At 40.6% G+C, this 72,089-nt stretch overlaps 4 protein-coding genes across 10 annotated transcripts; all 4 read left to right on the top strand.

Moving 5' to 3' along the window:
* The first annotated feature begins 12,341 nt into the window (after positions 1-12,341).
* LOC131233476 (uncharacterized) lies at positions 12,342-22,062 on the top strand. 4 transcript variants are annotated; one of them, XM_058230190.1, is made up of 11 exons: positions 12,342-12,541; positions 12,636-12,804; positions 13,399-13,497; positions 14,306-14,407; positions 14,968-15,050; positions 15,150-15,266; positions 16,436-16,538; positions 17,658-18,273; positions 20,242-20,426; positions 21,405-21,534; positions 21,806-22,062. In XM_058230190.1, the coding sequence occupies exons 1-10, from the start codon at positions 12,408-12,410 to the stop codon at positions 21,519-21,521; spliced, it is 1,725 nt and encodes a 574-aa protein (XP_058086173.1). In that variant the 5' UTR covers positions 12,342-12,407; the 3' UTR covers positions 21,522-21,534; positions 21,806-22,062. The 4 variants fall into 4 exon arrangements, with proteins under 4 accessions (XP_058086173.1, XP_058086171.1, XP_058086172.1 ...); XM_058230188.1 differs by having other exon boundaries at positions 21,402-21,534; XM_058230189.1 differs by lacking the exon at positions 21,806-22,062 and having other exon boundaries at positions 21,405-21,744.
* A 6,998-nt stretch (positions 22,063-29,060) lies between these two features.
* On the top strand, positions 29,061-32,527 carry LOC131232929 (heat shock protein 83-like). The gene is made up of 3 exons (XM_058229458.1): positions 29,061-29,494; positions 30,385-30,665; positions 30,774-32,527. The coding sequence occupies exons 1-3, from the start codon at positions 29,209-29,211 to the stop codon at positions 32,328-32,330; spliced, it is 2,124 nt and encodes a 707-aa protein (XP_058085441.1). The 5' UTR covers positions 29,061-29,208; the 3' UTR covers positions 32,331-32,527.
* An 11,316-nt stretch (positions 32,528-43,843) lies between these two features.
* Positions 43,844-52,263, top strand: LOC131232724 (uncharacterized). 4 transcript variants are annotated; one of them, XR_009164921.1, is made up of 5 exons: positions 43,844-43,981; positions 47,299-48,697; positions 51,266-51,342; positions 51,451-51,568; positions 52,128-52,263. XR_009164921.1 is itself a non-coding variant. In XM_058229168.1 (3 exons), exon 2 carries the CDS (start codon positions 47,375-47,377, stop codon positions 48,686-48,688), a length of 1,314 nt encoding a protein of 437 aa, XP_058085151.1. In that variant the 5' UTR covers positions 43,844-43,981; positions 47,299-47,374; the 3' UTR covers positions 48,689-48,697; positions 51,382-52,112. The 4 variants fall into 4 exon arrangements, 2 of the variants coding, with proteins under 2 accessions (XP_058085151.1, XP_058085150.1); XR_009164920.1 differs by lacking the exon at positions 52,128-52,263 and having other exon boundaries at positions 51,285-51,342; positions 51,451-52,112; XM_058229168.1 differs by lacking the exons at positions 51,266-51,342; positions 52,128-52,263 and having other exon boundaries at positions 51,382-52,112.
* A 9,252-nt stretch (positions 52,264-61,515) lies between these two features.
* On the top strand, positions 61,516-62,620 carry LOC131233597 (uncharacterized). The gene is made up of 2 exons (XM_058230375.1): positions 61,516-61,888; positions 61,964-62,620. Exons 1-2 carry the CDS (start codon positions 61,878-61,880, stop codon positions 62,499-62,501), a joined length of 549 nt encoding a protein of 182 aa, XP_058086358.1. The 5' UTR covers positions 61,516-61,877; the 3' UTR covers positions 62,502-62,620.
* Positions 62,621-72,089: the final 9,469 nt, after the last annotated feature.

The following is a 72,089-nucleotide window of genomic DNA, read 5'->3' as shown; positions in this document are numbered from 1 at the left end:
ACTCATATAAGGTGGGACAGAATCGACCAAATTTCAGCGATAACAATTTGGCGCCTTCCATGAGAATAATCATAAAGCCATTGAGAAGTTCCCTCTACATCAACTAGTTTATTCATCTTTCTAGTTCTCCCATTGATGGCTAAAGAAAAGAGAATGGCTTTGGCCGCTATCGCCTAACCAACACCAGAACAACAGTTTGAAAATCCTTAAGCTCTATAGTTAGCTCCTCAGCCCGACCCCCCTTCCCTAATGATTACACAAAGGTCTCATAACAAGGGAAGTCGGCTCATCTCCCTAGAGAACCAAGTCAAGGCTCTGACCGATAACTTTAATTGCATTATGCAAATATTAGAAAGGCAACATCCCCTCTTCGCCATCCAAAGGGCGAAATTGGGGGTGGCAACCAAGCAATCCCGACCTTCGTTGGCACCTCACGACTCATGTGTAGCAAAAGATCGGCTAGCGCGAAGCGGGTGTATTCTCATGCAAACATTGAGAACAATCAAGCTTGTCGAGTCCAATCTACGACAAACTTTGGAAAAGAAGAGGAGAGGTAAAGCTCCGGAGGTCACAGCAAAAAGCGAAGTCTCATGGGAAGTAAAGTTAAAGGAAATCTGATATTAGTTCGGGGACATCCAGCAGGTGTATGGGGCAAAGGCCCTTACCTCCGTCAACATGCTGCTTGAAGAAGCTGAGCCTTCATTCATGGACAACATCATGAAAAAGCCTCAAAACAGAGACACCCATAGAGCCCTCAAAAGACATTGCAACAAAGGGAAAATGGAAACAGGAAGAGGAGAAGGAAGTTTAGAGAAGAACGTGTACCTAAAAAAATCTAAGTGATCGGATAATTCGCATAGTAGATAGAGAAGAACTTAAGGAAAGAAAGGGAAAAGCATATTGGCACAGCTCAAACCTCATAAAACCAATGAGCGACATAATGGGGGAAAACCCCTATTTATAGAATCTCGAAGGCAGATCATTTAATGATGTCACTACACGCAAGGGCATGATAGGATGCCTCGATGCACGATCTCCTCCATGCAGTGTTATGGGGTTCGCTCAGGGCCCCACATTAATGAAGCAATGACATGTGTCCGCTTGTGAGTCACCTGAAAGACGAAATGACACTCGTCGCTCTGTGCACAACGCCTCGTACAAAACCACTATCACAATATCCTCATCGATCACTACAACATGCATCGTCTCTATCCAACTCCTGTCTTAATCACCAGGCGACAAAATCAAGGAATACGGATTGAACGAGCCGACCTCCCATGGTTAGAAGTTCAGAGTTTCCCGCTCACATATCAGTTCAACTTTGCCTACTTCCCAAGCTCATGAACATAAAACTTGAAAGTACGAGCAACTATTATGGGAAAAATCGAGACAACTTGATGTATGAGACACGTGGTAGAGGACTAGCAGCACAGACCCTCTGAGCTACCAAAGGACTAGAGAGATGAGCTGAGTAAAGAAGCTCAGTGGCCAAGCTAAAACAGTCAATCCAGCTTGGAGATAAGACTCATCAATAGATGCTGACCTCGACCACGGGTGTTGGCCTCAACCACCACAAGCGCGGATGTCGACCTCGAGCTTGTAATAAAAACATCCAGAGAAGATCTTGCGCTGAATATGAGGACTTCCCAACGAAATTCTAGCAAAAAATCACGCCAATCGAGGCATACTCGGAGAAATATTCAAAAAAAGATTCCAACTCCAACATAGGCCCCTCCTTCTTATCCTATAGATCTACTCAAATACGTAAAGTCGCCTAACAATACCTATAAATATATGACCTCTCTCAAAAGGGAAGGTACACGCAACTATTCTGATTTTAACCACACCTAGGCATTGGAGGGTCCCCATCACAACTGGCGCCCCCAGTGTCCTCTCGTTCTCCATTGAAGTACAGGTACCCCAATTGCTCATATAGGTGGGACATGACCGATAAGATTTCAGCGGTAACAGTAATGTTTTTACCATCCCCTTGATTAGGTTTACATAAACCTTGATGAAGTGAAAACACAAATCTCAGCTTGATCTAAAACTTTGTTTCTTTATAGGTACATACCAACACCTCCACACATACCCACTCACTCACACCATAGTGAGATTTCACCTACTCAACCATTGACCTTAGTTAAAACTCTCCAGAGTCCACCACTGAGGCATGATCCCAAACTTTTATAGCCTCGTGAAGTCTGTAACGGTGGGCGTTCAATCCCCATGGTTCTTGTGGTGTGGTCCGGCTAATATCTGGATGTGTCTAGCAAAATGAATAGATATCATGGATAAAACACATACAACACCGACTACCAAGGTCCATACTTGATGGATCACCACCGAATCCATGTCCTAATGGTGCAGCCTTGGAGATTTTTTTTGAAATTGTCCATTCAAGATGGAGTCATCTGATCAGTGATCCAGACCATCGAACCGTTCCACCAAATGCACAAACTTAAAAATAAAAGATCTAGTATGCCTCATATACTTTCCCTCTAAGAACTAGGGAGAGACTCTTGAGCTGTGTGGAGACCACCCGCAACGTGTATGTGGAATCCAATCAGCGAATCTTGTGCTCCACTTCATGTTCACATTACTGACCAAGAATCTTATTAACCTAGGACTCCGGTGGGATGCAGGTTGTACGACCATGCCATGTGGCCAACCTAAGTCTCGGAGTAGTTTGAGTTTCGGTTTACACCTTCACCCTGATGTGGTCCACCGGATGAAGGATCAGATGGCATGTAGAAAACATGGTGGAATCTACATTCCAATTAAGTCTTTATATGGTTGGCATACCCCTCATGCTCCCATTGTTTTCTTTGATATGGCCCACCCAAGCCATGGATCAGGATGAATTTTTATCTATGCCTAGGTAAAATAATAATAACAATAAACCCAAGCCATGGACGGTTTGGAGATACACCATGGGCTACATGATGTGAGCAGCATTTTGGATATTTTTGCTCATAGGCCTAATTTCAATGGGCATAAAACATTTTAATGTCTAGATTATGAGTGTAATAGTACAAAGAGATTGTGTTGATGTAGATTTCTGCCTAGCCTTTCCTGGACCTTCGTATGCCTACACAAGGGACGGACAAAGGAGACCCTGACTAATGCAGGGGACCCTTCGATGCCTAAGTAAAGTAAAGAATCTGGGTCTGGTCAAGTAAGGGATTTTGGGCTAGAGATTTTGTGTGTACCTTTCACTATTAGATATGCTCCTATTTATAGTTGGGGAGAGGCGGTGACATAGAGGAGATCTCCTTATTTAGTAGGAATGTACTGTAGAGGGATTCGAATTCCGAGTATGTCGTAGATATTCTTCGAGATATTCGGCCGAGATCTTAGAAAGATTCGTGTTACGGTGGTCTCCTGAGATCTTTAGTCGGGATCTTAGGTAAGGTCGGTTGGAGTAACATTAGAACCTTTAAGAACGATATTGTGCTAACATGAGGTTTCCCCGACTTGACAGCTTTTCGAAGGGCAGGCGAAGTGTTGAGACTCAAATATTACATATTCAGCCCCATTTATATATTGGTTTTATGAACATGATAATGCTTAATGGTATATTTTATACATGTTTGTGTTACAAGGTGAGTTTAAAAGCTTAGATTGAAAAGAATGTTAAAAGCATGGATTTGATGCTCAAAGATCACCAATGCAAAAAATGGATCTTTGAAGACCAAGATTGAAGATTTCAAGACACCAAGATTCAAGAAAATCAAGTGAAAAAGGAAGGAAGTATAAAAATTCGCAGGATCTGAGCTTAGATGACATCAAAGCCAGTCTTCGATGATATCGAACACTATTGGATGACATCGAAGAATTACAGGAAAATCAAGTTCGATTGCTAGACAAATTGGATGCAGTTTTCGATGACATCGAAAGCAGTTCGATGACAACGAAGAGTTGCGCAGAATTTACACGGAGTGCATAAATTTGAAATGATTTTGCGATTTTACGGAAACTAGCCTATAAATATAAGTTTCCTAAGACTTTTGGGGATATCTATGGTTTTTAGAGAGCATATCTAGGATTTTTTTAGAGAGCTCTCAAGTTTCATAGTTTTAAAAATTATTTTTCTTTATAAGTTTTTAGATCTTTATTATTTTTTTCTTGCTTTTTTGTTGTTTTTTATTTGCCATTTACTTATGTTTTTCTAGTTCCTTGTAGCCCAAGCTAGAAGGAAAGCACTTGGGTTTAATGATTCTTTAAGTTATGATGATTGAATTTTAGGATGAGATGAATGGTGTATGCATGTTATTAATTATTTAGGTTTAGGTTTTTGATCCATCGTGTGAGATTCATACGGTGGATGCTTAGGCTTAACCTGGATCAATTAGATTTCTTATATGTGAGATATTCTCAACCTGTTACATTATTTGATTCATTATCTCATGGATATTGAATGCTTAAAATCATTGGCGCTTGAGAATATATGTTAATGGTGCTAATCCATTATTATCTAATTTCTTATATCATTTACTAAAAATATTTGAACTGTTTTATTTTCTGATTAGGCCGACCATAGTTTTCAGATCCTAATTGTGTTATCAAAGTCATCATGATTTATAGATTATTAACTTATGTGTGGAACTTTGAACCTGGGTGTTGTTTTTAATTTAATTGAATTCCATTTAAAAGTCATACCTTCAAAACTTTTAAAATCATTATATCCGTTTAGTTTCCATTACTTAATTAGTTTTGCATTTGATTTTTTATTTTTTTTTTCATTCTCCTAAACTATCTCTTTGTGGGATAGACCCTATATTCACAAGATACTACTTATGAACCTCTGCACTTGGAGGCAAACAAACGCGAAGCTTAGTCGACCTTAGGCTTCCGACCTATCCTCGATGGTGGTTGTGGAGCCGAGTTCGAGCTAGTTCCTTAGTCGGAAGTGATCTTAAGCCGAATCGGCTGTTTGATCGGACTTGTTTAGGCCCTTCGGCCTGACCTTTTATTGGCTGACCCATTTTTCCCATAAAAGATTATAACAAACGACTTACAGGGTTTATTATAATAAATATATAAAACTATATTATACATTTGTTGTATTAGTTTATGTTAGGCTGTCAACCTTTGTTAAAAAGGCATATGTCCTACCGTAATGTCCGTGTGACATCGGCAATATCATGTTAAGACATAAGACCGAAAAAAAGGCAAATCCAAAACTCAAATACACAACGCCATGGGAACAGTGAAAATGGAAACTCCCAATGCTAAAATCTCTTTGGGGGCCATCATGATATTTATATGCCATATCCATCCATGCGGTGATTCCCATTGGTATGAAGGGAAACACAAATATCAGCCTAGCACACACCCTTTGTGGGGCTTAAGAAGGTTTTAATGGTAGGACAGTCCCCACCGCTTCTTGTAGTGTGGCCCACTTGAGGTTTAGATCATTAATGCATGGATGGAGTAGATGTGACACAGATATTGTGCTAAGTCTAGAGGAGCCTTTTGTTACGCAAGCTCCCAACAAAAGGTGTTGTTGGAAATTTGCATCTTGAGCAAGAGGGGAGCAGTCGTGCTTGATTTGTGCAGAATTTCGGAGGAGGATAAATCTTTCACCTTGGATTTGGGAGGATTTCAAATCCCTTTACATGTTTGGTACCATAAAATAACAGAGGTTTTTAATTTAGGGGATTTCAAATCCCCTTTAGTTTGAAATCCAAGGTGAAAGCTTGGATTACATTTAAAATCATTTTAAGAGTTGCATGTGTAACATGTGTGTCACAAAGCTACTAATCTATCACGCATGTGGCCCACTGATGATATCTCAAAATAATCAAATTATCAACTGCATCACTATAATTACTTTATTAAGATAATTTGTGCCATCCAAACATTGTCCGTGTAAATTAATGGTTAAAAATCGTTAGTTAGTCATTCGGATGTGATCTCATGCTCGTGGCCCATCCGAGACTTGGAATTTCATTATTTTTAGGCAAAATATATATTTCAACAGGCTTATTACAACCATTATGTCAAACATTACACAAATGTACTAACTAGATACATTAAAATTGATTTTGTAATTAAATTAAAACTTAGAGCTGTACATGAACCGAGTTAGCTAGGTTAACTCGCTCAACTGAGTTCGAAATTGAGTTCTAGTTGAGTCGATCTAATTTCTAGAGCTTGAAAAAATTTCGAGCTAAGTTCGAGCTTGTCTAACCTTGAATCGGATCGAACCTCAACTCGTATCGAATCAGTTTGGTGACTTGGTTATTCTGATATTAACGATGTTCAACAAGTCTTAGATGAAATGACTCAATGAAATGTTGTTTCGAGTGCATACATTCTCCACAGGATCAGTTGGTTATGAGGAAGGTATGGATATAAAACAAATCACTACAAAAATGAATTAAAAAAAAACTTTACATGATAAAACTATCCCCATATCTTGATTTTGATGCTGCCTGCTGAGTGTTTGATAAAATACATGTAAATTGTTGCTGCTGTTTTGCATACTATAACAAAATGAAGGTGCACTCTATGTGTTTGAAAAAATGCCGCACATGCTCAAACTTAGCTCCAACTGGCCTAAGCTACTGACCGAATCGAGTCGAGCTGGCCATTCATGCTCGAGGATCGAGCTGAGCTGAGTTTGAGCTAGGGTTAGCTGCTGGTCGAGCTAAGTCGAGCTTACCAAGCTCAACTCGATTCGACTCGTGTACGCCTCTATTCAAACTACTATGAATATAATATGCATATATACTTTTGGATTACAGGGATTTTGAATCCAAGGTACCAAACACGATGGGAGGATTCCAAATCCACGCTCCCAAACATGCCCTAAATTTTGAGTTAAGTGTGGCAATCTAGAAGAGGTGGGCCATAGCATTTCTCACTCGTGGATTTTAAGGGTGGCTAGTAGTCAATGGTATGCAGTCACATTAAGTTGTTGAGGTTCGGGTTCCATCACTGCTTATCTAAGAAAAAAAAGGTCGAGACATTAATTTGATTGGGTGATCTCAAAGATTTATAAATGATGAAGGAAATGGATGGTATACATTAATTACTGTTGTTAACAGATGTCTTAAATTTGAGAAAATTTGAGTAGCTCGAGAAAGTTCGGGTGAAAGTCCAGTAACGATTTATTTTGGAACTTATGAGAAATTCGACTAGTTGAAGGACAAGTTCGACTAGTCGAACTGTCCTTCGACTAGCCCAAGCTCTAGTTCTACTAGCTGGAGGTTACGTAGATTGTGTGCGGACTGCCTTGAGGCGATTTTCGGATTATTCCAAGTCGGTGTGAAAGTTGGAGTTCCCAGACTATAAATAGGAGTTCTTAAGGTGCTCCTAGAGTCATTCTAAGATGTTCTAAGATTTCCTAAACTATTCTAGAGGGTTTCTAAATAGTTGTAGGGTTTCAAAGGATGTAGCAAAAGGTAAGATTCGAGGTTGTTCGAATCGGGTAAGTCCTTTCTCTTTGTAATTTATGTTTTCACAGTGGATTTCTATCGCTTTGTGCCATGATTTTTTTCGAAAGGGTTTTACACGTTAAATCTTTGTGTTTCCTTGTGTTTGTTTAATACTCTTGGATTGCTATCCTACATTCATCTTTGTGTGATTTTGCAGCTCAACCCCTAACAAGTACATTTTAAAAGTCAATTGTGTGGGACTCACCTCTAGTCGCCCATCACTTTAGAAAGTTAGTATGAAACGATGATCTTGAATTGTACATCATATCCCTTTTAGAAAACTAGAAATGATCTAGTGGGCTAAGTGGATGGAAACCTTTCCATACACCTAGTTGCATTTGGATTCTTTGGAGCCCACATGACTGCCCATTGAGTCAATTCCATGCTTTATATCTCATCTCTTTAAATAAAAAATAATAAAAAAATACTAATTTGATGGTCCTAATCCTAAAGCCAGTAGCATATAAAATGAATGTATAAGATGAGCTAAACACCTTACCATCTTAGGTGCCGAAATAGCCCTATTAAAATTAGATTTGTAAAAATTGACTTGACTATTGTGCCACCAATTAACAAGAAAATCAGGTGATTTATGAAGAAGATGGTTAGTCATTTGAATGGATTTTTTTTTATATTTTTTATCTTGCCTTATAAGGTAAGAACTTTTTTTTACCACAACCAAGGTTTGTACATAAAAATAATGTAAGAAAGTAAAATGCATATATATATATATATATAAAGGTACCATTTGATAAATTGAAAATAAGATCTAAAGATTAATTTAAGTATTGAAAACTTAACAGTGCTGAATTTTAACACTCATAAGTATTTAAAAATTTGTTTGATAATTTTTCTAAAAATAGTCATAATATCTAAAAACAAATACTTTTCATAAAAACTTGTTTGTAAAGACAAATTATAAGTGTATGAAAATTGATAATTTGTCATATTTGCCATATTATCTAAAATTTCATCTTTTATATGAAACCTGTTATTATACAACCTTCAAATTTAAGACACCCAAGTCAAATCCAATAAAAAATTAATACTTTCCCTGCTAAATAAAGTCAAATAGATGAATAATCTAGATCTTTTATATTTACTCCGCCGTGAAGCGAAATGAATTGATTGTACAATGAGGCAAGTAGGTGATAATACAAGTTTAACCCTTATATATGTGATCAAAGTGCATTGGAGAGATGGGCCACACCATATACCATGCACTATATATTCTTCCTTATATAATAATCATAACCTTTTGATTAGTGCCATTAGGAGGCAAGCACACCAAGTGAGTGACGAGAAGCATTGGTCAGTTCTTTTGGAGCCTCATTATATTGAGTTTTATCCAACTTGTCTATCCATTTGCTAAATTATTTTCCGTGCATAATCTCATAAATCCAAAACTCACACACCAAGCCATAGCTAAAGTGGTAGATTGTATGAAGATAACCTTGTTTCAACACTGAGATCTTTTTATTTAACAAGATCACATAGACCCAGGTGAAGGGTTGGGGGTGGGGACCCTCTTACCATAGTTTTTTTTCCAAAATCATTTTAGCGTATGGTCCCAAAAATGAAGTAGTTTCTCTCATCAGGTGGACCATACCATTGGAAACTATGGTGATTGACCATTAATGGACCACAAAAGTTTTGAAAAAACTTGATATTTGTTTTTTCCTTTTATCCAGGCTTATGTGATCTCATCAACTGATTGGATGGCTAATAAACACGATGGAAACATTTAGGTGTGTCCTAAGAAAATTTTAATGGTAGGACGTTCAATTAGAGGTGTACACGAACCAAGCTAGCTCAGTTAGCTCGCTCGACTGGACTCAAAAAAGCTCGATTCGACTCGGTTCGAAGCTGAGTTCGAGTTGAGTCGGGCTGATTTTTTTAGCTCGAAAATGAGTTCAAGCCGAGTTCGAGTTGGCCCCAACTCAATTTGACTCGGACCGAACCCAGCTCGAATTGAACCAGTTTGGTAACTCGGTTACTTTGATATTGATGTTGCTCACCAAGTGTTTGATGAAATGACTCAACAAAGTGTGGTTGATGGCAATGAAGGTATATATATGAAACAAATACCATTTTTTTCTTAATTTTTATGTTGCTTAGAAGGTGTTTGATAAAATACCTATAAAACCATTGCTGCTGTTTTACATATAGTGAGATTTTGAAGGTGTTTGTGAAAATGTTGCACAGGCGAACTCGGTTCAATCTTGGCTGGAACTTGGGTCGATCTTGTCTCAAATTGGCCCAAGCTGTTGACCGAATCGAGCCGAGCTGGCTAGTCAGGCTCGAGGACCGAGTCGAGGCGAGTTCGAGCTGAGGCCAGCTGAACTCGGTCTGACTCGATGTACACCCCTACGTTTAATCATCACTGTTGGATAGAAGCGGAAATTAAATTAAACAAAGCTAATGGATCTATATACCTATTGCAGCATGGTGCTAAGACAAAAGATAAATAACATTGAGCTGAAGAGAGTTATTTAATTTAGATTGACGAGGCTTTGGAGCTCTTTTATGTTAATCATTTAGCAAGTTAGTGGCCTTTGCTCAATACATTTCTTTTCATGAGACGTGTCAGCTACTATATATAGGTGCATCTCTGATTTCATATAATTTTCTTCACTTAATATTCCTCTCCATGATATTTGGGTGTGTATGATCAATCATATTTGAGCATGTGTTATTGGATGTCACCCTGGTGTTAAATACATCTGTGTACTCTTCTCTTGCGCTAGCTTGGCCCTTGTAGCTGATAGAATAGCCACCTCTAAGTTTTCAGTCATGCAAAGGCTGCCTTAACATATAAGTTTTTCCTAGCATGACAAGTATTTTTAGAGGAGTTTGGACTCCTCACGATCTCTTTTTCATGGTTTGTAAGTACTGTCCAATGTCTCATATGGTTTGTAAGTACTCATCAATTTTGACCGCAACAGATTGGGTGTATGGTCCACCTTTAATTTGATTATCTATTGCTCTCCAATTACTTTGATGGGAATGGTCATAATCATCTGATCAACGGACTAGAAGGATGGACATTTTGTGGCGGCTGTGGATTTTGATATTCTGGCAGTGTGATGAACAAATCATGCACTCCGAAATTGCACACGGGGCGTGAGTAAAAATTCAAATTAAACCATTCAGGCAACAAGATCCATTTTAGACTGTTTATGAAAAAACTCACAATAAAGTGAAAACATTTACTGGTAGATTAGCTGAAATCTAATTAGACAATTACAAGATAAAATGATCAACAGTTTGAATTCAAAGGAAATTTTTATAAATCAGATATTACAATGATTCGATTATATTGTTTAAGTTTTATACTCTACCTATAGTGGATTGCACTATTTGGACGGTTCAATTTGAATAAATAGACGACATATGAAAGTTACTGAATACCGTCCATCACCGTTGGCATGGGGGCCAAATAACTCCACGGTCAACAACCATCAGGCGCGGGACCAAACAGACGTGGTTTGGCTGGTGAACCCAACACGAGCAAGAGCCGAACAGCTGGTGTCAAAGCTATGTGACCCCACCATAATGTATGTGTTTTATCCGTGCCGTCTATGTATTTTGTGAGCTCATCTTACGATAGGATCCGAAAAATGATGCAGATAGAAAGCTTAAGTGGACCGCATCGCAAACACACCTATTGTTGAAAGTACTTGGGAGGCAAGGAAGTTTTAGAACAAGCTGGTATCCGGTTTTCTCCGTGAGTTTATGAACAAGTTAGATGGCAAATAAATAATGCTGGGGCCTAAGAAGTTTTCAACAGCAAGGCAGTCAATCCCCGCTGTTTCCTGTAATGTTGACCATGTGGTACACTTGATATCTGAATCTTTCTCATTTTTTGGGCTCATGTCCTAAAAATATAGCGTATGGTCCATATTCAAAGTATGCATGTGCCTCAGCTGATCATTCAATATTCTTGAAACTTTGGTCACGTGATCTTAATGTTCCCCACCACCCAATTAATGGTCGAGATCCACAGCACGTGTTACAAGATGCCACGTCTGCACAGAATCGCCTCCTCAAAGTTCAAACATGTTTTCGCGCGAAACTAAATAGAAGCTTACCGCCGTGGTTCGTTTTGCATCTGTCGCGGCATAGGACACAGCGTGCGTCTCTGCCCACTGGGTCCCACATGATAAGTATTCATATGATCAGAACTGTCCAATTTTCGGAACCTAGTTTATATGATCCACTGAAATGAATATACTCGAACGGATTGTTCTGACCATAACTAATTACGATGAATTTTTAACAATGAAAAGGAAATTTTCAATGGCTTGCAATCAACTTTAAAAATTAATGGATATGATCATCAATGAAACGTGATTACTAGTCAGTAGCTTATGTATGGTAGTAAAGAGAATGTGGACGGTTAAAATCATTGTTCCATCTAAGCATGCGGGGCACCGTGTGTGTCGACATACGCTGGATGGTAGGCCGCGATAGTTGCAAACGGGTACTCTTCCGGCTTTTCGGTGACACGGCGTTCTAAAACGAGACTTTCGGAGGAAAACTTTGATACTCTGGCAGTCTGATGGATGATACGCAGGCAGCTAGAAATTTCTTAACATGTGGCATACAATTAAGTCAAATTAAACCGTCCAAATTACAGTTTCCATTTTTATATTGGATTGGCGGACATTTATTGGACCGTTAAAAATGAAAAATATCACAAAGACCTGCTTCTACAAACAAGGGCCCAGGAATCAGAGGCTAGGATTGTTCGATCGAAATAATTTTGGGACCGTCACTTAGCGACCCTCGCTTTAGTCTGTTAAAATTTGAGGTAATCTCAGCCACGTGTAGAATTTCAAAGTGCCGGCGTATCAAGCGTCATGCACTGCCCGAGTTTCATATATAAGTCCCTCGTCCTTTTCCCTCCATGGGCATGAACCCATCTCCTTTGGCTGGAGCAGAACAGTAGCCCGCGGGAGCATGAACCCCGACTCCAGCAAGAGCAACAGCCACTTCGCCAAGACAATCTGCTCCATCTGCTACGAAGATCTAAAGCCCACCCTCGAAGATCTGCAATCCATCTCCATCTGCGGCCACGTCTTCCACGAGCTTTGGTAGTCCCTCTCTCTCTCCCTCTCTCCGTACTCCCTCATTTCTCTTTGATCCCTCAACCCTCTTCTTTTTTCGTTTTCCATTTCTGCCCCTCAGCCTCCAGCAATGGTTAGAGTACTGCCCATCAGGGAAGAAAAGCAGCTGTCCTGTATGCAAGCAGGCATGCTCTCACAAGAACGTCGGTCGCCTCTACTTCCAGTCGATCGGCGGCGAACCGACTCAGTCCATTCCCTCTCATCAGCCGTCAGATTCCGCGGACACCAATGTATGGACCATTCCAAGATTCGTACTTCCACCGTTGATTTCGGATACTAATCTAATTTATCTAAAATGCTTCAATGCTCTCAAAGCACTAAGTTACAGTGCTCTTAGTTGCATTGGGACACTTAGAAAGTCCAATTTATTGATCTAGACGGTTCATTAGGTCCAATGCACACTTCATTAGCTACCATGAAAATATTACACTAATCTGACAAATATTAACCATTTGATCAGTGGCCTGAAATATTGACGGTCAAGATCATTTAGACAAGAATAGGTTTTAACAACAATTTGATCCATCTATTTGTTAGGGATCATCATGGATTCTAAAAAAAACTACCTTTGTTAGGCAATTGTAATCACCCCATCCATGGCTTGGGAAAAGGATGGCTATAGAAAATAAGACCAAATCATGGATGGACGATGAGTGTGTTTTTTGCATGGTAGCCCTTGAATTATGTTCTTAATGTAATGGACAGTTCAGATCGATTGATTGAACTGTCCAAGTGAACCGATGCAAATAGGAGCATTGTATGTGTGGTGCTCTAAGAGCACTAGAGCACCTCTCTTTATCTATAATTAGTTATTTGTGTTGTAGGCACTGAGCGCCGAGGTGAAGAGATTGGAATTGAAGCTTTCAGGGCTCAATTCCGCACACGAGCGTCAACAGCAGCTTCTAAATGAACTGAATAAGGAGGTAATTTTTGTATTATGGTGTGTTTTGTTGTACTGAAAATCATGAAGTTTCACAATCAATCATGAATTTTCGTGCAATTCATGCAACCAAATGCACCCTTACATGTGTCTTTATTGTAATTTTAAATTCTAAGTTAGTGGGGAGTTTTTGGAGAATTGGCGATTTTGATAATCTTTTCTCAGGGCTGGACTCATGCCCTGTTTGGTTGCCTTTTAAAAAAAAATTGAATTCATCTCATTTTTGTTAATTGGAATCATGTATTATATTTAGTGCAACCAAACATGGCCTTAGAGATTTTTTTTTGGGTATATATTAGAAATAATCTTGATAACCAACAATCATAATATCTAATACATAATCACGATTAACTAAAATGAAATTAACTTGCTTTTAAGTGACAATCAAACAGGGCCAAATCCCTAAGTTGATAGGTCACTGCCATTTTCTAGGTTGCAGCGTCTCATTTGGCACACATGTGGTGTACGTGTGTCTGGACAGTTTCAATAGTGGGCCCCATTGTGGATTGTGCACATCGACGAATTTGAATTGCTCGAACAACAGACCTTAACTCTCTGATTTTGATCATTGAATTTGGATTTTTTTTTTTTTTCCCATCTGTTAACAGCTGCAATTGGATGGTTATGATAGTTTGATCAATGTGATTCTTGGCCCTTATGATTTGGATGGTTTTGATTGATGTGCATGTATGCCATGCATGTGGTACATGAGGTGTCAAAACTTAAAGGATGGCAGTCGATTGTGAAGAATTTTCAGCATGAACTTTATGTGATTATGGTTGGCATTTCAGCTTTCTATCAACAAGGAAAGGGCCAAGAAAGAAGAGTTGCTGAAGGAGGATGCTCTGAAAGAGAAGGTGTGCATTCGGGAGCTGCTTCGAATGAAAACTGAGGTGATTTTTTGTATTTTGTTAATTTTAGAATTAGATCTCTTTTGCTCAGTTCATGTCTTTATGGTCATGGACATGAATCAGAATGTGATTTGGTATTTTATGCCATTTATATATGACGTATTATACAAAGATGGGCCAGAAATAGTGGTATTTTCATCCGTGCCAGCATTCCATGCGCATCGACCCTGTCTCTTGGTGATCCATTCTGTCTTTTCGTAGGCATTGCAGTGGATGGTTGATCGACAAAGAATCCCCTCCATCAAACAGCCACAGCCATCTGATTTGGGAACTTCTTTCCATTTCATATAGACTGTTAGTATTTTCTTTTTATCTGTCAAACTGCAGGCAAATTGTTGGGTGGATAGGATTGTCCAATCATCAAATGGGGAGCAGCTTTTGCAGCCTCACTCATCCATGGGGTTGATTAGATGAATAGTTTGGATCACTAACCTGTACAGGGCGTTGGCGCAACCATTGAAAAAGTTTGAGCCTAGCATTGCCCTTTTTTTAATAGACACCAGGGATGTTTTTCATGAATCATCCTTTACTGTGTGCTGTAGGAACTTGCTAGATCGACTGTGGAGTGCTCTAGGCTGAAGGAGAGGAGTATTGCTTTGGCCAAGGAGCTCGCCACACTCAAATTGTGAGCGCAATTGTGATAGAAAGCGAGTAATTGTTGTCACTGGTGTAATTTCTTTCTTGATTTATTTTTTCTTGCTGAACTTTGTTGCATGTGACTTAGGGTGTCGGATGTGACCCTAGAGGAAGAAGAAGTTGTGAAGCTTGCCTCGATTGGTGGCGGGTCTAACAAGGAGCAAACGATAGATATTCTAAAGAAGTCACTTGTCCTTCGCAACAAGTAGGTTTCTTGATGCTTCATGTGGACGTGGATGTTATCACAAATTCACATTCATGATTAGAAATATTGGTATGAATGGCTTATGCTGATTTAGCTAGTAGGAATGGGAATCATATTGCTTATTACATAGTAAATTTGTATGCTTTGCCGACACAACTTTGCTTGAATCCAAATGGCTTCTTAGTCTTCATGATTTTTGTAAAGGCAAAAACAAAATTTCCTACTCTTACACGTCATTAAAGGTGCAAATTAGATGCAATGCAAATTCATTTTCTATGTATGTTGTTGTTGGTCGATAATGTAAGAGACTGGCTATCAACTCCGAGTTCCTGTCACAATCCTTTACTCACACTGGTCGATTTGCTTATCAACCATGAGGTTGCCACTTTTCCAGCATTACTTCCTGCAATGCCTCTTATATTGAAGTTTGAGTCCATAGTTCAGTGGTTGACAACAAGCACTTCAACATTGAGCTCTCGGGTTTTGGCCTGGCTTACCCATAAAAGGAAATTGAAGGCCATCGTTCATGAATGTTTTGCGGGAATGGTGGTAATGCATAATTCATTCAACTTCAGGTTTGATTATTGCATTCATTTCAAGGCTTGAGTCCAATTTGATTGTAGCTGAATGGCAATGATTCCATTTTAATCTTCTGTTGCAAGAAACTATGTATGCTGCATGGTGGTGGTTTCAGCCATAGTGGCAAATCCCATTCTTGGCAATTTCTTGGCCCGGAAATTTCTTGGGAGATTTTCATATTCTGACAATTTTCTTTTGATATTACCAGGAAAATCTCCCTGAAAATCAGTTGTTAAAAATATTTATTATTAATTAGTAAATAATTTTCAAAATATAAACGTAGTCATAAAATGAATTAGTTTCACTTTTAGATGTTTTGCTGTAAAAAATGTGATAATTTGCAATAAAATCAAGGAAAATTAAAAACTTCTGAGATATTGAAAATCTTGATATTATTGCGATAATATTCTTTGATCAATTTTCTGTGATAATATCTCGAGATTTTCAAAGTCTCGACAATATTTGTCACAATGGTTTTGGCTGAAGGTGTGTTATACATAAATTATGTGTTAAACCCTCCCCATCAGAAACAGTCAATGATAAGTGGCTTTCCACCATTCTCTGATTCTTATTTATTTGGCTTTCTCTAGGAGCTATAAAGAATTGATGGCCCAGTGCAACCTTCTAGGAAGAGGAGAGACTCGTTCTCTTAAAAAGCTTGAGAAGGCTGAAGAAAGGATAAAGAAATTAAAAGTAAGGCCCTCTCTAAACTCTATTAATTTATAGTATACAATGTTTAACAATTTAGTATTGGAATCAAATACTTTGGTCCAAAATAATGAATACGTAATGTGGTGAATTTGGATATATATTTTTTTTTCCATTTATGGCTCACCAAGTTAAGATAGAGAAATAGGGGAACATTGAAAAAGTGAAAGGAGGAAAATAAAATGTTTAGGGAAGTAGACTTTACCAATAATATTTAAAACCTATAATTTTATAATATAAAAAGGAGAGTTTAATTAAAGTCATGATGTTATCATATCTGATAAGTTAATAATAACTGTAACTTATTTCCTTAACAGCCAAAAAGAGGCATGCTCCAATATCCAACCCCAAATCACTATAATAAAAACAAGAAAAGAAATCATTTCTCTTCTTTCCCCTTCAAAATCATTGAATCCCTTTCCTCTTTACAAAGAAGTGCCACTGTTTACAGCCATCCTAATTACTTTGCATATACCTGTTTTATGCTTTGAAAATAATATATGAAATATACTCTTTCAATTCAAAAAATGGACAATGGGTGGAAGCAAATCAACCAAGGTGGATACAGATATCAGTTCTCTATAAAAACCTTTATTTTCTTCTTTCTTTTCCTCTCTCCTTTCCTTTCTGTTAAGAGATAAAAAAGCATTTCTAAGATTGAGGTGTGCTTGGAGCTTGAAACTGTGTGGTTTGTTTGAGGGACCTTCTTCTTTCTCCTTCATTTTTTTTTTGTCCCAAACATGATGTCAACATTGGATAAATTTTCCAAAATCCTTGTTGAATTTGAAAAGGGGTACAAAAACCTACAAAGAGTCAGTGAACAAGAGTTGGAAATTGGGGTATCTTTACAAAAGAATGAAATAAGGACAGCCCACACAGTTGAAATGGTTCAGCAAGTTAAAAGATTCTGTGAACTGTTTAAATTGCAGCTATTTAATAACATGTTGCTACGGGGCAATTGAATACGCTTGGTGCTGATTTGCAACAGCACAAATGATTCCCGTACAGCTATGCAGGCCTAATGCACCGACACGTTAATCCTTCATCTTATAATCTGCTTTACTTCCAACTTGACTTGGGAGATTGTTGTATGAACTGTTTTAGACAAGACTGCATGAACTAGAGAGGGCTATTGAAGAGAAAGATAATGAAACCTTACGGGCTATTAAGGCTTCCTGGAGAGCCACTGCAGAAGGTATCGATATGAGTGGTGTCAAGCAGAACTCCATATCTGCACCTGTTGGAAAATGCTTACCGGAAGATAAAACAGAGAAAACTGTTGACTTTATGTCAAACTCAAAAGTCAACTCGAGTTCCAAGACCAATTGTTCTCTCCATTTGAAGACAGCTTGGAATGTGTCCGAGTCCCAAAAAGATTTGGGTTTGGCAACGAGCGAGAAAAATAATGATATAATTGATATTGATCTAGAGACGGATCCCTTCTTTTGGTTGGATGGAGATGTGGCCAAGCTTTCTGCAATTGCACCTGATTCCTGTGTTCGTGGACAAAGAAGTATGGTTGGGTGCTCGGGTTCTAACCCCTCCACTGAGCATGACAAGGGCAACCGACATGATGGAGCTATGGATGAAGATGTGATGTACGTAAACCATTCAAATGTAGCTGCAGAGACGATGCCTCCGGATATCGTTTTGGAGGATGCACCTTTTCTTCCAATTAAAAGAGAAAGTTCTGAAGGTCCTGAGCTCATTGCCCGTCCAGGTAAATCTTATTGAAACTTGAGTTGCATTGAAGTGATGATGAATAGGGGTGTAAATGGGTCTGACTTGGGTTTGTTCTGGCCCAGGTTTTGAGCTGTTTGGAGTGGGTGTATTCAAAATCTGATTTTGCTTACCCAGGCCCTGCCCATTTGCACCCTAGAGGTGAATGAGAGCATGTCTTTAGATATGAAGAAATGTGCTAAATCTTCTATAATTTCTTTAGCACATAACTATTGCTCTCCAAAGTGAGATTTAACGTCTCTACTATGTCAAAAATCATGGAAGTACTTGGTGGCGATTTTTGAAATACTGCTTCGAATGTTGATGTTGTTCTTTTTTTATTCTAACTGAGGACCCCCTGTCAATTTACTGAAATCTAGAATGTGGGTATTGCTTGTAGTTTTTGTTGACTGACCGAATTGGAGATATTGTTTGAAATTTTTCCTCAGCCACATCTTTGTTATCTAAAGCCTATTTGGCTTTGCTAAAAAAGCGTTTTTTTTTTTTTTCTTGGGGGGTGATCTTAATTTTAAAAGTCACTTTTTAGGTTTCAAGTGTCTGTTTAGCCACTTAATTAATCAATTGTAAAAAAACAAATTTCCAAATTTGTGCTTTTTTCCAAAGCGCCCAGCCCCCTGTTTCCTACAGTCGTTTCTGCTTCTATGAACTTGCACACACCCATAAAAATCAAAGATCTCCCTCTTGTGGGAAGGTTTGTTAATTGCACACAAGTGCAAAGCTGTACACCTGCAAACATGTGCCATCATGCCACGTAAGTCTGAGATCAAATGCATCCACTGGTTGCTCTGACCATTTTTTCCCTATGATTAAGTTGGTCCACTCACAAGGTGGGCCCCAATATTGGAAATAGGTGGATGGGTTAGAAAACTTCAGCGAAGTGTTTTAGAGCATATGTTTGTTTTGCAAGTTGTGGTCCACCTGACAAGTGGATCAGCCTAATTCTTGGGCGAGAGCCTTTCTAATGGATGGACCGGATCTTGGACAACATGCGGCTTGTACATGAGTTGTATTGCACACGCACTTGGGCTTCGCAAATCTCATCTCTAGAGAAGCAGGATGGACATGACTTTAACCCCCGGAAGCAGCTCTCTGGGGCCCACCACGATGACATTGTGATATCCATTCCATCTATTCGTATTGCCATATCATGTTACGTTATGACTTCAAAAATCAGGTAGATCCATAATTTATTTAGGACATGCCACAGGAAACATTGGGGATTCAACATTCACCATTAAAACCTTCATGGGGAAATTGTTTTTGTTATGCATGTTTAAGCAACATGAACTTTTTAAAGCAATTCTCAAGAAACAATTCCAGAGAATTGTTTACTAAGAATCAATTCTGCAGTTGCTTGAAGCAACACCAAATAGGCCCTAAAGCCTTATCCAAAGTTTGGGGTTGGCTACATGAATCTTCTTTTGCCATTCCACTCTATCAAGGACCATCCTCAGCAAGCTTAGATACCAAAAAAAAAAAAAAAAGAAGATAAAATATAAAAAGTAAGTAAAAATAAGTAAATCCTGCATTTTCCTAGTATGATAACATTTGGTTATTGCCTTAGGAACAGGTTCATGTCGAGTACCATTAATGAACAGTATCAACCCTACAAAGCCTTAATAGGTGCATTTTGGTGATGGATTTGGCCCTTCGAATTAGCAGAATGGTTAGGAACAACTGACATGATTTTCGATTGTCCATCCATGAGCCGGCCTATCAGATGGTTGGACCGGATTGATTGAGACATTTGTCAACCATATGAGTCATATGGTTAATGACAATTGAAAGATGATTATACTCAACTCACTTCACCTTTCCACCAGTCGTTTGCAGTGGAGCAGGCCATGGTATCCTGTACTGGTCATACTGCAGTGTTTCCATATGCTTATCGTGCATTTAGTTAGCTTGATGTCTAGTAGTTAATAAATTGTGGCATCAAATTTCACAGGGGATCAATGCTTGCCCGGTGGGCTTCTCGGACCTGAAGGAGCAAACAGATATGTGGGGAAGTGGTCCAGGAGAACCCAGAGTAAAGTGCCTTCATCAGCAACAAGTACTGGAGATTTGATTGCTGTCGGAGCTGATGGGAGAGGTGGTAGGATTAAAGTGTTGAGATCTCAAAACCAGCTGTTGGTGGGTCTTTTCTTCAGTCATGTATTTCTTCATTCATCGTTTACAGCTATTACTTGCGGGTTTATCAATCAAGAAGCAAAACATACAGTAGCTTGTTGGCCAGTTTCTGAATTGAGAAATGCAGAGACTACTTACAAGAGTGTGTTCTCCAGTGTGTCCCATGGCCCGAATGTCAGGCTGGTTGGGTAATTAGGAGGGCCATGTGTACAAAGGAAAAAGACAGAAAAATGTATGCCATTGCCTGCCTGGTGATTGGAACAACCTAATTCTCTTTTGTAGGTGAACTGGGTTTGAACCTGAGACCTCATTGCTGAAATGCACTGTCCACCATTTCACATACAGCCTTGAATCCTAGTAACCTATTTTAGGGCCATGGCACATGCTTTTTGGGGCCCACCTGGCCTGGATCTTGTGGACGTGTGCCATGATGACATGTGTGGGGGATGGAAAGCATAGTTCAAAAACTTGACTCAATGTCTAACCTGGTTGTGTCAACTCAAAAACTGGACCAAGGCTTTAACTGACTCGACTCAATGTTTTAATAATTAAAATTTTATTATTTAATACATTCAAAATTGTTGGAGAGATAACGTTACTAAAATACCCAAAACTAAGCACAACAAGATACCATAGTATGGCGGTGGCGTCTTCTTCTTTGGAAGATGTAGTTGCATCTTTGATGCTCACATCAAGCTTTTTTTGTTCTTCCAGTCTTAAAACAAAATCCCACTAACAGGGCAAGTGAGATTTTAAGAGGACTCAATGAGTCTTGTTGGGACCTGACACACCAGGCAGCTTGTTTCCATGAGATCTGGCTTGAAATCTCGTCAAGTCGAGTTGACTAGGCTGAGTTCCGAGTAGACCCATGGTGTTTTAGAACTAGATAGAATGTCCTCTGGCATGTACAGCTGTATCAGGGTCTTCTGAATTAGAATTCATGTAATAGTAATGCTTTTCTGTTTTGTGATTTTTAAGCAGGATGGCAAGGGGAGTTCATTGTGGCCCAAGAGATGCAAATATGGAGCCAAACAAGGCGGGCAATCTCAAGGCTGCTTGCAAATAGAACACTTCTTCCTTAAGAAGGGAAGTTCATAAAGATTTGTAGCTAGTAAGTTGGCAATCTTGAATTTCCATGTGCTATTAAAGTTCTATGATTTATCATGATGCTATTGAAATTTTGAAACCTTTCAATTTTCAAAAAAGAAAAAAAAAAAAGGAAAAGAAAAAGAAAAGAATTTTTTGTAAGCTTGAGGACATCTGTTACCATTATAAGCATAAGAAATTAAAGAGTACCTGCTGTTTGCAGTGGGTTTTTTCATATTTTTTTCCCACTGTTTGGGTACCAGCACTGAAATTAATCTTTGGTTGGCTGTTAACAGTAAATTCTGGGGGCTGTTTGGTTGCATTTGACGAATTCCCTGTTTGCTGGCGAGTCTGAATTTTGTTTGGTTCACTGGTTTTCCTAGGAAAAGCATGTAATTGTGTCTGTCTTCATATGTCAGTCCTGTATTTAGTTAATCAGACTCTCAGTAATCATTTTGATTGTACAATTATAACTGTTGATCTATGACAAGGAAAAAATGTTGGGTCCCAATTAATCATTTTGGAAAATGTCTAAGCACTGATCTGGACTGTTCATCTTGCTTCTGACAATCCCTGTTTTGTAGAGACCACTTTAATAGGATGTTTCTAAACATTCGATCAATGGGTTGGAGAATGACGGTCCGTATTGATTATAATAGAGGTTGGATCATTGATTTGGGTCATTTGATTAATGGCTGTGAAAATGGTTGGTCTATATTAATCCTGTTATGGACAGATGTCTTAAATATGTCTGTTGGTCTGTCGATGACATCGACCAGGTTTCGATGACATCGAAGCTAGTCGTCGATGACATCGAAGGTTGCTCGATGCCATCGATAATTGTCGGAATTTTTCACCCCTGGTCGCTGGACAGTTTTGTTTTGTTTTCGATGACATTGATGGACCTTCGATGACATTGAAGATTTTACGCAGATTTTCTGCCGAAATGCAAATTTTGCGTTTTTTGTTTCCTATTCCGATTTTACTTCTTTCTAAACTTATGTAAAGGGGTGTATGCGGGATTGAGAGGTATTCTAAGGCTTTCTAAAGGAATTCCAAGGGTTCCTAAAAGGACTATTGGATTTCTAAAGGGTGTAGCAAGGGTGAGATTCGAGGTTGTTCGAATCGAGTAAGTCCTCTCTCTTTGTAATTTCTATTTTCATAGTGGAGATCTGTCGCTTTGTGCCGTGATTTTTTCCCGCAAGAGTTTTCCACGTTAAATCTGTGTTCTCTTGTGTGTGCTTAGTGTCATTGGATTGCTATCCTAGATATAGATCTGTGTGATTTTGCAGTACAAATCCCCAACAAGTGGTATCAGAGCAATCGTTGGGGCACATATCTGAATCTGCAGGATTAGTAATAATGGTGAGCACCAGGTATGATATTGAGAAGTACTCAGGGAAGAATAATTTTGAGTTATAGAAGATCAAGATGATGAGTTTCTTAATCAAGCAAGGCAAAGATAGTGCTCTTGAGGAGCGAAAGTTTACTATGACTGATGATGAATGGAATACTCTTGATAAGAAGACATTATCATCAATCCGTTTATGTCTTACGGATGAGGTTCTCTATAATGTCATGAGGGAGAAAACTGTGGGTAAGTTATGGGCGAAGTTAGAAGATGTCTATGCGAAAAAATCTTCGGAAAATCACCTACATTTGAAGCGATAGTGGTATAACTTTAAGATGTCAGAGGGTGGAGATCTGGAGGCTGATATCAGTAACTTTAATAAATTAGTTTGTAAATTGCTGGATATGGAGAAAGTGATGAAATATGAAGAACAAGCATGTATGTTGCTGAATTCTCTTCCGGCGTTGTATGAGTCATTCAAGGATACTATGTGCAGCACGAATAAAACCCTGAGTGTCGATACCGTTATTTCAGCCCTTCAAGGGAAAAGGCTATGAGAAAGCTAAACGACGACATGAGGACATCTTCTGATTCATTGTTTACAAGGGGTATGAATTTTGAATAAGGTATGAGTTCTTCAGGTTTTAGATCCAAATCCAAGGGCAAGGACAAAGGAAAGTTAAAGTGCTGAAATTGTGGGAAGGAAGGACATGTAAAGAAGGATTGTGAAAATTCTAAATCGAAGAGAGAAGATTCTGAGGCTTCGTACAGGGAGGCCAATGCTGCCACGTCAGATGGATCGAGTGGATGTGATGGTAATGTTTTGTTTGTGTTTACTATCAGGCGGCTATACGATGATCGTAAGGACTAGTGGATGCTAGACACTGGGGCATCTTTTCACATGACTCCTCATCGGAGTTGGTTCGCTAGCTACAGAGAGTGCGATAGTGGATAGGTGTTTATGGGCGATGGCTTGCCTATAATGTTATGGCTGTTGCTTCGGTGCGCATCAAGATGTTTGATGGAGTGGAGCGTACTTTGACTGATGTCAGGCACGTTCCTGTTTTGAAGAAGAATCTGATTTCTCTTGGTGTACTTGAGGTAAAAAGATGCAAGTACACATGTATTGATAGCGCTCTTAAGATATCTAAGGGGGCACGGGTAATCATAAAAGCACAACGACTTAGTAACATGTACAGGTTGATCGAGAGCACTTCAAAAAGTGGAGTTGCAGTTGATGTAGCGGATTCCACCTCTACATGTGTGTGGCATGTTGGGCATGACCATATGAGCGGGCAGGGCAGGAAGGCTGAGACGTGTGGACAGGGATATAGAGCAGGTGGAGCAGCCACCTGTGAGAAGAATCACACGGCATGATCGCAGGATATCGGCATGGTACAAGGACGACTCCAATATCGCAGGGGATTCATCTTCTATTCTGATGGCTTTAGGTGAGCCTGATGTTGAGAAGTGGAAGGTGACTATAAATGATGCGATGGATTCATTGTACCAGACCGACATATGAGAGTTGGTGGAGCTTCCAGTGGGCTGGAAAGCGGTTGGATGCAGGTGGATCTTCAGGAGGATATATCATAGATACAGGGCGAGGTTGGTAGCGAATGATTATACTTAGAGAGAAGGGATCGATTTCTTAGAGATATTCGCCCCGACGATGTAGCAGGTGTCTATTAGATCCGTGATTGGCGCTGGTTGGCCAATATGATCTTGAGCTGGAAGGATGGATGTGGAGTTTGCACTTCTGTAAGGAAAAGTGAAGAGCAGATCTACATGAAGCAATCAAAGCGGTTCGAAGTTAAAAGGGATTGAGAAAAGACTTTGCAGGAGGTCGTGGTTCGACTTATCGCCTAAGCAGTAGTTTGATTTCTTCATGGTGAGTCAGGAATTGATGACATGTAGATCGCCAATTATGACATGTCTGAAATCAATGTACTGAAGACTCGGTTAAGTGGGACATTCAAGATAAAGGATCGGGCGGCTGCAAAGATGGTTCTCAGCCTTGAGACTGAAAGATGAGTGGGCTTTGGTAATCACATGAGGAATACTTTGTGCGTAGGTATTGATCAAAGATGTAATGAGTTAGGAAAAGCCGGAGAGCGTTCCCTACGTGTCTCTCCTCAAGTTTTCCTTAGGACATGTCCCAAAACAGATGAGGAAAAACATGATATCTCATTATCCTTATTCGATTGCGGTTGGCAGTGTATGTCATGGTCTGGATTAGACCAGTTATTTCATAGGCTATCAGTGTTGTGAGCAAGTACCCCGGCAAGCAATATTGGGTAGCAGTGAGATGGTAAGAAAACTATGCCTTTTCTTTTAGGAAGACAGAAGCAAAGGTGGTTAGGCATGTGGATTTAGATCCAGTAGGAGAAGTTCAAGTTCTGTGTAACTTCTCTGGGCTTGACGATGGCGTAAAAGGAAGATTGAGTGTGCAAGAGAAGCTATGATGTGATGCAGAGATAAGAGAAGGGGACAAGAAGCTACGCGGATGAAAATTAAAGACATGGTGGAGATTGTTATGGACAGATGTCTGAAATCTTTCTGTTGGTTTGTCGATGACATCGACCAGGTTTCGATGACATCGAAGCCAGTCGTCGATGACATCGAAGGTTGCTCAATGCCATCGATAATTGTCGAAAATTTTCACCCCTGGTCGCTGGACAGTTTTGTTTCGTTTTCGATGACATCGATGGACCTTCGATGACATCGAAGATTTTACGCAGATTTTCTGCGGAAACGCAGATTTTTCTTTTTTTGTTTCCTATTCCGATTGTACTTCTTTGTAAATTTATATAAAGGGGTGTATGCGGGATTGAGAAGTATTCTAAGGCTTTCTAAAGGAGTTCCAAGGGTTTCCAAAAGATTATAGGGTTTCTAAAGGGTGAAGCAAGGGTGAGATTCGAGGTTGTTCGAATCGGGTAAGTCCTCTCTCTTTGTAATGTTTATTTTCATAGTGGAGATCAGTCGCTTTGTGCCGTGGTTTTTTTGCGCAAGGGTTTTCCACGTTAAATTTGTGTTCTCTTATGTGTGTTTGGTATAATTGGATTGCTATCCTAGATCTAGATCTGTGTGATTCCGCTATACAAATCTCCAACAAATCCAGATGGAAAGGGTTCAATCATTGATCGAGACCAGCATCATGTGAAGCTCATTCTTTTGATTTTTTGATTTTTGATTTTTTATAGTTTCCCCATAGTTTCCAAAAATTAGTTTGGTTGGATGATCATAACCATCCAATCAGCAGCTAGGAAATGGGCGGTCCATATATATCATACAACAGATGACTTGATTAGTGGATCCCTTCCAAAAAGTGACTTTGATAATGTGTTCCTAACCACTCAATCAAGTGCTAGGAAACAACTGATCTATATTTAGGGTTTTATCCACTTGTGTCTGGGATCTACCTCATTTTTAGGCTCGTATCCTAAAATGATCCGGCAAAATGGATGGACGGAGTGGATAAAATCCATACATCGCAGTGGGCCCATAAAGCCCTGCCTGGACGTATTATTGTCTAGGTGGGGGTTGGATGCAATCGGCTTCCTTACCATAAATGGTCTTATCATTGATGACATATGGTCTAATTGAGGATTTGGTCCTTGATAGAGTGCAATCGTACCCATGAGTGTAGCTACATGAATCATACTCTCTCTACACATGCGGATGTCGTAAGTTTTGGCCAGATTTCGGCTGTTCAATATATGGGTCCAATTTGATGCTTGGTGGCCAGAAGATCAGGGTAGTCCGGTCACAGCTGGGCTACACTTGTCTGTTGAATGTGAACTTTAATAAGCAATTTACAACTCCCATTTTATGTAAGTTTGGCCCATCTGATGATCACACTTGCTGATTTTTGGGCTGCTGCATAGATTTTAGCAGGTTCTACCAGATTAACGGTGCATATATAGCATGAAGCCACATAGGCAAGACCATGGTCAGCAATTTGTCATATAGCAAAAATTTGGTATAGTAAAATTCACTATTTTTCAGAGTGAAGATTGAAAAATGCATTTAAAAATTGAGCAATAAAATATGAAAATGCCAAAAGTTCGGAGAGGGATTGGCTCTGTGTAATATGGTTTTACCCGGAAAGATCAAAATCAGAAGTTAGGATATACACACACATGTACATGTCACATCATCGCCAATTGTCATGTGGGCCCATGAAAAATAATAGACAACCTCCAAAATCTCTAATTTCACATGGTGGCTTGTACCGAGGATGAAATTTTTCCAAGGAAGATGGACTGTAATGCCTGAATTTTTTGTGCACACGAATATACTCTCTCACACAAGTCTGTACACATTGACCCTTGACCATACACTTGGATTTATTAACCATGAACTTTAAACTGGTTCAATGGTTGAACCGGCCTATTGTTCACTTTAGTGCAAAACTAATTCATCTACTTATTCACCCCTCACAGGCCTTTGCTAATGGGGCCCACCTTCATATTAAGTGGCATGATAATAGATGAGCAAAAATTAGGCCTATCAGTTGGATATCCTGTGAAAGCCTTTTACAGTGAGTTCCTGTGCAAGGATTCTGGGTGGGGCCCAATGTGATGTTTGTGAGAAAGCCACTCTGTCCATTTGTTTTTGAGATCATTTTAGGACTTTCGATAAAAAACAAGGTGTATCCAAAAATTAAATGGGCTACATCAGAGAAAATAGCGGGGATTTAGTGACCTCGGTTGAAACATTCATATGGCTGCAAAAGTTTTGTATCGTTTTAAGTTCCCGATATTTTCATTTCATCTCAATAAAAATAACCTTATAAATAATTTGGATGGAATATAAACATCAAAGTGTAGCCTAAGAAGGTTTTAACGGTAAGCATTCTTTTCCCCCCTGTTTCATCTCATATGCCTCACTTGAATTTTAGATCCTCCTCTTTTTTGGTATAATGTTTTAAAGTGGTATCTAAAAACGAATGGACTCTAGTTGGATTTCACACAAAGAATACAGTGGGCTCCACACAAAATCCTGGCACAGGAAAGGCTTTAGCGGGAAATCCATGTCCCCTGCAGTTGGAAATGGATTGGCTACTCCCGAGCCACTACCCAATGGCGGGTGGTCGGTGCTACGTGGGCCCCACCATGATGTATGTGTTTCATCTATGATGTCTATCTATTTTTTTAGATCATTTTAAAATAGGGTATATCCCAATCTCGAGTGGACCACATTATAGGAAACAACTTTGATTGGGCGTCAACCATTAAATTTTTTTTTAGGGGTTATAAAAGTTTTGGATCAAGATGATCTTTGTTTTTTACCCTTCATATGGGTGTGTATGACCTAATCAATAAATTAGATGTCAAATAAACAGTTCGGTGAGCCTGAGGATGATTTTAATAGTGGATATCCAATTAGTATTTAGTTTCCTGTGGCGTGGTCCATCTGAAATTTATATTCCTCTCATTTTTTAGATCCAGCCCTAAAATGATCTTTAAAAATGGATGAACGGAATGGATGAAACACATACATCATGGTACGGCCCACTTGAGTCTTGCATCTGCTAATTTTTGGTCTCCCGTTCTAAATGATCTAAAAAAACGGATAGACGGGGTAGATTTTTCAAAAACATCCCGGTGGGTCCCACCAAAGTTTCCAGCACGTGAAAGGCTTTCCCATAAAATCTGCTTCCGAAAAAACCACGCTGCCAATTTCGAGAGAGTGTGATGAATGATACGTGGGCACTGAGACGTTACTTATAATTGTATAATTAGAATAAATTTAAACTGTCCAAGTTCCGGGTCCCATTTAGATGCACCATGCACCAAAAACTACACTTATTTGATTATGTAACTATCGGATCGGTGGACAGTTATTCGACGGTTCAAAATGAAAAAATCCAACGGTTCTATTTCAATAAACAAGTGTCCACGAATCAGAGATTATGATAGTTAAACCAATCTAATTGTGACAAAGAAAAATAGAGACAGCGACATTCACAATTTAGTGGATTTGATTTGATTTAATATATGACACGACTACAATTAATGAATGCCTGCGTATCAACCGTCATACGCAGACGGAGTATCAAATAACTCCCCGCGAAAAAAGAAAAATCAAGAAAGGGAAAGAAAACGGTAGAACTCTCCAGAACGAGCTCGACTGGCTTTCTCATTCTCAAATTCGTTTCCTCCTCAAGAAGAAACCAGAAAATCCCTCCAAACGCGTATATAAATACCATTCCTGCTTTTTTTCTTCTCACCGTAGAAAAAAAGAAAGAATAGCTCTGAAACCTTAACTCCAGCGTTCGTTCATCTCTCTGTTTTTCTCTTTCTATTTCGAGTAGTTCTCGATTTGAATTTCCTCGTTCAGGACATGGCGACGGACGTTCAGATGGGCGCAGAGGCGGAGACCTTTGCCTTCCAGGCGGAGATAAACCAGCTTCTCAGCCTCATCATCAACACGTTCTACAGCAACAAGGAGATTTTCCTCCGGGAGCTCATCAGCAACTCGTCGGACGCGCTGGACAAGATCCGGTACGATAGTCTGACCGACAAGAGCAAGCTCGATGCTCAGCCCGAGCTCTTCATCCGGATCGTTCCTGATAAGACCAACAAGACTCTCTCGATCATCGACAGCGGTATCGGAATGACCAAAGCTGGTACGTGAGATGGATCAAACGGCTTAGATTATTTTGATTTTTATCTGTTTCTGCTACATTATAGTTTTTCAGCTGGAGAGGATCGGATAGTTTCGGGTCTTTGTGGGAATATGGGTTTGATTCCGTCTTTTCAACTGTAATGTGGTGACGTCTTATTCCAGAACGATTTCGTGTGCTGAGGATTCTGGTGCTTTTGGCTTGCCGAGTCTGCTTCCTTTTTTCATTTTATTTCATTTCTTCTTTTCTTTTTCTGTCCTATTTTTTATTACAATTTGCGCTTGGAATGTTCTAGCAGATGTCTGTTTTCTTTAAGTAATATTTTTTTTCTTTGTTCATTCGTGCCATAGTTCGAAACCTGATGAAATCTTGGTCCGATTCTATGTTCATCTCATGAATAGAGTAGATATATACCAGAAATACAAACACTAGTGTTGTCTACTCTGTGTAGGTTTTGAGTTCATCAGCTTTGTTGTTTCATTCATATAGTGATTGACCGAGTGACTTGTGTTGAGTCTGAGTGATTTAGTCGATTTGATGAGTCATCCTGAGTCTGGATGGAGTCGGACTGAGTTTCCTACCTCTCACTGGTAGCGTAGTTCCAACTACTGTGGTTTTCACCACAATGGGTACTTGAACCCATGACCTTGTGTTGAAATTCCGCTCACCTTGGGTTTTTTTTTTCTATGCACAGAACCTCACACCCACGCACCACAATGGGTACTCGAACCCATGACGTTAGTGTTGAAACTGTTGTAAGTTTACCACCAAGTCATGAGCAAGGATCCAAGATTTTTTTTAAAATTTATTTATTTATTTTTTTTTTAAAACCTATTCGGAAGCTCTTTTGTCAGGCAACTAATTGAAATATGTAATTGGTTATGGTTTTGTAGACTTGGTAAACAATCTTGGTACAATTGCTAGATCCGGAACAAAGGAGTTCATGGAAGCATTGCAGGCTGGTGCTGATGTTAGCATGATTGGTCAGTTTGGTGTTGGGTTCTATTCGGCATACCTTGTAGCTGAGAAAGTCATCGTCACGACCAAGCACAATGATGATGAGCAGTACATCTGGGAGTCTCAAGCAGGTGGTTCTTTCACTGTAACCAGGGATGTTAATGGTGAGCCGCTCGGCAGGGGTACCAAGATCACCCTCTATCTCAAGGAAGACCAGGTGAGTTTTGGTTTTTCTTCTTTTTATTTTATTTTATTTTATTTTTTGGTGCATTCCTGTTTTGTGTTGTTTGGATTAATTTGCTGAGTTTGATTTTTAATTGTTCAGCTGGAGTATTTGGAGGAGAGAAGACTGAAGGATTTGGTGAAGAAACACTCTGAATTCATAAGCTACCCGATTTACCTCTGGACTGAGAAGACGACTGAGAAGGAGATCAGTGATGATGAAGATGAGGAGACCAAGAAGGAAGAGGAAGGTGATGTTGAAGAGGTTGATGAGGAGAAGGAGACCAAATCCAAGAAGAAGAAGGTGAAGGAGGTCACCCATGAATGGGCCCTCATCAACAAGCAAAAGCCCATCTGGCTGCGGAAGCCGGAGGAGATAACGAAGGAGGAGTATGCTGCCTTCTACAAGAGCCTGACCAATGACTGGGAAGAGCATCTTGCCGTTAAGCACTTCTCTGTGGAGGGTCAGCTTGAATTTAAGGCAATCCTCTTTGTGCCAAAGAGGGCACCATTCGACCTCTTTGACACCAGGAAGAAGATGAACAACATCAAGCTCTATGTCCGCAGGGTATTTATCATGGACAACTGTGAGGAGCTCATCCCAGAGTACCTCGGGTTTGTGAAGGGTGTTGTCGACTCAGATGATCTCCCGCTCAACATATCACGAGAAATGCTCCAACAGAACAAGATTCTCAAGGTCATCAGGAAGAATCTAGTGAAGAAATGCATTGAGATGTTCATGGAGATCTCAGAGAACAAAGAGGATTACACGAAGTTCTATGAGGCCTTCGCAAAGAACCTGAAACTGGGTATCCATGAGGACAGCCAGAACAGGGCGAAGCTGGCAGAACTTCTCCGATACTATTCAACCAAGAGCGGTGAGGAGATGACAAGCTTGAAGGACTATGTGACCAGAATGAAGGATGGTCAGAAGGATATCTACTACATTACCGGTGAGAGCAAGAAAGCTGTTGAGAACTCCCCATTCCTGGAGCGACTTAAGAAGAAAGGCTATGAAGTTCTCTTCATGGTTGATGCCATTGATGAATATGCGGTTGGGCAATTGAAGGAGTATGATGGAAAGAAGCTGGTTTCTGCCACCAAGGAAGGACTGAAGCTCGATGAAGAGACGGATGAAGAGAAGAAGAAAAAGGAGGAGAAGAAGGCTGCATTCGAGGGACTCTGCAAGACAATGAAGGAAATCTTGGGTGACAAGGTGGAGAAGGTGGTGGTCTCTGATAGGATCGTTGACTCCCCTTGCTGTTTGGTGACTGGTGAGTATGGTTGGACTGCAAACATGGAGAGGATCATGAAGGCCCAGGCACTGAGGGATAACAGCATGAGTGCTTACATGTCGAGCAAGAAGACAATGGAGATTAATCCAGACAATGGTATCATGGAGGAGCTGAGGAAGAGGGCTGAGGCTGACAAGAACGACAAGTCAGTAAAGGACCTTGTGATGCTGCTGTATGAGACTGCTCTGCTGACATCCGGATTTAGCATGGATGACCCTAACACCTTTGCAGGGCGGATCCATAGGATGCTGAAATTGGGTCTGAGCATAGATGAGGATGAGGCTGAGGCTCCCGCAGATGATGCTGATATGCCGGCCTTGGAAGAGGAAGGGAATGAGGAGAGCAAAATGGAAGAGGTTGATTGAGTGAAGAAAATGGCGTCTCTATGCGGTTTACTACTGTACAGTTGTCTGTTAAATGGAATATATAGAAGAGTCTTTCGAAGTTCTGTTGTTGTTTTTTCTTTTCTTTTGCTTTATAGACGCGTTCTTTTTAGTTAGGTTGTAATTTTGGTTCTTGTTTCTTTTGGAATTTTAATGGTAATCATGCGTACTTTCTTTCCTATTCAGGCTTGGCATTATTAATTCCATGATTTCGAGGATGTGCACACAAATATGCTATTTTAAGAGGTTTTATTAGGCAGAGAATAAAAAGATTTCAAGAGGTTTTAGTTGTCAGGGAATCAAAAGGATTTTAGGCCTTGTTTTAGCTGTGTCTCTTGATTATATTTCTTGAGGAAAGCTCCTTGATTAAATGGTAAAAATTAGATAAGCAATTATAACATGGCATAAAATAGTGAAATGCATACGATGCATAAAGTCTTCATTTATGCTTTTCTACTTGTTGGGGTTCTTGATTAGGTGATGCATTATGGTGTTTCAAAGGAAAACAGCCTTAGCGTTTATGCTCTGCATAGTAATGGGAAGTGGAAAAGCTAACAACAGGGTTAACTTTGTTCTATTGGAGAAATTAGGGGTTAGCCTGGATTGCCTTGAAATTCAGGCACTAGATCATTTGAGAGGTTCAGTTGAGTAGTCCAAACAATCATGCAGGGTCATTGTTTGGGGTTCTCGATGGTAAGCATGAAGCCTTTAAACAGTCGGTTCTGGGCCATGGCTCAAAATCTCTCAGACAGTGCGATCCGGCGGGAAGCCACTGCTGGAATATTTAAAGGCTGCAGGGCATGGAGACATTTCTGGAATATTTAAAAGTTGGTGTGGTCTCTCAATCTCACGTTGTCTCCCACATTGGTGTGGGAGAAGGAAGAGAGGCTTGTAAAGGATCCTGCGAGCTTTAAATCCAAGGAACCAAATGACATGAGTTGATGCATGTGTCCAGCTATACACTTTTATTTGCCACATGATGATCTCATTGAGTCAAATCACATATAATTAAAATCTTTAGCTGTCGTCACCCATGCTTAGGTGTAAGGATTAATAAGATCAAGTGCATTTTTAAGTAGATCATAGTCCAGGTATTATAGGCCTCTCAATCTAGAGACTCAACATCGATCTACAAATGCAAGTGCCTGGCAGGTCCAACATTAGGAACTTAATTCTTTCCACAGCACACTCACGCTTCTATGCGGGGCAGGGCATAGGCACACTGATCCATCGTCATGCTGATGGTGGAGACATTCCATCTCGACTCGTCATCAGTCATCTTACACAGGGCGGCCATATCCATAATTATAATGGTGACAATTATCACAAGTTTGTCTACAACCCAAGGTTTAATGAATTGGTGGGATCCACAGATGTAGTGCCTGGTGAACCACTTCTTCTTCCACAAAGATTCAGACAAAACTGAGGTGGTCATGGTACAATAGGTTATTAAGTGGTCATGGTACAATAGGTTATTAACATCCATCGCACACAATTTTTCCTTGATTACTGACCGTTGTTTCCAATTTTGAGTTCCAAGGATAACTAAAGGAATCCCTCTCTTTAACCTATGTCTATGTACATTTATGATACTCTCATATATTAATTATGGTATAATCAAATGTCCTCCTAAGACCTATGGTCATCATGATCTATGGCTAAGATCATAGGTATTAGATCCACATCATTAGTGAACAACATTTATACTAGTTTTTTCTAAGCACAACTCCAACTTTTACTTGCCCTAAAACTGGTTATACTCAAAATAATTGCTATTATTTATAGTTAACTGTAGTTTAGGACTAAGTGATGCAGGGACATGTGATAACCTAACCCTATATGCATGTATAATCAAGTTAAAGAATATTCAAATAAATACACCAATCAACTAACTGTTTACAAGTAAAGGGATTAGGTGAATCTAAACACAAAGATGAAGTTATTCCGTAAGGATTATGCCCCTTAGCAGAAGATCACGTAAATAGTAAAAAGGGAGGACCTCAGGATATGAGGATATCCCAGATCTAGCATGAGTCAGTCTACGAGTAAGCTCGGATCTGATTCTACTGACTAACCATCCCTCTTTTCCGTTCGAACTAAAAAGGGGTATCCAGAGAGAAACAAAAGGAATGAAGGATGAGGGGTTTGAGATGAAGAAGGTATAGGTCATTTGTCGTTAAAAGAAAGGAGGTGGATGATTCTTACATTTTTCTGCACCTCTAAGATTTTAGAAAGAGGGAAACCCGAAATCGAGGTGGAATCCTCAACACATAAGGACCAATCTTGAAACCCTAATTGTCAGGCCCGTGTCCTAGTGACCATTCCGTTCTGTAAGATCTCGCGGTCCTCCCGGTCGAATTCCTGTGACTTGCGACCTGTAGGTTGCATTTACGCGCGACCCTGAGTCTCATCCTTTAAACCCGAATCAACTCGACCAGAGACCTATGCCATTGCAACCGCGCCGTCGCCATAGTTCCGACGCCGCGTCTCGTGCACCGATCCAATGCTTAGATCATAAAATGTGGACTACGTATAATCATGGCCGTGGATCACACGTTACGGGATCCACCTAACCCATGATATATTTCCCTAGGTCATTATGAAGATGACATCACCCCTACACCTAGTCACCCTACTACCTTACTCCATAGCCTTTTACATCTTACAAGCAATGATTTTTTTTTTCCCCATGAGTATGCCTCTTATAAGTCATGATGGCCTACCATCATCATTGCCTAGAAACTACCTCTCTCTCTCTCTCTCTCTCTCTCTCTCTCTCTCTTATCTCTCACTCTCTCTTTCTTCTTCTTCATTTTCCTCAATTAGCAACCTCCAACCGTCCTAAGCTCCCCAAAAAAATTCCAGCCCTTTGTAAGCTCATCACCCCCAAATCCAACCTTCCAAAATTAATCTCAACCCTTCAATCTCACCCATTGGAGCATTGGAAGCCATTGGTGGAAGAGGGAGTTCAAGATCCTAGGTGGGTGCTTTTCTAGGATTAGATTTGTGTTTTCTTGCATGGATCTTCTAATTTTTCTAGCATGAGGCAATTAGGACCCACCAATCAATGGTGAGGATCCTACCTTGACCTCTAGGTGTGGCCAATGGCCCACCTTAGTTTGCATGCATGAATTCATGGTAGGGCCATTCTCCATGGACCCCACTATGATGTTTGATTTGATTTTCTAGTGCATGAAGGCCACTTAGGCCTGATTAATATGGTGGGAATAGGATTTCCCTCGCCAGATTTTTTTTTGATGTATGGCTCACTTATTTTGGGCCCCATTGATGTATGTTGTAGATTCTAGAGGGGCCCGTAGTGGCGGGGCCCCTCCATCTCACCGTTCACTCACTCTCTCTCTCTCTCTCTCTCTCTCTCTCTCTCTCTATCTCCCCCTTTCTTTTGATGATGATGATGATATATGTGTATGGCCCACCTGATGTGATAAGAATCTGGACTGTCTAGATTTTCTGGACGTCCAGCAAATGGAGCCCACTTACTGCCTGTTTTCGGGCCAACTCGGATGGGAAAAAACACAAATATCAGCTTTATTTCAAGCTTTGGTGGGCCACACGTGTGGTCCCACTTGATGAGATCCACACCGTCCAGACCTTGGACGGTGGGCCCTTCGCGGCATGGATCTTGCTGTATTAATGTTAGCAAGTTCCGTGGGCTGACCATGAAGTATGTGTATATCCATACCATCCGCTCATCCATTTGATAGACCATGGGGCCCACCCCACACGTGTGACACGTGTGGAGGTGGGACCCACCTTAGCGTATGTGTTTTGCATCCACACCGTCCATACATGGGTGGTGCTGTGGGACGCACCCTGATGTATTTGTTTCAGCCATGCCGTCCCCCTATTTGGGGTGTGGGCCCACCCCACACGTATGGCATGTGTGGGCGGGTGGGACCCACCTTGATGTATTTATTTTATATCCACACCGTCCACTGGATTGGGACGGTGGGATGCCAGCCGTGATGTATGTGTTCTATACACGCCGTCCATCTGTATGTGGGACTGATCGTGATGTATTGGCCTTAACCATGTTGTCCATTGCTAGTGGGGCCCACCTTTAATGTATGTGTTTGATCTGCATCATCCAGCTTGCTGGACGTTGGGCCCTGCATGATGTATGTGTTGTATAAACACTGCCCATCCAAGTGGCTCTCTCATGATGTACGTGTCTTATTAGCGCCGTCCAAGTCTAGCCTGTGGACCCCACATAGTGATGTATATGAGGCCTTTGAATGAGGCCCAATGTGATATATTTGCAGCCCATTCGATGAGGCCCAATGTGATATTTTTATAGCCCATATAATGAGGCCCGATGTGATGTACATGTGGCCCAAATGTGAGGCCCAATCCGATGTGTATGAGGCCCAATATGATGTTTATGAGGCCCAAAATGTGAGGCCCAATCTGATGTGTATGAGGCCCATATGTGAGGCCCAATAAGACGTGTTTGAGGCCTTTATGTGAGGCCCAATATGATATATGTGTAGCCCTTTTGTGAGGCCAATATGATGCATATGTTGCCCATTTGGTGAGGCCCATTGTGATGTATTTGTGGCCCAATTGGTGAGGCCCATTGTGATGTACTTGTGTGCCATTTGGTGAGGCCTATTGTAATGTATATGTGGCCCAGGAGTGAGGCTGATGTGACGTATATGAGTCCCATATGATAAGGCCCGTTGAGAAGTATATTTGGCTTTTGTGTGAGGCCCATTGTGATGTACATTAGAACTTTTATGTGAGGCCCATTATGTTATGTATGAGACCCTTGTGTGAGGCCATGAGCCCACTATATGTTAGGCTCTATGTAGGCCACTCATTGGGAGTAATGTTAGTTAAATGTCCACATTGATGGGTAATGACGGTTAAATGTTCACATTGTGATCTTCCCTTAGGCCTGATTAGGCCCATTCTCATCATTCTCTGAGTGAGTTAACTCAAATCATTGGGGCCCATTGATGTTGCATGGTCCATCATCGCCGTATACGGATGGATCTGTGCTATCGGATTTGGTATATTCACGACCAAGGGTCGATCTTTATAGTATGGCTTAGATCGGTTGTTTATTTATGGACCCCGCTTTGCATATAGGCCGATTATGAGTATGTGACGGTATAGCATCATGATACATGCCCATACGTATCATCTACATGACTGTTATGAGATGTGATTGATCATTACATATGCAATAGGGCAGGTTGTTTATGGGACTCCTTGATAGGTGGAGTTGTCCCACATCAGCTCACGATATGCGTAGGATTGATGCATGATTGGACTGTGTGACTCATGCATATTGCATTATATGTTGTGATTGCTATATGCCCTAGTGACATTAGGGCCATAACCTCCACAAGCATATCGTGGATGACAAGTTTGGACACCGGGAATCTTCTCTTTATATGGGGCGCGAAGTATGTCCCTAGGTGAAATTTCTTAAACCCGACAGTACCAGAATATGCTCCAATGCTTAAACCGAGTGGATGCATGAGCGCACGAGGGCCGAATGCCAAGAGGCCGCGTCTCCCACTGTATTGTGGTCAGTTGGAAGGGGGTACAGCCTTACCCGCCTAAGGGGAGAGGGCAATTGTTAGGCTGAGTATAAGCAGCTTGTAAACGGGTCCGCTCTTGACGTGCCGGATAGATACTAGCTGACTATTGGCCAGGTAGATAGTGAGGTCTCTTCCGCTCACACGGTTGTGCGTCCAGTGTAGGGCGACAATGTGGTGTATATTGTATTAGACCCAGGTGATTATCTAAAGAGAACTGTACTGATATATGATGCTTCAGAGATGAGTTGTATTGATATGTGGATTGGTATGCTTAAGCTGTATCTTGCACATGACATTGGCTATGTAGGCCTTACATCGCATGGCCTTGATGTGGCTGATAGCATTCATGCCTTGCATCACATAGCCTTGGTACGAGTAATAGCATTCATGGACTGCCCAATATATTTCGCACTACTCTGATACTGCATTCTAAGCAAGCTTATATTGTGCACACACTCTCACCACCCTCTAAGCTTTTTATAAGCTTATGCACGATTGACGCGTGCAGGTGACGCCAGGACGCAGTCGTATCTTAGCAGGAGCAGGAGCGTGCAGTCGAGCTTTAAGAGTTTCCGTTATTATTATCATTGTATTTCCCTTTATGCGTATTGTACCTTAAAGTTTTTTATTATAGTGAATTTTGTGATGTTGTTTTGGTTATTGTTTGTGGGTTATGCTTGTTACGGAATAAATTCATGCTGAAAAATTCTCTTCGTAGGATCCTAGGATCGGAACTTGGTAGATGGGTGTCGGGAGTCGAGAATGAAGTACTATGGAGGCTGTCGGTGCCAGATTCGGCAATCAAAAATTTTATGAGCCCGGTTTCCGAGTTTGGGGCATGACACTGATCTATTAAATAAAGAGGAAGAAAATAAATGAATTCTTATTCATTTCATAATAATGAAAATAGGATTCCTCACAATGTATATATAAGATATGGAAAAAGTAAAAGGGCACTGAAGCCCCTGGAAATAAGAAAAATAATAAAAAGATGAAAAATAAAGAAAATTACAATAAAGCACCTGAAATAAGAAAATAATAATAAAAATTTAAAATTAAAACACCCATGTGGTAGGGTGTAAAATCTGACCCATAAATCTATGGTCGGGGTGAACACCCATGTGGTAGAGTGTGAAATCCGACCCATACATCTATAGTCGAGGTGCGGTCATGCCGCTCTTACACTCGTAGCGCATTAGAAAGTGGGTCTGATGGACCCGTCGTCTATCCACATCAACTCCTCTGCTCTGGTACTCTGTTGGTGACGCCTTCTCCTCTAGTACACTCTAAAGGGCGTACCACTGATTTCTGCATCACTAAGTTACACACAACATTAATTCCTGAGTTGTCATATTTATGACTGGATCATCTGACAACTCCTAGTTTATATATAAGAACTCCATGTACGTTTAGGTTTGGTTACTAGAATACTCAAGTTAGGTTAGGGTTAGAAACTTCAACCTGATTAAGCAATTTCAGGTTTACTTATGTTGGGTAAGGAATTTGTCGAGTCAAGTTCGTTCGGTTTAGAGTTGAGTAGAGAGGAATTGGGTTGGGTTCCTTGACCACTTTGTGTTCGTAGTAGGGCTCCAGGTTCGTTTTTCTTGAGGCAGTTCAAGCTCTGGTCAACTTAGGTTAGTTCGGTTCTTTGAGTTTCTTTTAAGTGTTGGGGATGGAGAGGAGCCATTCGTTCAAGATAACATGATTGGAATTCTAGATGTCTAACGTTTCATAAATATGCAAATGGAAAGATTACATTGTATGACAGGCATTCATAAAGTGAACGAATAAATGCGTTGATAAGGTTAATGCAGAGATTATACAAGTTTTTTTAGGAGATGTAGTTATTCATTATTCTTATGGCCTCTCATTCATATGGCCTTGGTCCAATACGTGGGCTGAAATTTGAGCAATCCTGGATGGTCTCAACCTGTGTGCGAGTCTCGGTTTTAACAAAGTGGAAGTGGCCAGTAATTCCAAGTCGGTCATTTAAGCGCTCTCTTCGCTCGTCCCTCTCCTGGACCATGTGGTACTGGTTGACCAAGCTCAAGGCTCTCACCCTTCCTATCTGTGTTCGTTTTGCTCACTATCCTAGAGAGGCTAATTACCCAGCTGATGAGCTGGCACGTTTGGGGAGTGCGGGGCAAGTGGGGCAAGTGGATCAATTTTTCCAGGCATTGGAAGACCTCCCCGCCAAGATTCAAAGCCTGCTTTGCTTAGACAGAACCAGTCTAGGCATCCTCCGTATCCCCCAATTCCAGCTACCCTGTTTGCGCTTTTGCGCTTTCGAGTTTTCCTATGTCTCTTACAATAGGAGGGCTCTTCGCAGGGCCCTCCCGAATATCAGGCTATACAAAGTTTTTTGCTATAAAATTTAAGGAGTAAAAAAGAAGTTATTCATTATTCTTTTGATGCGGTAGAGGATGACAGTTGCAATTTATATCAATAAGAATTTCTCAATTTCATAACATTAGGGAGTTTGCCGCCTCGTAAATTAACGCTTAAAGTGGAAGCTTTGATTATTTTTTTGAGAAATATCAATCCAAGTATTGGTTTATGCAATGGTATAAGGTTGGTATGTAAATCATTTCACAGGAGCTTAATCGATCCAAAAATTGTAATAGACATTTTTCTCAAATGATAGTTTTTATTAGGTTGTTTTTTTATAAGAAAGTAAATTTCAAAAATAAAATATTTTGTTTTTAAAAAGTATATATATATATATATATATATATATATATATATATATATATATATATATATATATAAACACACACACACACACTCGTACGGATTAATGGTAAGAGAATAAGTTTTTGCCATGGAAACCTAGGCTCAAATCTCGAGGGGTGTAAGCTGGTTGGCTACTTTTCGGTACTTTATTACGAGCACTTTGTGCTTTACACATGCATTTCATCCTGAACCAGGCCCTAGCCAGAAGTCTGACCCACTGGTATCTAAGGTTTTAATTATAGTGTTGAATTAGGAAACGGATTGGCTACTCCCCCTGCCACCAGCCAATGGCTGATGGTCGGTGCTCTGTGGGCCCCACCATGACGTATGTGTTTCATCAATGCCCTCCATCTATTTTTCTAGATCATTTTATGGTATTACACAAAAAATGATATATCCCAATCTCAAGTGGACCACATTATAGGAAACAGTGTTGAATGAACGTCAACCATTAAAAACTTTTTGAGGCCCATAAAAGTATTGGATCAAGCTGATCTTTGTTTTTTTCCCTTCATCTGGGTCTTTATGACCTAATCAACAGATTGGATGTCAAATAAACAGTACAGTGGGCCTTAGGAAGATTTTAATGATGGATATCCTATCACTATTGTTTTCCTGTGGTGTGGTCCACCTGAGATTTATGACCCTTTCATTTTTTGGCATAAAGCCATAAAATGATCTTTAAAAATGGATGAACAGAATGGATGAAATACATACATCATGGTTGGGTCCAAAGATCACCGACCACCAGTCACGGGGGGCTCGTGTCAGGGGGAGTAGCCAATCCATTCCCATTGGATTAGTGCACTTGACACATGGCTATACATGTGGCATTAGTGCCACATGTCATACACATGGCTGCAGTTGGATTGATTAAGATTTAGATGGTAGTTACATGTGTTATCATGTAATAACAATTTTCTTTGTTATAATAATAAGGATATGCATCAACAAATTTTTTCATTCAAATATTTTTTAAATATTAGCTACTAATTAATATATATATATATATATATATATATATATATATATATATAGTTTTTAATAAATTAAATATTTTATTTACTTTTGTCATAATAGCCTTCACAATATAATAGTCATAAAGCGCAACGAGGAGAAATGTCATATTTACCGATTTTTATTTTAGGTTCTTAAAAATATGCTTTAAAGATGATTATTTATTTATCCAACTTAATTATTAGTTATTTTCATTATTTGTTTTCTAGTATGATATGTTTATTTCTCTACGTTATATTTTTATAACAAGAAAAACATAATGTCTAAAAAGGATAGTTGGTAACAGGGATAGTTGGACGAATCGGTAAATCGGTACTTCCAGACAGGCCAAAAAGGAATCTTTTGTCCATTAAATCCTTGATCCTCGGACCATTCTATTTTCAAATTGATATATATATATATATATATATATATATATATATATATATATATATATATATATATATATATATATATATAAACGTCACACACCGGTTTAAAAATTGTACATGCACGTTTGAACGGTTTGGATTGAAATGATTTTATTTGTACTTCAAGCATGGGAGTGCATGACCGTGGATGGTCCTAGTTGGCATAGCGTGTTGACGTGGTAGAGTCATGTAGTCCTATATCTACAAGGTTTTTTTTTAAAATTTTTTTCGGATGATTTGCAGGTGGGAACATTTTAAGATATGAGCATAATAACATGGTGGCTTGAAAGCCTTTAGGATCATTGAAGGGTATGAGCGCCAAAAGAGATAAATCCAAAGCTCAAGTGGATCACACGGTAGAAAGTAGCGGGACAATGATGCTATTGTCGTAACCTTTGTAGGGTCTACCGTGATGTTTATTTGGCATCAACCTCTTCATAAGGTTATACACATGGTTGGAGAGAAAACACAAATATCAAACTTATGCCGCCTTCAAAGGTTTTCAATGGTAGTCATTCAATCCTAACTTATTTATGTGGTGTTGTCAATTTGAGCTTTAAAACTGTCTCATTTTTAGATTCATCCCTACTATGAGAAGATGGATGAACGGAATAGATATAACACATACATCATGGTGGACTTACATAACTTTACCACCTAAACACATGACCTTGTCTTACATAATCTGAGTATGTCGTGGTATAAAGAAAAAAAATGAAAAAAGAAGAAGAAAACAGACTCAGCTTTTTGGCAGGTGACCAAATGCTAACCTCGTGTCACAATTCAGGCTCATCATGATTTTTTTTTTTTTTTTAAACTCATTGAAGAGATGAGTTAAAAAATGAAGTAAATCCAAAGCTTAAGTGAACCACATCATAGAAAAGAGTGATGCTTACTGTTGAAAACTTCTCAAGCCCATAGCAATGTTTGTCTGACATCTAACCTAGGGGTGCATACGGGTTAGTCTGGTCCAATTCTGGAATGAAACCGGAACCGTACCATTCCTAATGGTTCTAGGAGAATCGGAAAAGGAAACGGGCCGTTAGCACTCTAGATCCGAATCGGAACCGGACCTTTAGCACCGGTTTGGTACCGGATCGGTTCCGCGAGAGAGAGAGAGAGAGGAATGGATGGGGGTAGCCGGAGTGGAACTTGGGATTTTTATTTATTTATTTTTTGAAATATATGGTCCGATTCAAGATTCGGTCCCATGGTTCAATTCATGGTTTGGTTCGATTCTATATACTCCCAACCGAACTAATCAATTTTTTGGAACCGGAAACGAAACCGGTGCATGGTTTGATCGGTTGGGTCCAGCTTGCCAGTTCCATGTGCACCCCTAATCTACCCTGTTCATAGATCCACGTACCCTTGGACAAAGGGAATATAAAAATATCGGCTTATTAGCCCTTACCAATTTTTCAATGGTAAACATTCAATCCTCTATCTTTCACATGGTTTGATCCACTTAAGCTTTGGATGTGCCTCAGTTTTGGGCACATCCCCTAAAATGAGCTGGAAAAATTGTCAAACGGCTTGGATAGAATACACATCATGGTGGGGGACATTAATTGGACGGTTAAAATGGAAAAATATCTAGTGGTGTTATTTCCACGTACAAGTGCCCAGGGATCAGGGGGTTACAGTTGACCAACGAATATGATATTTTGGAACCGGGGACTTAGAGAAAGTAGTTTTCACAATTTTGTACATTTAGTTTGAGATAATGCATGCTACATGTCAATTTGTTAGTGCATGCGTATCAACCGTTATTGGCAGCCAGAGTATCAAATAACTCCGTTGAAAATCCCTTGAATATCCTCTCGCCCTCTCTCCCTCTTCCAAATATCAGAAATCGATTCTGCTAGTCTCAGGCAGTGTCCTGCGGTTGCCTTGTTTGTGAGTTTCTTTTCCATTTTAAGGCGTGTTTGGATGCCCTATCAAATTGAATTGCAATTGTACCTTTTCCTTAAGGGCTTGTTTGGCAGCGTCGATTTTGAACTCTCGTGGAAACGAGTGGATTTGAAATCAGAGTTTTGAAGTGGGAGTTCAGAAAGAGTTCTTTTGGAGGATTTGGATTCCTCTCAAAAACCAAATCCCTCCAAGTCCTACCTCCCAAACGCCCAAAAAACAGAAAATTCCCACAAATCCCTCCGATTCTATGCTGCCAAACTACCCCTTAGCCTTTTTGACGATTTGGGTTTCGAATTGCAATTGCCTTACTTCCATTTTGGGATAGGAAGATCGGGCCATTTCGTCTTGATTAAGCTGATGGTGCGTTTGGAAGCACAAATGAATTGAATCACGAAGATGAAATGATAGAAGGTAATTATATTTGCTTGCATTGAATTGTAGTTACGTTTCGTGACAAGTCCATCTTGGAAGGAAGGCATTGTGATTTAGAGCATCTAACCTCGGCATTGATGCTCTGGAAGGGAATTGCAATTTGGCTCGTTAGGCTGATAAATTGCAATTCAGTTGACTTCTGTGGGGAAAAAGTAGAAGCAATTCAGCTGGATCGTGCATCCAAACACACCCTGAATGTTTGCAGTTCACTTTGTTTACGCATCCTACTTCAATTACTTTTTTGTTTTTTTTGTTGCCCATTTGCGTGTTTGATCATTCCTGCTTGCTTTGTTGTATTTTTGATGTGTGGGTCTTTGTGATTTGGATGATTGACTTGTGAGAATCGGTACATGTGGGGCCTGGTTTTCAGTACCATTGGTCATAATGGTCTCCAACTGTGGTTGAGGGATGTCCTGGGGATCTCACAGATTTGAGAATCCTAACATTTTAATATTTGGCTTGTTTTCCATTGAAGGTGGACTATTGCTTCTTCCTTTTTATTATTTTTTTTAATTTTTAAAATATATATTTTTTGGTTGCTTGACATGTACGGTATCCTTTGCATTGACAAGTATTTGCATAACCCTTCTGAGATACATGGATGGGGACATTATGATTTGATGATTGTTTGTGTTTGTTGTTTGAATTAGATTGTGATTGAGAGGGTTTGATGAGATCTTGCTTTGTTTCTTCATCCTTTGGGGGTTGAAATTTTCTTCATGTTCATGATTTAGAGTTTGAAAAAAGGAAAAAGAAAAAGAAAAAGAATTGCTGAAGCATTTGAAAATCATCAATGTTCTCTTTGGGGTTACTTAAAAGCTGTTTGTTGTTGTTGTTGTTATCTTTTTATCAATTGTGAATCCAAATCAGTGAAATGGATTCCACACATGCGCTCACACACACACACACACACACCATGTTATCGTCATCATAATCATCATCTAGGCCTTATCCTAACTAATTGGGTCAACTACTCCTACATGGATCTACACCATTGTACTTTTCATGGACCATACCTCAGGTTAACTAGAGGTCCTGAAAAGTCTTTTCTTACTACCTCCACCCACATCATTTGGGGCCTTCCTTTTGCCCTTTTAGAACCTTTACTCCAAACCTATGCAGTTCTTGGTCTCTGTTGCACATGGCCAAACTATAAAAGTTTGCTTTCCTTCATCTTATTACCCATTGGTGCTACTCGTAAGTTCCCTTGAGTGCATCATTCTCAATTCTATCGTTACTTATCTTGCCACTTATCAATCTTAATATCCTTATTTCCGCTAAGGTTATCCCATGAACTTGTTGTTCCTTGACTCCCCAATATTTTGTATCATAAAACATGGATGGTTTTATTGGCTGGTCTTATAGCTATCGTATAAAAATTTCTCTTCAGTTTCATTGGTATGCGGTGATCACATCATGCTCCAGAGGCACATCTCCACATCATTTACCCAAGTCTAGTTGACTTATTAACCCAAGATATCGAAAATAGTTATCATATACACATGCATGCATGCATATAAATATAAAATCGGCATTCATTGCTTCCATGACTAATACTCAGTGTGGTGTAATTCACTAGCTCGTCCCTAGCCTGGATAATGGGGGAATGTTTATGTTAGGGTCAATGAACTTTTGGTGAGCTTCCTATTTTGAGTCATGTTTGGTGGGAAGATGATTGTAAATCTTTTTGCCAATCTACCAGTTGAAAGTTAGCCCAAAATGGGTCCCTACTCATGGCTCAGTGGTAGACTCAGCGAGTTTCAACACAGAGGTCATGGGTTTGAGTGCCCATGTGGTGTGTGTGGGTGTGAGTGTGTGTAAAAAAAAAAAAAAAATCAGCCCCAAAATTGCTGGCAGAAAAGAAAAGATGATGATGATGATATCTTTGGCATTCTATGCCTGCATCCACACCCAGAACTCCCAAGCTTTAATAATCTCTGCTATCAACCTATTAACCTTTGCTCGTTTAATCTAAATAAACTTTAGTGCTTCCTTAATTTTATGAGGTAATAGTTGAGTTGTATACTGATTTTAGTGGTAGAACCTGAATTGAACACTCGTTTTGAGGGTATCCTATTTAAATGAATGCTAAATTTAATTGCCTTTTTGTGGTCATGATCTTTTTTACTTTTTATTTTGCCTTTCCCTTTTCTGCCTGTCCACCTCACAGGCTTCTAGTGAGGGTGGTTGTGGCACCCCCTGGTGATTCTTTTGCATTTTTAGTTTGATCTTCTCTGATCTTATGTTGAAAAGGAGTTGTTGAATGTTGATGACTCTGAGAGATCTTGCACACATGCGTGGAATCTCATAATTTATTTTAAACCCTTGGTTTGAGTAAGAGGAGAGGGAGGGATGACCATATGGATGTGCTGTGAGTGGTGGGCTTGCAGAAGATGCACCGGTCACCAACCCATCTTTTCCTGCTGTAGAAAACACCTGCAGAGGGGATCTATTTCATGTGTTTCAGAGAGTAGGGAAAAGGCACAAGCAAGGAATTTGAGCGAAATAAAAGAGATCAAGAATTCGAAAACAAAACATGCAATTCAAGCAACAAACCCATATAACATAAGAAAAACGGTATATCATAGTAGGGAAAAAATGTCGAAATATTTAAATGAAAATAACAAACAACTAATTTAGATGGACAAATAATTGTCCAATTTTCTACATTCAATGTACATGTATGGCTGGCCTGCCCCGAGGTTGGACTAGGGGCATGCACAAGTGGGCCTTCTTGACAAATGGTTTAGATCTGTGCATACCTGCCACATTGGCATGTGTGAAGCAAGTGGGTCTTGCACCATTGCACCTCTCTTTCTTCGAGTGGAAGGCTTGGACTTGACCTTATGTCTCTTTCTGTGTTTCCCAGGTGAGGGCTTTGATGACTTCTTGAAGGGAGATAAGTATTGGATTCTGTGGAGCCAAACAAGAAGGGTTTCTCAAACCAGAGATGAATTGCCTCTGCAATGCAGCAGACATTCTCCCTCCTAAGCCCACTCCTCTGCACTTTCCTTTTGTCCACACACCCAAAAACCTTCACCCTTTTACTGTCAGATTCAACATGCCAATTGCCCCAAGAAAGACCCACAACCTAATTGCCTCCCTCTCTCCTTCCCCCTCTCTCAGGCCCCTACCTTCAAACCCTAACAAAGGCAAGAGCTGGCAAATAGAAGCCATGCCTGCTGACAATCTAGATGTGGATATGGTAAGAAACAGTGACGGCGTTTGGACTGCCAGGCAGAAGAAGGTGGTGGTCCTTTGGGACCTTGACAACAAGCCCCCGCGTGGACCACCCTATGAGGCTGCCATGGCTCTACGGGACATCGCTCAGCGCTTTGGTGATGTTGTTGACATCTCTGCCTATGCTAACCGCCACGCATTCATCCACCTCCCGCAGTGGGTCCTGGAGGAGCGCCGTGACCGTCACCGCATGGACATCCTTGAGCGCAAGGGCCTTTCTGTCCCTTCTGAGCCCTATGTCTGCGGTGTTTGTGGCCGCAAGTGCCGCACGAATCTCGACCTTAAGAAGCACTTCAAGCAGCTCCACGAGCGGGAACGCCAAAAGAAGTTGAGCCGCATGCGCTCACTGAAGGGGAAGAAGCGGCAGCGGTACAAGGAGCGGTTTGTATCTGGCAACCACAAATATCAGGAGGCTGCCAGGGAGTTGATCAAACCACGGGTTGGGTATGGCCTGGCCTCAGAGCTGCGGCGGGCTGGGGTGTTCGTGAAGACAGTGGAAGACAAGCCGCAAGCAGCCGACTGGGCACTCAAGCGGCAGATGCAACACTCCATGAGCCGCGGAATTGATTGGCTCTTCTTGGTCTCTGACGACTCGGATTTCTCTGACATGCTTAGGAGGGCAAGGGAGTCTGACTTGCGGACTGTTGTTATTGGGGATGGGCGGAGGGCATTGAGCCACCATGCTGACATCTGGGTTCCATGGATTGGGGTCGAGACTGGGGAGGTGGGTGAGGAGGACCTACGACCTCAAAGGAGAGATGGACAATCAGAGAGGGAGGAGGATGGTTTCTTTTCACTGACACATTTTGAAGGCGAGGATGACGATGAAGAGAGCGATGCAGATTGTGTTGTTGATGAGATTCTAGTTAGAAACTCTGGCTTTGGAAGTATCAGGATTTCAGCGTTTTCAGAGGAGGAATGGGATGGTGAAGAATTTGACGATCGGAGCCTCAGCTCGTCTTTTATGGACATGGATTTGCATTGTTATAGTGAGGGAGATGAAAGAGAAGAAGGGTACTATTGATCAATGAAGGTATTTTACAGACCACTGTCGATCAAATCTATTGAATCAGGCTATGGATATGCATTCCAATTTGGATGTAGAATGCTTGAATTTACACGAATTTGGCCACAGATTCATCGAATCGTTCCTTTATTCTGCAACTGTGTAAGGTAAATGAGAAATGGCAAGTCAATTTGTCCAAGGAGAGATTGAGGCGATCTTGGCAGCTGGATAAGAGCCATTCATCAGGCAGGGACCACTATGAAAATACCCTGGCTCAAAAATCAGGCTCATCTATTCATCAAGTGAGCCACCACAAATGTTTGAGGAAAATGGAGGGTTTAGAGAAAGGTGACATATGGTGTATATTCAATGTACATGTGTATCTGCCTGCTGCTTGGACTAGCCTGATTTTTGGGCCAGGGCATGGGCATGGTGGACCCCATCTGAATGGCCCTGATCTTGCATTCACATGCCATGTCGAGATGTGTGCGTGTGAATGACCTCCTCAACTCTGCCTGAATCACTTTAGCATTTCTCGAGATCTACGCTTTGGTGTAGAATGGGATATTGATCTCCATGTAGCTGCTCTAGGATATTTTCATCATATGAACGTGCTGCCCCTTCATAGATTAGATGTATCTGTATGCTATAAATTTTTGGTGGAGTTAACAAAGAACTTTTATTGTCTAGTTGTCTTCGGATCTTTGATTTCTAGGGCAGGCTCCTATGTTAATTTTGCACAATTTAAATAAATGGCGGTGTAATGCAGGGGCATTTTCACACCGGGCTCGAGTGGGGTCGCCTGTGCGATGTAGGGGCACACTCGGGGTGAGCGGGGCCCACGGGGGAGGTCTCTTGTTCGAGACTCCTCACCAGGGGTGATTAATGCACATTTCACATTGGGCTCGAGTGGGGTAGCCTGCGGGATGCGGGGACACACTCGGGGTGGGCGGCCCGTGTAAGGCGGTACCCATGTGATTTGGGGCCCACAAGGGGGGTTCGGCCGAGGTCCTAACCCATGAGATGTGGGGCTTGGGCTATGAGATAAAGAGATTAATTCGCCATGCTTTAGAGCAAGTGGTTAACTATCCTGTATCACGGTGACTCATCCTCCACAGTTGTGGCACTGGTGTTCTGCTATGCAGACTGTCCAAATTGTGGGGTCCCATTGTGGATGTTGCATACCACTAAAATCACACGTGACAAAGCCAATGAAGCCATCCAAACCATCAAATGCACAGTTAACAGTAAAATAGTGACTGGTTCAAATTCAAAGGGAAAAACCAGATCAATATTATGTCCTTGGTGCAATTTTTCGGCCATGCTCCATCCACAGTTGTGTCAGAGATTTGGACAGTCTGGACTGCCAACGCCATGCGTATGGTTGAAGAGCCTCCACCATTTTATTTTATTTTTACTTCTGCAGAACTAGCATAGGAGTAACCCATAATTTTTTCTTTGTTGGACTCTGTATTCTACAAATGGCCATTGGGCTCGTTTACCCAATAAATGAGTTCACTTACCATCCCACTGAATGCGGAATGCACTTTCCATGGTGCTGCAAATGTTGGGTGGAATGCCCATTGAACCCCCTATTTAGATGCAGCCTTGGACATTTTGTCATCCTCCTAGTGCACGTTTGTAGATTTCTATTTCAGACAGGAAATTTGATGAGGAAGAGATGGCTGTCTGCTGGTATGTTATGACTTATGAGATGGCATGTAACATGCTACACAAAATGAATACTGTAGGCACATTTAGTGGCATACTTTACATCTCTAATGTCATCATAGCATGCATTGCGGAGTAATTATATGATTCTCAACACATGTGAAAGCACATGGATCCTTTGTTTTGTTTTTGTTTTTGTTTTTTTTGAAAGGAAACAGAAAGCATGTGAATCGTTCAAAGCCTCGGGGTTGTGGATCACATAATTCTTCTAAAGCTAAGATGGACTGTATTTATAGTGGTACTTGATGCATGACATATTACTAAGTACATGTTTGGATTGAAGGTAAACTAGGGGAAGCATTCAATTTAGTTGTTGACGTTTGCACTTTCTGGGGAGGCAGAGGACGCCGTGGCAAATTGTTTGCCTTTGCCTTTTCCATCTTGATGGAGTAAAACCTCTTTGTCTCTCTCCAAAAAGTTAAATGGTTGGAAAAAGGTTTCCCTCTTATGTGACGTTTTAAATGGCAAAATTGGAGGGAAAATAAGTTTCTTTCTATAGGATTTCAACCCAAACACTTTCGAATACAAAGGAAAAGCATTTTCTAGGACTTGTTCTTTAGCAAAACTCTGATGTCAGTTTACCATCCACTTATGTCACAAATTTTCTTTCCCTTGCATTCCCCTAGTTTACCCCCGATCAAAACAAGCCCTTCAAAGGGTATGATAGTTGATTTTGTTCCTAGATGTAAATCAACCTGCTCCATTTTCTATTTAATTTGTTTTTAAATTTAGTTTATAGCATCTAAGAACATTCTTCAATTCCATTAGAACTGAAACAGGTAGGATCAGCGTTTGGGATTTGCTTCAGCATAGAATCAGTAGTCATATTCTGACATTTTGAATGCGATTTCATCTCTTTTCAAGTTGTGGGAAAATGATGCAGGAGAGCTGATGTTATGATGCTCTGCAACACTCCAAGAATTGGCGTAGTCTTGAAATTGGTGAGTCATAAATTTCATGTTCCGTTGTCATCGTTGCAGGCATTTGGCTTTTCTTTAGCGGAGGAATCCCTTCGCGTCATTCTTCTTGATGATCCTGCTGATTCCCAGTTTGAACACTTTGCTGTTGTCATTGTGAGAAGATAGTAGATCTTTCTGCTCAGTGCGAGAAGAGGCTATCATCCCCCAATGCTTCTATGAGTTTCCACTCCGCGGCTTGCGTTCACTGGTAAAATTCGAGGTTTGCTAAACCCACAACCATGCCTACCCCAGCCTCCAGCCCCTCTATATCTGCCATATTACACGGGCAAGATCCAAGCTGCCCGTTATATGGGCCCTCCATGTGTGGATGCCCTGGCCCAATAGTTAAACTGGTCTGCTCATCAGGTGTGGCACAGATGTGCTTTTATGTGGGACAAGTGGATAACATTTTCACTGTAATTTTGTTTTGGACATTGTGGGGCACCCAATGAGTATCGCTGCCCAATTCTTTGCCAGGGCACAGCCCCAACCCAACGGATGGACTAGATCTTGCACATGCTTGCCACATCAGGCCATTTGGAGGAGACCAATATTCGGGGCCATAGTTCTAAAACTGGCTTACTCGACTCAAAACTTGGCCAAGTCAACTTGACTCGGCGAGATTTTGATCTGAGTCAGTGAGAAACTCTCTTCAGTGTGACTTGGCCGAGTTTGAGAGAGACTTGTCGAGTTGATTCGTTGGCTCGATCAATTTGATGTGACTCGTGATCACTCCTCTCCAAACTTTGTTTTTTTTTTTTTTTCAGAAAACTGAGAAAGAGCGGTCAGTGAGATTTGAATCCTCACCTTCTCTAAGCAAAACACTGCCCTCAACCAGCATTGTAGGTAATGTTGCCAAAAAGAATCTCTTTTACTGTAATAAATGTTTCTTACCATTGCCAACATTTTATTTAATCTTTATTAAATATTGAGTCTGGTCCTGTGAAGTCTTGATCAACGAGTCCATCCGGCCCGGCCAGACATCGGGTAGAGTTGACTTTTCAAGTTTTTTAATGTTTGGGGCTGTGATGTACATGCTTGTTCGATGAACCCAGCCTTTATTAATCTTTAGATTTTCTCTGGACCTTCCTATGCAGAGAAGCTTGTTCTCAGCAATGTCCGATAGACGCTATGAAATGTGTGGAAGTCAGTAAAATCACCTCATGGGAAGTGAGTAATTCATACAAAATGATCTACCTGCTTCATAGCATGATCAAGCATCTCTTTGGTCAAGCTCCAAAATCTTGGAACTGAAAAATCGAAATCTGTCACCCTTCAGTACCCCTTTTTGGTAGAAGCGGTTCAAGCCCAGTCTTAGGGACTAAATTTTCCCATTTATCCAGGACAGTCTAATGGGCTAGTAAATGCAGAAACAAAAGATTGGGCAATCAGTATATCTGGGTAGTAGTGTTACAGGAAGGAGATTGGAGTATCTAATTGTAACAGGTTTCGATCAGCTTGATCCGATACATGTAAAGGAGCTACATGAAGCCTTGACATTATGTTTCCAACAAGGGAGGCGACGGGTGTTTGTTGAAAGATATCTTGGCTAGGATTATGAGAAAACCGGGGACAACTTGTATCTGCTTTTGAGAGTTTGCCAGGTCCTAGTAGGTTCCCTGCCAACCTGAACAATGTTCTCTCCCTCTCGCTCATTCCCTTCCTCTGTCTGCGCATTTGTAGTGACATCCAATCCCTCAATCACATTTGAATCATCCTTGGGCCCTTGGATCAAATATCAGCCCAGTTGCCTCATTCACAGCTTGGGCGGCTCACACGACAGGCAACAGTGTGGATGAAGATGCACATCCAACATTGTGTGTGGGGCCCATAAGATTGTCTAAATATTGAGTCCAACCTGTTAATCAGGCTCCTCTCACCAAGATGAAGGAACATACAAAATATTATGGTAATTGAAAACTCATGTGGGCTACAACACTCGATTTTAAGGGGTTTACCCGTGATTTAAAATAATATTTTCTATTGGATGATCCAATTGAGTTTTTTTATTGAGCTGATTTATCTTTTCTTTTCTTTTTGCACGGTGAATATGAGGGAGAAACCTGGTGGATGGAGTAGATCTTATCTAATAGCCCGACGGGCCCCATTGAGCCCAAGTGTTTTGAAGGAGAAAATAAGAGCTTGATCGGCTTCAACAAACAACAAATGGATATGATCCTGCTCCACCAGATAGGTTTTAACAAACAGCAGCAGGCAAGCTTGCCTAGGATAGCATTGGCTTAGCTAGACAAGACTAGGATAGGCCATTTGGTAGCAAGTGAAGTTGGATTCTGGTTTGCTTTGTTTAGGACCTACGATAGTTAGGGAAGAAGTCGGGTGTTTGTTGACAGATCCTAACTAGAATCCTGAGAAAAGCATGGACATGTCCTATCAAATCTCTTTTTAGTCGAGGACCCTCTCCCTTTCTCTTGCTTTGTTTGCATTGAAAACTCGTGTGGGCTACAACACTCAATTTTGAGGGGTTTATTCATGCTTTTACATATTCGTTTTTTTTTTAAAAAAATCATATATTTATATGTAACATGGGGGCATTTTCTTATTGGGGCTCAAGCAGGGTGGCCTATGGGATGCAGGGGCATACTTGGGGTGGGTGGCCCGCAAACCCATGGATTTGAGGCCCATGTGAGATAGGTGGCTTGTGTGATGCGGAACTCATGGATTTGGGGGCCATGTGAGGGCGAAACTCATGGATTTGGGCCCATGAGGAGGGTTCGGCTGATGACCTAACCCATGAATTTTGGGCCTGGGACATGAGATGAGATAAATGGATTAATTCACAGTGTTCAATCAATTTGAGCTTTTATAGCAAGTAATTAATTGTTATATATAAATTGGTATTTTAAATAGGCTATCTTTGTTTAAACTTTTGTTGATATCGAGTGAGATATAAGTATGGAAGGCGTGCAATACCAAATATTGAATGCTTCTGGAGAAGCGTACAGTAACTGACATGGAATGCTCCAAGAGACATGCTAAGAGAGCCCATGCTACTCCCTCTTTTGCCTCCAAGATAGGAAGATCTAGACCCTTCATTTAGAAGGATGCACCATAGATGGACCACAAGGCATAAAATGTAGTTTATCACATTCCTCAGTGTGCATAGAAGGGTGAGTTTGAATTAGATGACACGTGGCAAAAAGCTTCCTTATCAGAGATAAGGATTCTTAATGAGCAAGCTTTTTGCCATGTGGTCCATCCATAGTTGGACGCTCTAGATGAATGGTGTAGATCATCACTTGGTCAGCAAAAGGGCGAGCTTCCGTGCCATCACTATTCATGCTTCAGTGGCTTGCTTGCTGGCGAACTGCCCTGTCATAAGTGTGGATGCATCTTTGTATCTTCATTATTTAAACTTTTGATACATCGAGCAATGTAATACACGCATAGGTCCATCTTAGCTAGCTTGATACGATGATATATACCAGAGAACCATACCCGACAAGATACCGTGGTGGATCCCTAACTGTGGGGTCCACTGTGATGTATGTACCTTGCATCCACACCGTCTACATTTTGACAGCTCATTTTAGAACATGATCCCCAATACCAACCAGATCTAAATCTTAGGTGGACCATACCACAGGAAACAGTCACGATCGAATCCCCACCATCAAAATATTCATGGGGTTCACCGGAATGTTTATTTTCCATCCAACCTGTCAGTAAGGTCACAAAGACCTGGATGAAGAGACCACATAAATATCAGCTTGATCCAATACTTTAGTGGGCAACGAGAAATTTTCAACGGTCGATTACTACTGTTTCCTGTATTATGGTCCACCTCATATTTGGATCCGCTTCATTTTTAGGATCACGCCCTAAAACGAGTTTTCAAAACGGATGAATGGCATGAATATAAGGCACATACATCACAGTGGGCCCCACGGTCAGGAATCCCATCCACCTAAAGGAGGATGTTGGGTGGCCCACCTTCAATAACATGTTAGTATCAGGGCCATACATTTTAGATAAGAAAGACGTCTATTTCTTTACTTTTTCATAAATGAATGTGGAGTGCTTTATGTCCGAAAGAGTGGACATGGTCTCATGGTAGAGGGAATGTCAAACGCACTTGCTCAAGTGAACTTGCCTCATACGTGTAAACTATTGACACACGTGCAATACGGGAGTCAGGGAGCCGGTCGTCAGGTGGGCCCCACTGGGTAGATTTCATATCTCGGAAAAATCAGGCCAGAGCTGATCATTAGGTGGTTAGGAGAAAATGGCCAATGGTCCGATTCTATGTACATGTCTGGCCTGCCTGATAATTGGATTAGTCTGATTTTTTTACAAACGGCCCATGTGCAGTGAATATCGCCCGATGAACGGCTGCAAACTCGCATGCTTATTCCTGGTTTCTACATGTGAAGCGAGTGCACTTTAGCGTGTCTCAGGTGTGCTAATGGGTCCATGACGGTGGACGCACTAGCCTTCTCCTTTCCCCAAAAGGTTCACAAATATTAATTTTGAATAGAATAATAGCATGAATCTTTCCAAATGATCAGACCCAAATGGGCCCCACTGAAGGGGCTTATGCAACTAAACTTGGGACCCTGATTGCGTACTGAGTAAACTCTGTGGGGCCCACTTTGATGTATGTATCATTATCCACACCGTCCATCCGTTTTAACGCATGAGCACAAAATTGAAGTATATCCAAAGCTCAAGTGGACCACACCACAGGAAACGGTGGAGATAATGACGTCGACCGTTGAAACTTTCTCAGGGACATTGGTGATGTTTATTTGACATCCCACCTGTTCATAAGGTCACATGGACATGGATAGAAGGAAAGCATAAATATCAGCTTCATCCAAAACTTCTATGCCCATAAGAAGTTTTCAACGGTAGGTGTTAAATTCCCACTGTTTCATGTGGTGTGGTCCACTTGAGCTTTGAATATGCTTCAACTCTGGGTTCTTGCACTGAAATGAACTGGAAAAATGGATGGACGGCGTGGATAATTCACATACGTCACGGTGGGCCCCACAGTTTGTAGCCTGGCCCAAAAGAGAAAAACGAAAAAGGAGATACTCTGTCAGTGTGTGATAGATGATTGGCAGGTATTTAGAAATTACTTAACATACAGCTAACTCAAATTAAGGGGCGTTTGGATTGTAATTTACTTTAAATAAGCTAATTATGCTACAGGTAGGGGTGTACACGAACCGAGCTAGCTCGGTTAACTTGCTCGACTCGAAAACGCTCAATTCGACTCGGTTTGAAGCTAAGTTCGAGCCGATTTTTTGAGCTCGAAAATGAGTTCGAGCCGAGTTTGAGCAGGCCCCGGCTCGACTCAACTCGGATTGAATCTAGCTCAAATCGAACTCGGATCGAACTAGTTTGGTGACTCGGTTACTTTGCCATTGATGTTGCTCACCAACTGTTTGATAAAATGACTCAACGAAATGTGGCCGGTGCCAAGGAAGGTTTGGCTGTTGGCAAGGAAGGTATGTACATAATCACTTTAAACATTGGGAAATTTTACGATTTTCGTACTAAGTAACTCTTGTGATTGATTTGTGATTATAGATTTTGAGTAAGAGCATCGGTGACATAAAAGGAAGAGGTAAGACACCATTTTGTTGCCTGCACCACATGCGGTATCTACTTTATGAGATTCAACAATTTTTTTAAATTTTTTTTAGCGATATTACATCTAACCTTACTTCATAGGGTTTTAAGCCCCGAGTAAGCAGAGAAAGAGCGAGAGCGAGATAGAGAGAGAGGTTGCAGAATTTTTTTTTAAAAAAAGAAGTGAGTGTTCGTTGATGTTCTTGGAATGTGTGGAATGCCACGAACTGTTATCTAATTTCAATCGGTTGCAGGCCCATTAATTTGACCCGTCAGTCGTTTGCAAGTTGTGCTAAGGTCATTTTCTATCAATTTTTGTAGATTTCCATGGTGCTTTGCCCTGGCTAGAAGAGGTTTTATCAGAGCATTGCACAGTTTGGGTTGTTTGATCAAGATCGGATAGGTCAAGCCTTTGATCTGTCAATATGGTCTATCCAATGTTTCAGTGACCGGTCGAAATTTATTTTGGCTGAGTTACATGGTTTTTCAATGGGTTTTGAATCTTTTAGAGATATCTTTATTGAAACTTGAATAAAAGCCAAAAGCGTAGTTTAATCTCATTTTTGGGTTAAGTGTCTACAAATGTCCCACTTTGTTAGAGGTTGCGAGCAACCAAATGTCAAAATGAGTGTACATCTCACTTTTTAAGTTAGATGTAGACATGCTCTAATCTATCCAAGTGATGTATCATTATTGAAAAATTTCATCTAGGAAAAGAATAACTCAAATGTCTCCTGAGGGTTGGAGAAAATGTTGTGATTTATTCATGCGCATTTTACAAATTTATGAAACATCGAAGTACAACCTTTTACATAATAATCAGTACTATGCATCGAGAGTTGTTGGGAAGTCTGAAATTTCAATGGTTAGAACACTTGCGCATTTTGTAGCCTTACAAGAATAACTCTCTTGTATCTAAAGCTGGGCAGGATCCGACCTGAATTGATAGATCTGACTCATTCGAACTGGTTGGATCCGATCCAACCCGAATCAAAAGCCAAGATCGGGTCGAATTGAGTAAACCCACTCAAATTCGACCGCACATCGAGTCAAGTTCGGGTCAGTAGCTAATCCGATTCAATTTAGAATCCGTTTTGATCCGATCCAGTTGGGTAGTATAAATAAATTTTTTAAAACTTTAACTTTTACCTCTCTTTTACCCGAACGGCGAATCCTAACCCATCCCTACCCGAGTGGCGTCGCACGAGGTTCTTCTTTCTTTCCTGATTTTCCTCCTCCCCTTCTTTCTCTCCCTCTCTCTTCCGATTTTCCTCCTATTTTCTTCCTAGCATGAGAGTCTTCGGCTCGGCTTGACTCAGCCCAGTTCGAATTGACCGGACAGACTTGACTCGATCCAACTCGGTTTTTCTAACCGAATCAGATTCAGTTCGGATCAGGCCAGCAAGAATTTAGATCGGATCGAGTCAACCCTGATAGACTTAGTTCCGAATCAGATCAAGTTCAGATTAGGTTCTTGGAAAAATCGAATCAAGTCGACTTGGACCCAATCCGGTGCGACTTAACTCGATACCCATCTCTATTCCTATATGAAAAGATTGTTCTCCTAGTTATGTAATTCTCTGGAATAGCAGGCAACACAGGTTTTTGTAATGCTTAGTTGTCTGTTTTTTCCATGGCTTTTAAGGATGTCCCATATTATAATGCGTTATGCTTAAAAGTGTCCCATGAATTAGCGGGTTTAGCTTAGGTTTGCGTAATTTATTGTTACCTGCGTCCCGAGCGTTATACACTGCCAGAGTATATCAAATAACTCCCTACACGGCTTCGGTGAATCCCTACTGTGGGGCCCAGCTTAATGTATGTTACTTACATCCACGCTGTACATCCTTTTTGAAGGCTCATTTTAGGCGACCATCCAAAAAATGAAGTAGATGCAAATCTAAGGTGGACCACATCAGAGGAAATAGTGGTAATGACCATTAAAAACTTTTCATGAGCCACAATTTTGAATGAATCTGATATTTGTGTTGTTACTTCATCCATGGACACATTGATAGCAAATAAACATCACGGTGGCCTCCAATAAGTTTTTAATGAGCATTCAATCATTACTGTTTCCTCTGGTATGGTCTACCTGAGATTTGGATCTGCTTCAACTTTGCTATCATGGCCTAAAATGATCTGTAAAAACGGATGGACGGCATGGATGTAACGAAAATTCATCAAGGTGGGCCCAACAGGATCCGATCTAGGTGGATCCGGCGACCCACCGAAGTCGGCTTCCCTTTCTTGGTCCGCAAGGTAGTACACGTGTCAGTGTCACCCACTAGGCGCCAGCCGTATCTGTGACCTGGTTCCACGCAAGGCACGGATCTCTGCGCGCGTGTCACTTTAGAGCAGCACGAGTCACGTGATTTTCACTGGCTTTCAGTGTACGAGTGGGGCCGAGGGGATTAGGTGAGACCCCAGCCTCACCCAAGACGGTGCGACACTACCGTCGGGCCAACCTTGATATATGTATTATGTATCCACGCCGTCCATCCGTTTTTCCAAGATCATTTTTGGACATTATCCTAGAAATTAAGCAGATCCAATTATCAGATGTACCAAACCATAAGAAACAGTGGTGATTGACCATCCTACAATTAAAAACCTCTTGGGGTGCACTTTAATGTTTCAGTAGTGTTTATTTACCATCTAATCGGTTGATAAGGTCACATAAGCTTGGACTAGGACAACAAACAAATATCAGCTTGATCGAAAACTTTTTTGGTCCATTAATGGTCAATCACTACCGTTTCTTATGGTATGGTCCACCTGATAATTGGATCTGCTTCATTTTTTGGATTATGCCCTACAATGATACGGGAAAACAGATGTACGGCACGGATACATCATATATACATCAAGGTCGGTCCTACGGTAAGGGCTGCACCATCTTGGGTGAGGCCAGGATCAAAAGAAAGAAAAAGGTCCACTAATCAGAGGCTAGCATCGATCAATTATTGATCTTGGGTAGTGGGTCCTACGATTTGCACGGTTTAAACTTTTCTACATGCATTCTTCACGTATGATGTATAAGTTCATGAGCAAGAGCTCAGGTGAGTAGGCAAGAATGCGCACCATTTATGACGTCTGTGTTTTCTTGTAATGTTTATTTGCCATCCACACATCCACACTGTTGATTAAGGGCACGTAGGCCTGGATGAAGGAAAACAAAAATATCAGCTTGATCCAAAGCTCTCGTTCCCCTCGAGTTTTTAATGGCTGTAGTTCAATCACGACTGTTCTCAGTCATACGGCACACCTGAGGTTTGGATCTGCTTATTTTTAGACTCATGCCCTAAAATTATATTAAAAAAATGGATGAATGACGTAGATAAAACACATACATCATGGTGAGATCCACACAGTACCTTTCAGTGGCGAGCCGTTAACGGGCGTACGGAGTTTTTGATTACACAAGCTCTGGTTCATGAGCGCGATTTTGCTGCGACCCGGAACCAGCTATGCAGGTGAGACCCTGACTGTAGAGGCTCACCTCGTATTTTATATCTACACTGTTAACCAGTTTTTTCAACTTATTTTAGGCCATAGTTTCAAAATTGAAGCAGATCAAAATTTCAGGCAGACCATACCACAGGAAACAGTATTATTGACCATTAAAAGCCTTTTGTGTGCAACAAAAGTTTGTTTTCTTTATCAATCTAATATTTGTTTTCTACTTTCATCTAGTTCCTTGTGATGTTATCAATTGGTTGGATGGTCAATAAACAATACAGTGGACACTTAGAAAGTTTTTAATGACCAATGTTTTGTGTGTTATAGTACATAATCTATTTAATTTATGGAAGCCTATCCTTAAAATAAGTTGATTAAATGGATCCTTACGCTTGCTCGGGTGGTAGACTCTCGGTAGTTTCAAGACCCGGTCAAGGGTTCGAGTATCATGGCTAGTGAAATTCCACTAGCGTGAGTGTGTGGGGTGTGTGTGCGTGTGTAAAAAAAAAGAAAAAGTTGATTAAACGAGCAACGAATACATCTAGGTGGGCCCTACGGTCAGGGTATCACCTGCATTGCTGGTTCCAGGTCGCAGCCAAATTGCGCTCCCGGTTCACAGGAAATTCACGTCCTTCTGTTTTTTTTTTTTTTTTCGGGTTAGCTTGTTAGTACACACCCATGTTAGCACACAACACTCCATGTTAGCCACCCCCGCTAGGGATCGATACCAAGCCCTCAAGCAGGAAATTCCCGTCCTTGACCAACTGGCTTAAACTGGCTTTAACATTGGGTACTCCACGTTGTTATTAGGTACGCCCCACATGATGAACGTGCCCGATCTCTTCCACGTGCCCCCCATCCAAAAATCGCCCGCGACTCACCTCTCTACTTCAGTCGCCAATCGCCTTACCATTTCTCTCAAACAGCAAAAGTTCCCACTCCTCAATAGCAAAAAGCAAAACAGAGAGAATGCAAGCATACGGGTGGGAGCGATGGAAGTCGTACGCAGCAACTTCGTCATGTCAACATACACGCGGCTAAGATGTCTGATCATCGTTCTGGTGGTCCACCACCACATGGACGGACAGAATCTCCTATGAATCATGGTGAATGGACTATGGGACACATCCGATCACTGGCTCAAATCTACGGTTATTCAACGGTCCAAATTCAACCAACAAAACTCACAACACGAAGATGGTCATATTCAGCCAATCATTTATCTTTTCAGACTATATCACACATCCACAAGATGGCCCACCAGATTAAAAGCCCGATCACCAGAAAAATTAGCCACGTGTACAGTCATGAGCTACCAGAATACATTTTCCACGACGGAACTTCCATAAACCGATTACTCCTTTTAATCCCACCCTCCATTCTCACCTTTCCCATTATAAGCTTCTTCCTTTTGCCCTCTTTCCTCCATCGCAACAAATCAAAGCCGTTCATTCAAGGCCATGGAAGGAGAGTAAGTACCACATTTCCCCTCTCATCTTTGTAATAATTTCCTCTTCTCTCTCTCTGATAATCTATTTTCTTTCAGATCTGGAGCCTTCCGAAAGGACTCCTTCGGAGTGACGACGCGTGTCCATGTCACTGCTTTGGACGGTCTGGTGAACGTCAATTCCCTCTTCACGATCGCCGTCTTCGTGGGCCTTACGCTGACAACTCCCGGCCAGAAAAGCCTCGAGAACAAGACCGTCTGCGATGCGGGGCCTGACGTGGCGGAGAAGCTCCTCCTCTTCGAGGTCGTCTCCTTCAGCTTCTTCCTCTTCTCGAGCCTGATAGCCCAGGGCCTGAAATTAGCCATCAATCTGCTGAACAGCAAGGATGTGGACGAGGCGTTCCGGGCCCACATCAATCTGACGATGCTGAGGTTTGGGATGCTCGGATCTGCGGTCGGGTCCGTGATGGGATGCCTCTTCATGATGCTGTCATTGGTGAATGTGATTCAGATAAGGTTGGGGATGCTGTCGTGCGGTAGCAAAGCTGCGGTGCACGCGGTCGCAGCGCTCGTCACGCTCGTCACTACGTCTATCTTGACGTATATTTCTACGGCCGTGTACGCTTTCACGCGATAAAGACGTATGCGAATTGCGGAGGCGGAGCCGTACTTCTAGGGTTTTTGTTCTTGTTGTTCTTAATTTTATTTATTTCTGTTTCTGGACATGTGTTTGAAAGTGAGAGAGCATTCGCACGACGCCAGTCTTCAGGGGATACTTGTGGGATGCGTGTGAGATACGCTTGTAACACGCCAGACGCAAGCGGACGCGGGATTAGCTACTTACACGTTGAGTAGCATGATCGCTACTGAAGTGACGTCACCTAGTTCCATGGGTCCCACCATGATGAATGTGTTATATCCACACGGTCCATCCCATCCACTTGGAGAGATCATTTTAGGACATGAGTCAAATAATGAGGTAGATAAAAATCTGTAATGGGCCCACTACAGAAAACAGTGGAGAAAGTGACATTCACCGTTGAAACCTTCCTAAGGTCCACCGTGATGTTTATATGAGATCTAACCTTTTAATAAGTTAAAAAAGACATTATAAAAGGGAAAAAAAATATATCAGCATGATCTAAAACTTTTGTGGCCCTTAGAAGTTTTTAATGGTGGGCGTCATTCTCTATACTGCTTTCTGTGGTGGGGTCCGTTAGAGATCTGAATCTTTGTCATTCTTTGGCTTATGCCATAAAATGTTCTCTCCAAATGGATGGGGCGGTGTGGATACAAAACATACATCATGGGGCCGAGGGAAATTGGTGACGTCACTTCAGTAGCGAGTCTCGCTACTCAACCTGTCAGTAGCTAATCCGCGCCCGACGCAAACAACCTGTGCATTCCTGTCGCACGTGCGCTTTGAATCATCAGTCGGGCCATGTCGTGGTGCGCACATGTATACTTACGGGATCGAGTTCTGTGCACGTGTGACAGGAAGTACGTGCGTGGTTTCAGGAGTCTACCCGGTCTCAGATGTTGAGACTTGGCGAGCATGCTAGAAGTGCGGTCGAGCATAGGCCTATGTGTCTAATCTTCACATACTGAGGGAAACGGATTGGCCACTCTCCCTGCCACCAGCCCGGTGGCTGATGGTCGGTGCTCTGTGGCCCCACCATGATGTATGTGTTTCATCCATTCTGTTAATCCATTTTTACATATCATTTTAGTGATTGATCACAAAAATGAGAGGGATAGAAATCTCAGGTGGACCACACCACAGGAAAACCATATTGATTGGATATCCACCATTAAAATCCTCCTAAGGCCCACTGTACTGTTTATTTGACATCATACCTGTTGATTAGGTAATACAGGCCCAGATGAAGGGGAAAAACAAAGATTAGCTTGATCCAAAACTTTTATGGCCCCCAAAAAGTTTTTAATGGTCGATGCTCATTCAACACTGTTTCCTATAATGTGGTCCACTTGAGATTGGGATATACTTCATTTTTAGGCTCATACCATAAAATGATCTGAAAAAAATAGATGGATGGCATGGATGATATGCATACATAATGGTAGGCCCCACAGAGCACCGACCACCAGCCATTGGCTGGTGGCAGGGGGAGTAGCCAATCCGTTTCCCATACCGAGTCTATCACTATTGGCCCTGGGCGTTGCTTAAAATCATGTTTAGCTAGGCCTGTAAAGGGTTGATGCCAGCACATAAAACACAAAACAACAAAAAAGAAGAAGAGAGATTCCAGACAAAAAATTAAAAAGGCCAAGACAAGATTAAAAGACAATAAACACGGATTTATGATATTTGGCAATATGTTTACATTCATGGGACAATAAAATAGAGTTTTCTTCCTTCCTAAATTAAAAATTGTAAAGCTTACCTTTTACTCCCATCCTTTTTTGCACAAAAAATCTCTTACCTAAAACACTTCTAGAAATTGGTCTCACCTTCTACATGTCCCCTTATATAAAAATAACACCATAGGAGAGAGCACTTAAAAAGAGCTTATAGAAATTAAACTTCACTACCCTACATGGTATAAAGGACATCATAGCATTCTCTCACTTAAAGATTAATTTATTTAATAGTGCGAGTAAGAAAAAAAAAAAAAACTTTTGAGTAACAATTATTTAAACGCCTTCAATCGGTAGGTAACACTAAGACCCAATTAAATTCTACACCAAACAAACATTTCTCTTGTAACAGGCTTCATTAACATATCATATATTTTTGGTGGTGTAAATATTTTGTAATGACATTGGACTTTCAAAAATAACCTTTCGAATAGAATGATATTAAACACTTACATGTTTGGACCTTGTATGGTAGATTTGATTCTTAGCAAATGAAAGATACATTGGTTATCACAATAGATATGGATCTTCTCTTGTTTTAAAGCAAGTTTACTAATCAAGCCTTTTAACCACAAATCTTCTCTCACAGCTTTTATGGCAGCCATATATTATGCCTTAGTGATAGAAGATTTTTCCACCCATTTTTTTTTTTGTAAAAACATCTTGGGTGAGAGCATTTGAGTTCGGCTGGGTGATAGCAACCGATGAAGTGACCATCGGTGGGCAAGATTTTTCAGAGTGGTTGAATGTGGAGCAAGTCTTGCATGAGAATGATTTCCACACTAATCAAAATTTTGGGTAATTTCAGTATTATGAATCATGATATCAATGGAATCCGCCGTGAAAGAATCAACCCCTATTTCAACAAAAATTCCAGCGTAGGACTGAGTAGTTGGTTTGTCCATTAAAAAAAGGGGGGGGGGGGGGGGGTGGGAGCTAACCAATGGTGCTTGCAATTTTACTTGGAACTGATTTTGATCCGAAACTAAAGTTCTGAATTTAAAATTTTGATCCATATCAGGAAAGAGTTCAACTCTTCCTTCTAGAGGGAGAGTTTGGGCGACCACCTTTTCAGTACAAGCAGATGTTCGCTGAAGGATCTCTTGGCTTTCATCAAAGTCTTTAAATTTAAAGAAATAAAACCCATCCTCCATAGTATGGAAATGGAACCGATGTTTAGATTTCAAAGTGTTCTCAAGAGCTGCTTTAACAGTGAGAAAGTACCGTTTATTCCCCATAAAATAGCCCACAACGGAGTTACCCTATTCTTTCTCAGTATCAGCCATGTCTTCCTAATTGCAAGAGACAGTAAATGGGGTACTGGATGATGGCCCCTTTCATTGAACCCAAGATCGAGTCTTTTACATGATGGCCTGAAAATTGCCCAGGATTTAAGCTTGATTCTATAGACCCTTGCTTGGGATTTTCAATTTTTATTTTTATTTTTTATTTATAGCAGCCACTAGTCCATAACTTGTCTTGACCCACCATACGAGCCGAACAGCCCCACTTCCGAAGGGGTAGAGTGACTTAAGCTAGTTCCACACCCACTGGGCCCACAAGCGTGGTTAGGTCAACACTCATTGTCCCACAGTTTAGCCCAGGTGGGATATTCAGGCCTGTGTTTGTGCAGCCTATAAGCAAGAAGTTTGAATATGACAGAACTCACAGACTCCCCCAATGGTTGAAATTTCGACATTCAACATTAAGCAGTTCACTTAACTACATGAGGAAATCGGAGGTTGCCAAAAGGAGCCTCTGCTGGAGACGTGAGATAAAAAAAAAACAAAGAACGCAAATTTAGAACTCAAGTGGGTCACACCACAATAAAAAGTGTGAGTTGAATGTCCGCCGCCGTTGAAACCTTGTTGAGGCTGTTGGAATTGCAAACCAAAACCCTGCATTTACTGTGACTGTTCATCTTCCAAAGCACAGCAACACTTCCCATGGAGATGCTCTTGGAAGATGAAAATGCTTGTGTATTTTCTAAGAACATTTAAGTGTTAGAAGCTCCTAGCAGGGGCAGTTTTGTCTTTTCACCCTACATTCAAATGCCAATAATTAGGCACCTTGTATCCGGTTGTAAACAAGCCAGTGAAGAAGCAATAGCAAGTAAAAAGCAAGTCAGTAAGCTTGTAAGCCATCAAACAGAAAATAGCAAAATTTCTCTTCTCATTTCTTGTGTCCAGTGAGTTCAAATGCATGGCATAGATAAAGCCAAAGATCTTTGTGTTTTTTCTTGATTTTGGTGGGAATCGCCTTATGAACGGAAGCGGATTGCGTAGTGAGTAACTCAGTAAGATAAGCGTACTGAGTAAACTCTGGGGGGTCCACCGTGATCTACATATTTTATCTACTCCGTCCATCCATTTTAAAAGATAATTTTATGGCTTGAGCCCAAAAATGAAATATATCAAAATCTCAAGTGGACCTCACCACAGGAAACAGTGTGAATTGAAATTCTACCATTGAAAATTTCTTGGGCCCACAGAATTTTTGGATCAAGCTGATATTTGTGTTTTCCCTTTATCCATGTCCGTTGGATCTTATGAACAGGTTGGATGACAAATAAACATCACTGTCGGCCCTAGCAAATTTTCAACGGTGGAAGTCATTATTCCCACTGTTTCCTTTGGTATGGTCCACTTGACCTTTTTGCATGCTTGTATTTTAAACTCAACCACTGAAATGATCTGTAAAAACCGGATGGACGGCGTGGATAACCCACATACATTCATAATAGGCCCAACTGAGTTTACTCAGTACGATAAAGTCGTACTGAGTAACTCAGTACGCAATCCTATTTCCTTATGAACGGGTTGGATGTCATTTCAACACTACGGTAGACCCGGACGACGGTCTCAATATATGCTATCCGTTTCCATCCCAATGCTTTCTGTGCCGTGGCCTACCTGAGTTGTCCTAACAGGAGCGGGAGATATGGGACATGGATTCGGTACTACCTCACCTATCCGTAGCTAGAAATGGACGGGGACTTTGAGGGGCCATCATGATACATGGGTTTTATCCACAACGTTCATCCATTTTTTCATATCATTTTAGGATACAAGCCCAAAAATGAAGGCAGACCCAAAGTTCAAGTGGACCACACCACAAGAAACAGAGGTGATAATGAAACACTCTGTTGAAACCTTCCTAGGGCCCACCGGATGGTTTATGGCCATCCAACTTGTTCATATGGTCACATAGACCTGGATGAAGGGAAAACATAAATATCAGCTTGATCCAAAACTTCCTTATCCCACAAAAAATTTTCAATGGTAGATGCCTAATTCCCACTCTGTGGTCCACTTGAGCCTTGGAACTGGCAGGTTTTTAGTCTTATATGTTAAAATGATACAGAAAAAATAGACGGTGGTGTGGATAGAACCCACATTACAACGGCCCCTAAGAGCCCCCGTCTGTTCATAGCCAGGGATGGGGTAGTACCCAATCTATGTCAGAGAAATTGACTACCTGAGTGGATATCACGAGGATATCGCGGTGGGCCCTACAGAGCTTTGGGTCGTTACAGACGTGGATAAGGTGTTGTGGTGATGTTTTGGGTGCTGTGGGCCCACTTTGATGGATATGTTTTATATCTACATTATTTATCCATTTTGCCAGCTCATTTTTCGGCCCAAAGCCAAAAAATGAAGCAGATCCTAAGCTCAAGTGGACGCGGCCATTAAATATTTATTGGGGCTACCAAAGTTTTGGATCAAGCTGTTGTCTGTGTTGCAATCGACTTACAATGGCTTTGGGTTAGAGAAAATTCATGCACTTGATCAACTGGATTAAACATGGGGCAATTTTTTCACCAGTTTGAAAGTTGAATATCCTGCATTTTGTTATCTGGTACGCCTCCACGTGATGACTATGTCCAAGCTCTTCTCCATCCACAAGTGTCCCGCGATTGACCTCTCTGCTGTTCCCACAGCCTAAAAAGCAGGAGGGAACTAGAAAAAAAAAAACCTATTTAACATATAATTTACATTCCAATACATTTAAAGAAAATGGTGTTTTATTATTATTATTATTATACGTATATACACCTAAGTATTCATGGGGTCACCTAAATAACTTCCCTTTTTAAATCTTTATTTTTTAAATATCTTTCACAAATTTTTGGAATTTTCTTTAAACAAAAATGCCTTACATTGAATCTCGTGGCAGTAAACTTTGACGGTTTTTTTTTTTTTTTTTTTTTTCTATATATGGACCTTCTCTTATCACTACTCTCATACTAACCTTTCATTTATTTATTTATATATATATTTTTATTTTTAAACCACTGCACTCTGGCAATTTTTCGTGTTTTTTGAGTACTCTCTAACAATCTTTTTAGCTTTTCGACTATTCTCTCGGGCAAAAACTACCACATCAAAAAAACGAGATGAAAAAAATATTGCAAAAATTTCACTTTTAAAAGATGTTTTTTTTTTTTCAAATTTGTTTACAAGTTACACTTTGGACCTAGTTTTTAAAGGTAAAAGGGTGTCTAAAGAAGATGATTCCAATCTTATTTGAAAGCTCATCAAAGTATTTTTCCAATGGGCTCAAGATTGCTCCAATTTAGATTACTCTAATCTGACTTGTAATGAGGGAGTTATTAGTATTGGAAATGAATGCAAATACATCATGAGCTTTGGGCCCAATTTTAAAATGTTAAATAGTGTTCAAATGAGATGATTTCAGTCTCATTTGAAAGCTTGTCAAATTATCTATCTAATATGCCCGAGATCGCCTCAATCCAACCTACAATGAAGGAGTTATGATGATTTTTGTGGTATCACACAATGTTGGAAACACGACCAAATAATTTGCGAACGCCATTATGAACTTTGGGCCCATTTTAAAAAGGTCACATTATGTCTAAATGAGATGACTCTAGACCCTTTTAAAAAGTTATCGAATTATCTTTCTAATGAGCCTAAGATCACCTCGATCCAACTTGTAATGAGGGAGTTATGACTATTTTTGTGTGATTGCACGATGCTAGAAATGAGATGGAATGGTTCACGAATGCTATCATGGACTTTGAGCCAATTTTTGCATGGCCAATAATTTCCAAATGATATGATTCTAAATACATTTAAAATATTATCGAATTATCAATCTAATGAGCCAAAGATCGCCCCAATCCAACTTCTAGCAAATGAGTAATGACTGTTTTAGTGGAATCGCATGATAATGGTACAAAACCTAAATTCAAGTATACTCGCGCTCCGAACATAAATGCGAGCGTGTATTGTATTCGTGTTCAGTACACACTCGTGTTCACATTCATTTTTAGCATCGTGCGATGGTTCTAGGTAAAGATCCATAACCACTAGTCCCAGCTCCTAAGCCAACATTCCCAGATTGAATGTATTCACAACCTAAGGAAAGAGGATGCTAATAAAAGATCAAACAAAGATCTGTCTCTCTTGTCTTGTTATAGGGAGGGAAGGAATGAATAGATTTTTTTTTCTTCCTATTTTACCCCATGGAAGAAAGAATAAAGTCAATAAATAAAATAGTGAATTTATCATATTGGTAACAAGTGCTTATCCATTAAGTGGGGGAATGGTATTTAAGAAGCAGAAGGATTATGCTCTTACTCTTGCAAGAACGAACTAATAAGGTCAAACTACGTAGCCAACCTTCACAAAAATGGTCATAACTCATTTGTAACAAGTTGGATTGGGGTGATCTTAAGCTTGTTAGAAAGATAATTTGATGACATTTCAAATGGGATTAGAATCAACTTATTTAGACACTATTTGACTTTTTAAATGTAGCCCACATTTTATGATGGCTTTCGCAGACCGTTTGATCCTATTTATAACATTACATGATCCCATGAAATAGCCATGACTCCCTGATTATAGATTAGATCGGGTTGATCTTGGGCTCGTTGAAAAGATAATTCGATAAGCTTTCAAACATGACTAGAACAATCTCATTTGAATACTATCAAACTTTTCAAAATTGGGTCCAAAGTCTATAAGTGCGTTTGTATTCAATTTTAACATGACGAGATCTTACAAAAACAATCATAATTTTCTCATTATAGGTTAGATCACAACAATCTTGTGTTTGTTGGAAAGATAAATTGACGAGCTTTTAAAAGGACGAAAATCACCTCATTTAGACACCGTTTGACATTTTAAAACTAAGCTATAAAGTTAAATTGTGAACAACTTTTTTATTTTATTTTATTTTAAATTCATCTTTTAGAAGTAAAATTTTTACAATATATATTTTTTCATCTCATTTTCTTCTTAAATAAGGTTAAAATCTAATTTTCTAAGGTAGTAGTTTTTGCTGAAGAAAGTATTTGTAAAGCATAAAAGATTATTAGAGAATAGTCGAAAAGCAAGTGTAGTGGTAAAAGAAGAGTTAGTCAAAGAGTAAGGATAAAAGAACCACCAGGTGTAAAAAAGAGTGTACAAGGCCTTTATGGCACAAGCTTCAATGCAAGGTATTTTTGTCCAAAGAAAATTCAAAAAATTATCGGAGTGGTTAAAAAAAAAAGGATTTAAAAGGAGAGATTATTTAGGTGCTCCCATGATGGCTTGGGTGTAAAAACGTTGAAAAAAAAAACAAAAAAGGTTTTCAATAAGTTATACCTTAATCGTAAGTATAATTAGAATATTTTTCATTATATTTCTTAATGAAACATGTGTCAGCCATGGGAGTAGTTTAGTTGGGCCCCACCAATGATGTTGATGTGAAATCCACCACGACAACCAGGTGGTTTCCCCATTATTAAGCCAAGGAATAAAAATTAGCCCAATCTGTGATTCAAATGGACCACACGATTGGAAACAGTGTACATGGATACCCATACCCTGCAATATGTTTCTCTTAGTGTGATCCTCCTGAATCACAAATGGGTCCGATATTTGGGCCCATGCCTAAATTTTGGTGTGTCATCTAATTGGAGTAGATTTCATATAATCATCGCACTGGGCTTTGTAAAAAGCAAGGATGAACATCTCTCTCCTAATGATTTCCATTGTTGTGGCCCACCCAAACCACTATAATGGCTCACGCGGATCTCACATACACATCATAGTGGATTTGTAAAAAACCAATGGTGGGAATCTCATAAATTTCCCTTCTCTCTCTCTCTCTGTCTCTCTCTCTCTCTCTCTCTCTCTCTCTCTCTCTTTCTTATTTTTTTTTCACAAATGACAAAGGGACGATACTCTTGATTTTTTTGGGCCCAATGTGATATGTCTGTGAAATCCACTTCAACCATTAGATTTGTAATCTCACGTTAGACCTAAGGCGAAACAATCATGCTGACTTGTGATTCATTCAAGCCACACCAAAGGAAACAATTGGGAGAGACATTCACCATTGATTTTTACAAGCAGAGCGGTGATGATTACATGAAATTCACTCTTACGATTAGATGTCACCCCAAAATTTTAAAGAATGGGGCCCAAACATTAGCCTAATTCGTGATTCAAGTAGGCTATGCTATGGGTAAACAGTTTGGAGGATAAGGTTACCATGTATGCTTTTTCTAATTGTGTGGTCCACTTGAATCAGTAATGAGGTTGAATTCTTAGGCCCTAGGCCTAACATTGACTGACACATGGACGAGGTGGATTTCACATAAACATCATAGAAGGGCCCACATGAGTTGCTAAACCCTTTGATTGCATAATAGACCCAACTTTCACAAGGATACATTATTGAAAACTAGAGGTGTACACGAGCCGAGCTCGGCATAGCTTGACTTGGCTCGGCCACTAGCTGACCCCAGCTTGAACTCGGCTCGGCTCGGTCCTCGAGCTTGACTAGCCAGCTTGGCTTGGTTCGGTCAGTAGCTCGGGCCAGTTTGAGCTGA

Source organism: Magnolia sinica, chromosome 18 (assembly GCF_029962835.1).
Source record: "Magnolia sinica isolate HGM2019 chromosome 18, MsV1, whole genome shotgun sequence".
Lineage (NCBI taxonomy): Eukaryota > Viridiplantae > Streptophyta > Magnoliopsida > Magnoliales > Magnoliaceae > Magnolia > Magnolia sinica.
This window is presented reverse-complemented; position numbering and strand designations above follow the sequence as displayed.

Excerpts from the sequence above, each read along its gene's own strand:
- LOC131233476 (XM_058230188.1), top strand. The coding sequence starts at position 12,408 with ATGAACCCCGACTCCAGCAAGAGCAACAGCCACTTCGCCAAGACAATC. Across the intron at positions 12,542-12,635 it reads CACGTCTTCCACGAGCTTTG|CCTCCAGCAATGGTTAGAGT; the intron begins GTAGTCCCTCTC and ends TCTGCCCCTCAG. Across the intron at positions 15,051-15,149 it reads GAGCTCGCCACACTCAAATT|GGTGTCGGATGTGACCCTAG; the intron begins GTGAGCGCAATT and ends CATGTGACTTAG.
- LOC131232929 (XM_058229458.1), top strand. The coding sequence starts at position 29,209 with ATGGCGACGGACGTTCAGATGGGCGCAGAGGCGGAGACCTTTGCCTTC. Across the intron at positions 29,495-30,384 it reads TATCGGAATGACCAAAGCTG|ACTTGGTAAACAATCTTGGT; the intron begins GTACGTGAGATG and ends ATGGTTTTGTAG. Across the intron at positions 30,666-30,773 it reads TCTATCTCAAGGAAGACCAG|CTGGAGTATTTGGAGGAGAG; the intron begins GTGAGTTTTGGT and ends TTAATTGTTCAG.
- LOC131232724 (XM_058229168.1), top strand. The coding sequence starts at position 47,375 with ATGAATTGCCTCTGCAATGCAGCAGACATTCTCCCTCCTAAGCCCACT.